Below are 72,089 nucleotides of genomic sequence, written 5' to 3' on the forward strand. Positions count from 1 at the left end.
CGTCCAGAAATCCATCTAAGTACTTATTTTGGCCATATCACAAACCGTGTGTCCGCAATGAACAGTTTCCTTCGGTTTTCTTCATTTTTCTTCATTTCCTACAAATTAAAACCAAACAAACGCAGTAACTTGATCCAAGGTGTATTATATTCACTTTATATTCAAAATACAAGATATTTGGTGTTATTTCGTAATAAAAATCAGATCGAATATGTATATAATTTAGGCCTATCAAATTCCCCCAAGCTTGAACATTGCTTGTCCTCAAGCAACATCTAAACTTAAACTACAATTCGATCTCTTAATTTAACACCATATCAAGTATATTTCTTCAATTGAAAAATTTGTATGACCTTGCCAAAATTTAAAAATTTCAATATAAATTTCTACAAATCTAAAGTTCAACCCTTGACTAATTATGCTTCACCCCACAATTTGATTACTCTAACTTTCATTTCCTTAAAGATTTGGAAATTGTAAACTTTGGGTATCTAAAAATATTACAAAAAAATGCACTCTTATTTGCGAAAATTCTTTTTAAAATCCCCCCAAGCTTGAATCAAACTTAGGTTAGAAAGTCGCAGACTTCGTGTGTTGATAAATGCAAAAGTTTTGGCAAATTTTCGAGCTCAAAGGCATCCCGTGGGATTATGCCAGTACTCTTTTTTTATTACTTTGGGAGATGAGCTCAAAGGCATCCCGTAGGATTTATTGTGCCAGTACTCTTATTTATCTCCATCTTTTCTTTTATTTCACTATCTTTCTTTTTTCATTTGCATATATCATGAATACACACATCCCTAGGCATTAAATCATACCCATGGATATCCCGATCTTTCTAAATCCATTTTTCACAAACAAGTTGCATTTTCAAAAAAAAAAAATTTTAATCCTAAGTTTTTATTTTCATAAATCTTTATTTCTACAAAGTTTTTCGCCAAATTATGTGGTTATTTCAAATTATTCCAAGGGTATTCCTAAAAACTTATAAAAATTTGCACTAAAATTTCTAATGTTTTGTCAATCACTCAAATTTATCAAAAATTTCCTTTTTGCCAATTTTTAACACAAAAATTAAACATGATTTTATACTTTATGCATTTTCAAACAATTAAGTCCAATTATGCAAGACTCTATTTTTCATAACCTCATAAAACATCTTGACAAATTCGCAATTTCAAGCAATTAAGTTCAAAATCACAAATCCTATTCATGGTCAAGTAAAAAACAAGGTTATAAATCCTAAATTTTTGAAAAAATAGATCTAAATTTCATGCAATGCAAGATACAATTTCTTCTCATACCCCCAAGCTTAAATTAAGCATTGTCCCCAATGCGTAAAAATAAACAAAAGTAAATAGGAAGAAACATGGATTACTCTATTGGCGGAAGGTGGTGGTGGTGCGCCTCAATGCTTTGGTGGAGGATCGGGAGGGCGGCCTCCCCATTGCTTTGTTTTGTTCAACTTCTTCTTCTCGCTCCTGTTTTTGAATATTTCCATTAATTTCATGAATTTTGCTTTTGGGAACCAAGCTTGTTTCGTCTTGTCGACTTCTCGAGGTTTGTCGGTTTCAGATGTTGCCACCGACTTCTTTTGCACAAATTCTCTATTAACCTGTGAAATTTCTATCATGCAAACTGAATTTTTGTTATGAGGTATCAATGGCTTATGAAAATAAAATAAACTGAATTTCAGATGTTGCCACCGACTTCTTATGCTACGAGACGCTGGAGAGAATATTGATTGGCGCAAGATAAAATCGGACGAGCCTGATGCGCCACCTGTTCAAACCAGTGAGATGCCACCGACCCCCACAGAGCAGCCAGGGTGGGACTACCATCATTTCGTACTTACTATGACCGGTTGGCACGCCTACCGTGACGAGCATGGACGTCCAGTTCTTCCCCCGGTATATGATTCTTTATTTTATTTATTTCTTTATTTTAGGTAAAGATTCAGTAAAAATTTACTATGTTATTGATATCCTTGTAGGGTCCTGCATACATGCCGCCACCACCTGAGCATCACGAGTCTCCGGAGATCCAGCCTGAGCAGGATGATGAGAGGTTCACTTTCAGTCTTTCAGATTTACCTCCAGCTGATCAGTGGGATACAGCCTTTCAGTCTCCGGGTCAGCCGTATCCACCGATGGCTCATGACTGGGAGGCTTCTGGGAGCGGGACTCAGACTGACTGTGCATCTCAGTTTGTAGAGTCCCTATTCCATACCCCACCGTCACCGCCAGCTACCTACACGGCCGAGCCCACAGATCCATGGAGTGTAGCACTCACGATGAGCGCACAGGCCGAGCCCGAGGAGGTGGTTACACCAGCTCGTAGAGCGCAAGGTGCAGAACTACAGTGGCAAGACTGGCGTCAAAGGAATTTCAGTAGGGAAAATAGAGGTCAACCACCTCACCGGTTTAGCCCTTCAGAGTATATTTGAGATAGATCTTATTTGCAGTTATTGTTTTAGTTTAGATTAGTTTTATTATGTTTTAGTATGTTTGGAGTTATTATGTTTCGTTATGTGTTATTATGTTTCATTATGTTTCGTTATGTTTTATTATGATTTGCAGTTTAGATTTACTGTTTTGGTATTTACTTTAAAACATATTCTCCAAATACACATCAAATACAATAATACGACAAGTACACAATAAAATTAAGTTCATACAAACTTCTAACTAAACAGTTAGAACTAATTTAAATTGAATTCCAAATACAAATTGAACTACATGCATAACGAAGTGAGAAATGTACTATTCCTTGTTGTTTAGAAAAAAATTTCTTTCATCTTTGAAGGTACACGAGTCTTAGTCTTGGTCTGAGCCTTAGGCGGCGTCGCTACATTAGCTTCTTCTTTCTTTGATCCACAACCGTAGGGGTTTTCTACAAAATCATCATCAGATATGTCATTCCGGTTAAAAAATTCATCTATCTGCAGTTGTCTCGGACAGTCACTTCTAGGCTTTCCGCAAAAGCAACATGTGGGGTTTTTGTTTTCCTCGCTCTTTCCTCGAGTATTGCTGTCCATCCTTCTCGTCTACAATTTACAAAATAATAATTAGCAAAAAAAACGTTCATACATATACTAATAAAGTTAATACAAACCTCAAAATAAAAATTGTTCACAATACTTTGAAATAGTGCAATACTTTGAAATAGCACTGAAGTTAATTTCTCCGACTTCGAAGAAATTGGAATCCTAATAACCGTCCAGATCCCCATGATGATGTGCTCCTTCTGGCTGGTTGCACTGTTTCTTCTTGCTGGTATGCTGTACCAGATGGTCCTGCGCCAGATGTGCTCCTTCTAGCTGGTTGAACTGCATCTTCTTGACGATGTCCTGCGCCAGATGTGCTCCTTCTTCCAGCTTGAGATGTGCTCCTTCTTCGCTGGGTAGTACCTGAAGGCCCTTGCATCCCAACCGCCTCTCCTCCTGACAGTCTTTCTCCCATTGCCTCCCTAAACATCATAGTTGCATTTCGTCCATGGTCATTACACAACGGATGTGTTTTCTCCTACCACGCCGTATCCAATCTTTGTTTGGCTCAATTTTAGGGGTAGTGGTCGTAGGCCACTCTTCAGGATTGCCATAAGGAACAAACAGTGCATTCCAAGTACTCAGAAGGTAGTCCACCCGATACCGCTGGTCAACAAATAGGTCGGGTGACCAACTGTTACGGCGACAAACCGCTAACGCATGAGCGCACGGAATTCCAGTTAATTGGATACATCTGCATGTACATTCCACTTTTCTCTCTGGCCCGAATGTCACGATATACTGGAACCTTCTATGAATAATAGACATATTTCCATCCTGTGTGTTTGGACTACTGGAACATATTCATTTGGGCCCGTGACTTCGTACTTACCTTCGCCGTGCGAGTAGGCGATGACATCTATTTCTATAGCTTTCTCCCACCGTTTGGCGAGCTTGACATATACCCGTTCAGAAAAAGGCTTTCCTGCATTGTTTTGCTCCGTCGCTGCCTGTCGCCGCTGAACAAACCAGCTATTGCACTTGTAGAATGTCTCCTCCACGAGTGCAGCCACGGGCAACATTCGGCTATCCTTGAAGACAGCGTTCAGGGACTCGGAGCCGTTTGTTGTCATGATACCAAATCGGTATCCTCCATCACATGTCTGGAAGATTTTATCAAAATTTGATTGCTCCATGACATCATTAGGACGTACTTTGCCCACTCTCCTCAAAAAAACATTACACCTAGGATTTTGCTGCAATAGAACAAAGTAAAATTAGACAAAATGCATCTAAAAGAAAAGAAAATGAACAACATAATTAGACAATATTAGACATACCATGGCGAAATCTTCGAACATCTCTTTCAGCCTTCTTGGCCTCTTCTTCTTGGCTCCTTGTTTGAACCTAGTTCCATACCATTTGTCCTTCCCACAAGCCTGAACCAGATTGTCAGCAACATGCTGGATACAATATCTGTGCACAAAATTATCCCGGTCCCATCCGTATTCAGGTTTCAATGCAGCTTTGATACCCTTGTGTTGGTCTAATATGACACATACGAATCTATTAACACCAATCACATTCATTCTAAGCCATCGTAAGAAAAAACCCCAATTCTCTTCATTCTCCTTGTGCACAATTGCAGATGCTAGAGGCATCAATTGGTTCTCGGCATCATAGCCGCAAGCCATCAAAAGTCTGCCCTCATACCGCCCAGAAAGGAAGGCTGCATCTATACTGATGACCGGTCTCAAGTAATTAAATGCGGTGATGCATGGTCCGTAAGCCCATGCCACGGCCACGAATTGCACAACACCTTGCTTGACCAGTCCTGAATTTCTATCGAAGCTCGGCTTGGTCCAAAAATCGTGCCTCGAGCCGGGATTCTTATCACATATCCCGATAAGCAATAGTTTCATAAAGTTGTACGACTCTTCCCAACTCCCAAATTGATGGGCAACTGCAATCTCACGACCTCTCCAGAGTTTGTTGTACTTCGGGGTTATACTGCTAAACCTAACCCTCACACAGTGTGCCACACTCCGGATGCTCATAGTGGGGTTTTCCTTAATGTCGCTCTCGATGATATCTGCGATTATTGATGACGTTAGTTGTGCATGGTCGGTTCTGGTGTACTCAGACGTGCAAGTGTGAGGAGTGTCTTGCTCCGTTATCATCCATGTATCTCCTGCATTTGTTGCTTTTGCCTTCAGTTTGAAACGACAACCCGAAGTGCTGCATCTAATTTCTAGCCGGGATGTGTCACTTCTCTTCGTATATGTCTCCTTGTTCTTGTCAACATGGTACTCTCTGATCTTTTTGGTCAGTTGTTTTTTGTTAGGAAAGTATTGGCCTTTTGCGAGCGCACTCCTGTATTCAATCCAACGACCGTAGTAAGAAACGTCTGCTTCTTGAAAAGCAGATGTGTCATTGAAGTTTACAAACGGGTGAGTCTCAGAACGACCACTTAACGGCATATTCTCTCTATTTTGTCTCAAAGTGGGCTGTGTGTATTCTTCTTCATCTTCTTCATCTCCTTCGTCATTAATGTCCCAGCCTCCTCCCCCCCATTCATCCCCAGTTTGCAGATTTTCCTCCGGTACCTCGTTCATAAATTCAAATTCTAACTTGTTTGGATCTTCATGTACTGGTGCCGGTCTGGGGTCAGGACTTGGTTCAGGCCCAGGTAAGGATGAAGGACCTCCATGCATGGATATAGGTGAGATAAAAGGTGGAGATTGTACTCGTGGTGGGACAAAAGGTGGAGATTGAGGTGAATTACTGTATATTTCTGGTTCCGGTTCTGCTACTGGCATTGAGATAAAAGGAGTGTGTGGTTCATAATTTGGTTGATCATTTTCTGCAATCGAATTTTGGCTTGGTCCAAAAATCGTGCCTCGAGCCGGGATTCTTATCACATATCCCGATAAGCAATAGTTTCATAAAGTTGTACGACTCTTCCCAACTCCCAAATTGACAGGCAACTGCAATCTCACGACCTCTCCAGAGTTTGTTGTACTTCGGGGTTATACTGCCAAACCTAACCCTCACACAGTGTGCCACACTCCGGATGCTCATAGTGGGGTTTTCCTTAATGTCCCAGTCTCCTTCCTCCCATTCATCCCCAGTTTAAAAATTTTCCTCCGGTACCTCGTTCATAAATTCAAATTCTGACTCGTTTGGATCTTCATGTACTGGTGCCGGTCTGGGGTCAGAACTTGGTTCAGGCCCAGGTAAGGATGAAGGACCTTCATGCATGGATATAGGTGAGATAAAAGGTGGAGATTGTACTCGTGGTGGGACAAAAGGTGGAGATTGAGGTGAATTACTGTATATTTCTGGTTCCGGTTCTGCTACTGGCATTGAGATAAAAGGAGTGTGTGGTTCATAATTTGGTTGATCATTTTCTGCAATCGAATTTTGGCTTGGTCCAAAAATCGTGCCTCGAGCCGGGATTCTTATCACATATCCCGATAAGCAATAGTTTCATAAAGTTGTACGACTCTTCCCAACTCCCAAATTGACAGGCAACTGCAATCTCACGACCTCTCCAGAGTTTGTTGTACTTCGGGGTTATACTGCCAAACCTAACCCTCACACAGTGTGCCACACTCCGGATGCTCATAGTGGGGTTTTCCTTAATGTCCCAGTCTCCTTCCTCCCATTCATCCCCAGTTTGCAAATTTTCCTCCGGTACCTCGTTCATAAATTCAAATTCTGACTCGTTTGGATCTTCATGTACTGGTGCCGGTCTGGGGTCAGAACTTGGTTCAGGCCCAGGTAAGGATGAAGGACCTCCATGCATGGATATAGGTGAGATAAAAGGTGGAGATTGTACTCGTGGTGGGACAAAAGGTGGAGATTGAGGTGAATTACTGTATATTTCTGGTTCCGGTTCTGCTACTGGCATTGAGATAAAACGAGTGTGTGGTTCATAATTTGGTTGATCATTTTCTGCAATCGAATTTTGGCCTGAACTCCCAGCCACTGACTCTCCGCGAATTCTGCATGCAAAAACTTCCAATAATTCACCGGACCGCACAACCTGCGCGATCAGGCCTCTCAATGCCCCGTCATCACCCAATGCGATTCTGACATACCTTCCTGCATGGACCATTCGGGCTTGAATCTGTAATTCCCAACGATTCCTATTGTAGCCGCTCACTTCATAAATAAGCGATTGCAACTGCTCAAATGAGAAATTTTCATCAACCCAATACGTATTTACTGGAGGTTTGGAGTAACGTGCCCCATTCTGGTCAAAAATGAATTTCCCTCCAAAATGTATTGAAATTGCAATAGGCATGGCCAATAAACTACATTCGGAGAAGGAAATATTTTGTAAGTTTACTGATTTCAGATGAACAGTAAATACGTATATGCACGGTACTGAATAGTACATGAACAGTAAATACGTATATGAACAGTCAAAACATATGTGCACAGTAAATGAACAATACATACGTATATGAACAGTAAATGAACAGTAAATACAATACCTGAACAGTACATACGTATGTACACAGTAAATGAACAGTAATGAACAGTAAATACGTAAGTGCACAGTAAATGAACAGTAAATACGTATATGAACAATAAATACAATACATGAACAGTGTATACGTATATACACAGTAAATACGTATATGCACAAGAAATGAATAGTAAATGAATAGTAAACGAACAATAAACGAACAGTAAATACGTACATCCACAGTAAATGAATAGTAAACAACAATACGTAAAAAAACCTGATTTAGCAGCTGAACAGTTCTTCTCTTCCTCCTTCCTCCTCCCTCTCTTCTTCTCCTTCCTTTCTTCTTCCTTCTTCTCTTCTTCTCCTCTCTTTTCCTTCTGCTTCTCTCTCTCTTTCTGAAGTTAGTCTATATATAACCAAAAATTGCGCCAAAAAAAAAATAATAATAAAGGAGTCGGGGCGCGGATTTTATCCGCGGGGGGGAATAAATATTTGGGGACGCGGATTTTATCCGCGGGGGGGGGGGGGTATTTTTATAAATCTGGCAAAAACCTGGGCATTTTAATTTAATTTATTTATTAGATGGGTATTTTTAAAAAAATCGGGTCCCACTTACTATAACTATGGTTAGTTGGCTAAACTTATTAAATATTTAAATATAGACAATTAGAACAAAATGCAGTCAGCAAAAGTATCAGAATATATATAGTCAAATAAAATTGTATCAAACAAAAAAAAAATGAGCAAAGTTCAAAACTTTGATCTGAACCGTTAAAGCTGATATCCATATTAAATTGTGTTTGGGACCAACTTTTACATTTTATTGGAAATTTTTACTATTTCTTTAGAATTTTTGAAAATAATTATGGTTCAAAATTTTCTAAAAAACAACGATTTTCAAAAATTCTAAAAAAAATTAAAAGTTTCCAAAAAATACAAAATTTGTCTCCAATCACATTTTATGGAGATTATGTTGAACAGTTTCGATCGACATTTTAAGCTTCAAAACGAAGATATGAGCGTGAAGTAAAATATGTCATTTACTTCATGAAGTACAATAACTCAACTCTCTCTCTCTCTCTCTCTACACGAAAGTTTTAGATATTATTCATTTTATCTCCAGTAGGAAAGATATGATTGTTTTTATCAACATAAGATCTGTTATTTATTTATTCACAAAGATATAATAGTCCTAAACAAAATTCAGAAATATATGATTGTTTCCAATGTTTTCATTGTCAAAACTATACAGAAAGAGGAGAAATAAAATAGAGGAAACAAAGAAATAAGGAAATAATTTAATTGCAGGAATCAAAGATAGCTGTAAAGAGAAATAAGAAAACGGATCGCTTGGGATTCATGCAATTTTAATTAGGACAAACTATGTAGCAGTCTATGTGGCAAGTATGTTTTTAATTAAATTTAGACTTCTACACATAAAATAAATGTATTTAATTAAAAGAAGACAATTATGTGATTGGAGGGCTGATATTCAATTCGAAAAAATCATCTTTCAATCTCAACGTACTGTTGACGAATCAGAACAACTAAGTACAATAATATAAGAATGAAGATACATGCATTTGAATTTATTTCCACATAAACTCATGTAACAAATTTTATATACAACAATTATATATGTGAATTTATTCTAAACAACAAAATAGGTTATACAAAAAGCAATTACAATTTTGGATTGGATCTGGATAATGCATATTAAATTTTAATTTTATGAACTGCATATTAAATTCAAATGCAAAATACCTTTTTAATGGCAGCAGTAGTTTTCCTTGTTGAAAAACTTTATTCGCCTAGGGACTTCTCCTACAATAACTTTTTTAAGACTTTTTAAAAATTTACTTGGTGAATTATTCAAAAGCCCAATCGATTGGTGTCAAAATTCTAACGGACGGATTAGAATTTTGATTCGACTTTTCTTCTTTCAAGTCTCTTCTGTCAAAAGCCCAATCGATTGGTGTCAAAATTCTAACGGTACTGGTGCTCTCAAGTCTCATCTGATTAACTTACATTGTTGCTAGTACTTCTAAACTTGATGCCTCCAGTACCGATTTTTTTAAAAATATCCAAAACAAAAAATAAATAATTTAAAATACCCAGGTTTCGGACAAAATTTTAAAAATGCTCAAACCGCCTCAAAATTCGGCGGTCCGGAATTTTAATTCCTAACCGCCCCAAAATTCGGCGGTCCGGAATTAAAATTCCAAACCGCCAATAAATTCGGCGGTCCGGGCCTTTATATACCCCACACTGCAATCTTCTCTCTCCTCACAATTCATTTTCTCAAAATCTCACTCTCTCTCCTCCCCATCCAAATTGTTCAACTGCTAAATCAGGTTTTTTTACGCATTGTTGTTTACTATTCATTTACAATAGATGTATGTATGTACTGTTCATATACGTATTAACTGTTCGTTTACTGTTCATATACGTATTTACTGTTCATTTACTGTTAATTTACTGTGCACATACGATACTGTTCATATACGTATGTATTGTTCATTTACTGTGCACATATGTTTTGACTGTTCATATACGTATTTACTGTTCATGTACTATTCAGTACCGTGCATATACGTATTTACTGTTCATCTGAAATCAGTAAACTTACAAAATATTTCCTTCTCCGAATGTAGTTTATTGGCCATGCCTATTGCAATTTCAATACATTTTGGAGGGAAATTCATTTTTGACCAGAATGGGGCACGTTACTCCAAACCTCCAGTAAATACGTATTGGGTTGATGAAAATTTCTCATTTGAGCAGTTGCAATCGCTTATTTATGAAGTGAGCGGCTACAATAGGAATCGTTGGGAATTACAGATTCAAGCCCGAATGGTCCATGCAGGAAGGTATGTCAGAATCGCATTGGGTGATGACGGGGCATTGAGAGGCCTGATCGCGCAGGTTGTGCGGTCCGGTGAATTATTGGAAGTTTTTGCATGCAGAATTCGCGGAGAGTCAGTGGCTGGGAGTTCAGGCCAAAATTCGATTGCAGAAAATGATCAACCAAATTATGAACCACACACTCGTTTTATCTCAATGCCAGTAGCAGAACCGGAACCAGAAATATACAGTAATTCACCTCAATCTCCACCTTTTGTCCCACCACGAGTACAATCTCCACCTTTTCTCTCACCTATATCCATGCATGGAGGTCCTTCATCCTTACCTGGGCCTGAACCAAGTTCTGACCCCAGACCGGCACCAGTACATGAAGATCCAAACGAGTCAGAATTTGAATTTATGAACGAGGTACCGGAGGAAAATTTGCAAACTGGGGATGAATGAGAGGAAGGAGACTGGGACATTAATGATGAAGGAGATGAAGAAGATGAAGAAGAATACACACAGCCCACTGTGAGCCAAAATAGAGAGAATATGCCGTTAAGTGGTCGTTCTGAGACTCACCCGTTTGTAAACTTCAATGACACATCTGCTTTTCGAGAAGCAGACGTTTCTTACTACGGTCGTCGGATTGAATACAGGAGTGAGCTCGCAAAAGGCCAATACTTTCCTAACAAAAAACAACTGACCAAAAAGATCAGAGAGTACCATGTTGACAAGAACAAGGAGATATATACGAAGAGAAGTGACACATCCCGGCTGGAAATTAGATGCAGCACTTCGGGTTGTCGTTTCAAACTGAAGGCAAAAGCAACAAATGCAGGAGATACATGGATGATAACCGAGCAAGACACGCCTCACACTTGCACGTCTGAGTACACCAGGACCGACCATGCACAACTAACGGCATCAATAATCGCAGATATCATCGAGAGCGGCATTAAGGAAAACCCCACTATGAGCATCCGGAGTGTGGCACACTGTGTGAGGGTTAGGTTTGGCAGTATAACCCCGAAGTACAACAAACTCTGGAGAGGTCGTGAGATTGCAGTTGCCTGTCAATTTGGGAGTTGGGAAGAGTCGTACAACTTTACGAAACTATTGCTTATCGGGATATGTGATAAGAATCCCGGCTCGAGGCACGATTTTTGGACCAAGCCGAGCTTCGATAGAAATACAGGACTGGTCAAGCAAGGTGTTGTGGAATTCGTGGCCGTGGCATGGGCTTACGGACCATGCATCACCGCATTTAATTACTTGAGACCGGTCATCAGTATAGATGCAGCCTTCCTTTCTGGGCGGTATGAGGGCAGACTTTTGATGGCTTGCGGCTATGATGCCGAGAACCAATTGATGCCTCTAGCATTTGCAATTGTGCACAAGGAGAATGAAGAGAATTGGGGTTTTTTCTTACAATGGGTTAGAATGAATGTGATTGGTGTTAATAGATTCGTATGTGTCATATCAGACCAACACAAGGGTATCAAAGCTGCATTGAAACCTGAATACGGATGAGACCGGGATAATTTTGTGCACAGATATTGTATCCAGCATGTTGCTGACAATCTGGTTCAGGCTTGTGGGAAGGACAAATGGTACGGAACTAGGTTCAAACAAGGAGCCAAGAAGAAGAAGCCAAGAAGGCTGAAAGAGATGTTCGAAGATTTCGCCATGGTATGTCTAATATTGTCTAATTATGTTGTTCATTTTCTTTTCTTTTAGATGCATTTTGTCTAATTTTACTTTATTCTATTGCAGCAAAATCCTAGGTGTAATGTTTTTTTGAGGAGAGTGGGCAAAGTACGTCCTAATGATGTCATGGAGCAATCAAATTTTGATAAAATCTTCCAGACATGTGATGGAGGATACCGATTTGGTATCATGACAACAAACGGCTCCGAGTCCCTGAACGCTGTCTTCAAGGATAGCCGAATGTTGCCCGTGGCTGCACTCGTGGATGAGACATTCTACAAGTGCAATAGCTGGTTTGTTCAGCGGCGACAGGCAGCGACAGAGCAAAACAATGCAGGAAAGCCTTTTTCCGAACGGGTACATGTCAAGCTCGCCAAACGGTGGGAGAAAGCTATAGAAATGGATGTCATCGCATACTCGCACGGCGAAGGTAAGTACGAAGTCACGGGCCCAAATGAATATGTTCCAGTAGTCCAAACACAGGATGGAACTATGTCTATATTCATAGAAGGTTCCAGTATATCGTGACATTCGGGCCAGAGAGAAAAGTGGAATGTACATGCAGATGTATCCAATTAACTGGAATTCCGTGCGCTCATGCGTTAGCGGTTTGTCGCCGTAATAGCTGGTCACCCGACCTATTTGTTGACCACCGGTATCGGGTGGACTACCTTCTGAGTACTTGGAATGCACTGTTTGTTCCTTATAGCAATCCTGAAGAGTGGCCTACGACCACTACCCCTAAAATTGAGCCAAACAAAGATTGGATACGGCATGGTAGGAGAAAACACATCCGTTGTGTAATGACCATGGACGAAATGCAAGGTAGGCGAATGGGGCACCGACCTCGCCGTTCCACTTCTGACAGGCAAAGCCGAGGTATGTAGCACTCAACCCTGATTATATTTCATTTCAATCTTGAATAATTTAGTAGCTAACATTTTTGTGCTGCAGACGCGCATAATGCAGCAAAAAATGAGCGAGTTATGGCCGAGGCAAGTAGATCGCAAGGGTCTCGGCAAAGCACAGCTAGAAGCCGTACAGCAGACCGTGAAAATGCAAATATGATGTTCAGAGAGGCAATGGGAGAAGTACTGGCAGGAGGAGATGCAGTTGGGATGCAAGGGCCTTCAGGTACTACCCAACGAAGAAGGAGCACATCTGGCGCGGGAAGGAGGAGCATATCTGGCGCTGGGACATCTGGTATAGCACCCTCGAGGGATGAAGCAGTGCAACCCGCTAGGAGGAGCACATCTGGCGCTGGGACATCTGGTACAGCACACTTGAGGGATGAAGCAGTGCAACCCGCTAGGAGGAGCACATCATCATGGAGATCTTTGGGATTGCATTTTAGGCTCCGTAGAAATTAACCAGAGATGTATTTCAATGTGCTGAGAACTTATGTGATTAGATGAACTTTATTTTCTGAATATTTATCATTTAGTAGTATGTATGTACTTTATTTGTATGTTACAGCTTATTATGTTGCAATTTTTTTAACTATTATTTTTAAACAAATTGTAGACGAGAATGATGGACAGTAACAATCGAGGAAAGAGAGAGGAAAATGAAAACCCCAAATGCGACATTTGCGGAAAGTTTAGAAAGGACTGCAAGAGATGTGTGAAGATAGATGAATTTTTCAACCGGAATGACATATCTGATGATGACTTTGTAGAAAACCCCTACGGCTATGGATTGAGGAAAAAAAAGGTTGATGTACAGACGCCTACGGCCAAGACTAAGGCCAAGACTAAGGCCAAGACCAAGGCTAGCACGTCGTCTGTTGTTACTGACCCAAATTTGTCAACCTCCGACGATGACTTTGTTCCATGTACGTTCAAGCCATATTGTAAGAAATAGTATGTTGTTAAGTTTGTTTGGAATTGAGAATAGTTTGAATTTCTGAGTTTGAGGTTTGTATGAATTTTTTTTTTTGCGAGGTTTGTATAAACTTAGCAGTGCTGTTCTAGGATGTCGAGATTATATGTCGGTAAACTATGTTTGGGTTAAACTATGTTTTATGATAGTATTCGTACAATAAAAAAATATTAAACAATTTTGAAAAAAAAACACTAAAAAAATAAGAACACAAAAATACTTCAAAAATAACACTAAAATAAAATAGTACAACAACAAAAATAAGAACAAAAAAACACTAATAAAAATAACCACAAAGTTAAACCCCGGAAGAAAAATTTATCGGTTGGGGCTATTTTTGCGAGCTTATATCTCACGTTTTGTTCAGAGATTCTGAATAAAACTTGGCAGTGCTGTTCTAGGATGTTGATACTGTATGTCGGTAAATTTTCATGATTTTTGGAGATGTTTTTCTAAGGAAACCAGAGGTGCAAAGTTGGACCCCGGAAGAAACATTCATCGGTTGGGGCTATTTTTGCGAGCTTATATCTCACGTTTTGTTCAGAAATTCTGAATGAAACTTGGCAGTGCTGTTCTAGGATGTCGAGACTGTATGTCGGTAAATTTTCATGATTTGTGGAGATGTTTTACTAAGAAAACAAGAGGTGCAAAGTTGGACCCTGGAAGAAACATTCATCGGTTGGGGCTATTTTTGCGAGTTTATATCTCACGTTTTGTTCAGAAATTCTGCATGAAACTTGGCAGTGCTGTTCTAGGATGTCAAGATTATATGTCGGTAAATTTTCATGATTTTTGGAGATTTTTTACCAAGGAAACCAGAAGTGCAAAGTTGGACCCCGGATGAAACATTAATCAGTTGGGGCTATTTTTACGAGCTTATATCTCATGTTCTGTTCAGAGATTCTACATGAAACTTGGCAGTGCTGTTCTAGGATGTCGAGACTACATGTCGGTACATTTTCATGATTTTTCAAGCTGTTTTGCTAAGAAAATCAGAGGTACATTTTATTGCAAAAAATCTGAATATATAAAACAATTTGATTTGCAAAAAAAAAAAAAAAAAAAAAAAAAAAAAAAATCCGGACCGCCGAATTTATTGGTGGTTCGGAATTATAATTCCGGACCGCCGAATTTTGAGGCGGTTTGGGCATTTTTAAAATTTTGTCCGAAACCTGGGTATTTTAAATTATTTATTTTTTGTTTTGGGTATTTTTAAAAAAATCGGCCTCCAGTATTTGTCTGGGAGCTGAATATATATATCCTGTCATGACTCATACTTTTGTAATTTAAAAAAATTGTGAAGATGAGAACTGACTAAAAATGTGTTTGATGAGAATTTATTACGAATTATTTTCATTAAACTACCAAACATTATTAAGTTCAATTGCAATTCACTTTTTTCCTCTTTAGTCACTGTTCTATAACTTTATATAAACAAAATAAGAAGAATACCAAAATATATGGATTTAACCTGCAAGACTGCAACTCATCATTCAAGGTGCCAAAAATAAATAAAAATAAAAGTTTTGATCACATCAAGTAAGAAGAAATAATAATTCTTATTTGTTAATGATGAGCTGAGAGCCTGAGGTCAACGTTAGGTATTGATAACAAAATGGATTGCAAGCGTTAATAGTTTTAAAACTGGAGATGGTTTGGGTTATGATACTAATTAACTATGATTCTATGAGGTCACTGCTGTATTAGTAAAAGCATAATTTCCTAACAGTATAAATACCAAAGCACCTCCTCTTGGTACTTGAAAACACAACACTTGTTCAGGAGGATAAACAGAGCAAGCGCAGATGGCCACTTCTAGAGTAAAATTGGGATCCCAGGGATTAGAGGTACTATAGTCTATGCATTATTTATCATCTTAGTTCTTTTGACACTTTATTCTAAATTTTTTAAACCCTTTCATGTACAGTTTTACAGAAGCAATTACGGTTATTTTTGCAAGTATCAAAGCTGGGTTTTGGATGCATGGGGCTCTCAGGAGTTTACAACTCTCCGGTGCCTGACGAGGTCGGCATATCGATAATAAAACACGCATTTGACAACGACATCACCTTCTTTGACACCTCGGATATGTACGGACCTCACACCAATGAGATTTTGGTTGGCAAGGTTAATTCTAGAATTTTAAGTTGTTTGTTAAATATCATATTTTGTTTTCATGCATTAGCAGGCTGCTGGGGAATTTAATTTATTTTTTCAAAGTTTTCAAAAGAAAAATTAATGGCTGCAACTCATTTCAGATTATAAAAGAAGTCTGTTTATACTCAATTATAATAATGTTGCTTTCAGTACTTAATTTTTGGGAAATTCAACAAAAAAATTAAGATTGCCAAATTACTTTTGAAATTACTGAAAGTAGGAATTGAAACTCCCACATCCATTTGAAGTTGCCAACCAAAAAAGTTGCTATTTTCCTAACTAAACAATGACCTTCATTTATCAGGCTCTTAAGCACTTGCCAAGGGAAAAAGGTGCAAGTGGCTACCAAATTTGGAATTTCAAGAATGAATGCTGCTGGAAATATTGATGTATGTGGCAAGCCAGATTATGCCCGCCTGTGTTGCAAGGCGAGCCTTAAAAGACTTGAAATAGAGTACATCGATCTCTACTACCAACACCTAGTCGATACAACGATTCCAATCGAAGAAACTGTAATTAATTTCTTAATTACCTATTGATTCTTTGTTCTACAAATTAATTTGTCTTTTCCTTTGTTTTTTGAGAAGTAGTGGATTCAAGATCCATTGATTTCGTTAGAAATCATAAAGGCTGAGATTAAGTACCTAAAGCAGGTACCTCAAACGCAACCATAATGCCAGTTACAAACATATACCACCAAAATATCAACAAATATACCAAAACAGCAAAACCTTTGTTAAGAATTATCTTTGCTCAAAACCTTAATTTGGTAGACAAATAGGTGGCCATCAATTCTAGAGTAGCCAGCAGCCTCATGAGATCGAGTTTGTGTTATATATATATATAGATTGGAGAACTAAAGAAACTAGTGGAAGAGGGGAAGGTGAAGTACATAGGATTGTCGGAGGCAAGTCCCGATACAATTAGGCGTGTACCACTACTAGAGTTTTGACTTTTTTCAAGAGTCCGAAAAGCCATTTTCAAGAGCATGAATGGTCATTGGAATTAAAATGGACTTTTCTGACACAATTCTGACACTGTAAACCATTTCCAAAGGCAAGTCCTTGAAAAAAGTAGCGCATGAAAATACTTCATGTGTGCCCATGGAAATGTATCATTTACACCTTTGAAAAAAGTTTAGCATGACCCGCGACCCACCAAAACAGACCAAATATTATATTATATTGAAAGCTCATGGAAATACTAGGGCAAATGCTTATGGAAAAGTTTTTTTGATAAAATTTATATTATTTTATGGTTGGATATATTATTTCCAAGGGCTGAGCCATTGGAAATGTTTTGCTTAATCTATTTATATTATTTTATTGGGAATGTTCATGGAAATGCTTCAGAAAATGTCATTGGAAATGTTTTATTGATTCAGTTTATATTATTTTATAGTTGGTCATATTATTTTCAAGCGTTAGCCCTTGGAAATGTTTTGATTTGTCTATTTATATTATTTTATTGTAAATGTTCATGAAAATACTTCATAAAATGTCCTTAAAAATGTTTTATTGATTCAGTTTATATTATTTTATAATTGGTCATATTATTTCCAAGAATTAGCTCTTGAAAATGTTTTGATTAGTCTGTTTATATTATTTTATTGTGAATGTTCATGGAAATACTTCAGAAAATATCATTGAAAATGTTTTATTGTTTCAGTTTATATTATTTTATAGTTGGTCATACTATTTCCAAGAGTTAGTCCTTGGAAATGTTTAGTTCCTAGAGACAGAAACATATCTGTATATTTTATATCTCCCTTTGAATTGTTTAAATAAACAAATCACAACAACAAGCAAGTTATAAGTTATAATTGTGATAACTAAAACATATGATTGAAAAGGCACAAATAAATGGAGGTATTATAAAGCAACAATAATTCACATCCTGCTCCTATGCATACAAAATTTGCCCAATTATAAAAGAGCCGAGCACTTATGGTTTTTTTAGTATTTGACCAGAAGAGAAATTCTAAACAATTAAGGAGATGATATATTTGCTAAACATGCTTTTGTTCTAAACCAAATAAAACACATGACATTATAGTTACTACCATTTATAATGAATTCTCAAAAGTTTTTTCTCATGAAATGCAAAAACTAGTACAATAGTGTTGCTGGTGCAGTACTTCCCTGTACAAAACCCCAAATTCAACTCATTTAGAAAAATCATCAAAATATGAAATAAATCATGGTGAAATATCTTAATATCCTGAGAATTTTGGTACCAAGAACACTCAATTTGGAGTTGTAGTTTGTCCTGTGAATATTATACAAAACTGGTTGTCAGAAAATAAAAAAACTGGTACAGAACCAAAACTGATATTGAGAAAAACTTAAGTTTGGCATAGCTCTAGGCAATACAATGAGTTGAAATTAATTGTGGGTGCAGATCATGACTTCCTGAAATTTTAGACACAAAAAACATGCAATTTGGATCTATGGTTTGTTCTACACAAAAATTACAAAACAGCATGTCAGAATGATACAAACTGCACCTCACAAACTGAAAAGTGATGAAATAAATTGTTAAAAATATTGAAAAAATTAAGGAAAACATGCACACAGGCTGTATGAAGGTCTTTGGGTAAGTTGTGCATACATTTTTGTGATAAAATTATCAAATTGAGCATCAAGGACACTACAAACTGACCCATAGTACATTTTGCTTTTGCACTGTGTATTGACATGAACTTACTATGATCAGTTGCATACTCAATCAGGTAGCATAGATGCAAAGGTATTAGTTATTACTTCTTGCTAACTTTTTGAAATTAGACAATTTTTCATTTTTACCCACAAATATTCCTTTTTCTTTTTAAGGAAATAAAAAAAAACCAAACTTACCTTAGCCTCAGATTGCAATCCGCAATGGCCAGATTTAGGTTGAGCATGTACAATTGCATCCAATTACTTACTTTTCCCCTTCAAGTCCACCAGCTTAATAACTATGTTTCAGAGGGTACATGAGATTATATTCTCATTTTATGACAATATAAGAGGATACAATAACCTAATTATAATAGTAACTAATTAACACCAATCACAATCAATTTAGTTGACTAAGCAAAAAAAAAAGAGAAGAACTTTTCTTAATATAACCTATTGGAGAAGGAGACACGTAAAGCTATGCAAACCGCAATGGTCAGATCTTATTTTTATTAATTTAACTTTTATTTATTAAGACAAGTAAAGCTATGAAGTGCCAAAATATGATTGTATAATAACTATGACCTTTAAGCCAAAATATTAGGTGTATAATAACTATACAAGTAAAGCTATGAAGTGCCAAAATATGCAAAGGGCTGTTTTTTTTTTTTTGTAATGAACTATACAATCATGAAAAAAATAATTTTCATTTGATTACTATTGGCCTTGTATGTATGCACTAGAGTTATTTTATTGAAAACATGACATAGAACAAGATTTAACCAAACAACTTCAAAACTGAAATTTAACAAAACTAAAGTCTGACATCAAGTCCAAAGAAGTTGCTTAATAAAATTTACATAATTGACCCTGTCATTTTTTAAAGTTACAGAGTACGTATAGATTGAAGTTTACACTTCTGTTTTCTTTAAAACACTCTCATTTCAATCAAGAAAATCATAACTGATGAGGAAAATATGCAATGAAGCCCTAACAAAGTAACTTTTTTTTTTTAAATCTGACTTGTTTATGAAGAAAGGGTACTGTAATGAACACGTACCAAAGAAAGAAGAAGATTTATTGAGATCAAAGAAGCATGAACAAATAAATATGCAAGTGAGACCCCAACAAACATTTATTTTACTATCAACCCAATAATCACCTCATAACGAAACATCTTGCTGAAATTTAAAGAAATTGTGATAACTAAAATTCGGCAAGTTCAAATGGATAAGCACAAACACTCGTAAGTGTGCAGCTAGTTTCACCTGTACCAGTACCAGTATAAAAAATTCAGCAAGTTCTACCTGTACCAGTACTGGTACGGGTCTGGTGTGTTGCTGCACATTAGCTGTTCGGTGAATTGCTTAAGAGGAGTAATTTGCTGGTAATTGAAAAACTGTTGGTAGAACTTGAAGGAATCATACCGGAATGAAATACTGTTGTAGGAAGAAGCAGGGAGGACCGATGACAGTGAAAATCGGAATGAAATACCAGTATGGCATGGGTGTACATGTACATCCTGAATACCAGTACTATACATCCTGAATACCAGTATGACCTGATTCGATTTTACTGCTCGGTACAGATTTTACTGGACCTGATTCAGTTTGTGATTTTGCTAGACCTGATTCGGTTTTTTAAACCAGTACCTGATTCGGTTTGTGGTTGTAGCTGATCTGATTACATTCAATGTACATTCAGGTTCAGATTGGATTTCAATTCACATCCTTCCTGAATTATGAACCTTGATAAGGACCATTCAGGATTAACCTATTTAGGTAACTAGAGTTACACAACAACATCTTTATTTGCTTTTTAAACCACATAATTAATCAGTCCCAGCAGGAAAAGTATTAGGATTTCAGTCACATAATTGATCAAAATCCAAAACCACAAATCAATCCTAAGCAGTTCAAATTGTACTATACTAAAGACATATGAGAGGAAAAGTATTAGGATTTCAGTTCAAATTGGTACAGAAACAAGGAAACAGAGAATTAAATAGAGAGAAATTTGGAACGGGGAGGGGAAGACCGGAAGCGGTGGCGACGGAGCTCAGATCTGCGGAGGTATGAGCAGGAAGGGCCGAGAGGAAATCCTCGGAGGCGAATGGATCGCCTGTGAATTTTAGCTGAGAGAGAGGAAGAGGGGAGATGAAAGATACGCTGGATGGAGCGACGAAGGGAAATTCAGCAAAATGAAAGGCAAATGAAAGCTTTCAATTAGCGGGAAGACTCCCACTAGAATTTGGGCGAGCACACGCTGCTAAAGGAGAAAAACAGCCCTTATGCCGACGCTTAGGTAGAGAAAAAGAGAACGGAGCTTTTGAGTCCAATAAGCTTCAGCACTGTCCGATCTATAATAAGATATGGGCGCACGAAAATTGAAGTAATTAGCACGGATATTTAAGAAGAGCCCACGCATCTTAATTTGGATCGGACGATCACTGAGTACATCAAACCAAAGAACCATCTGGACCTCTCTGAATTCAGAGAAAAAAACAGCAAAGTTAGGAGGAGACAATTTTTACAAAGAGGGCTGAGACAAAATTTGGTACACCCAAGTGGGTCTCTCTGGTCTGTGACACAGTATTGGTTAATTGGAGGTATCCATTGGTAATTAGAACAGCACATCTTCTATCAAACGGTTCAGATTTGAAGTGTTTACTACCCTTCGATATTCCGTCGACTTGATGGATAGGTAAATAAAAATAAATTTTCATCAAAATTTGCTGCAGGAATATATATGCAGTGCTCTTTAATTTCAACGGTTCCGATCGACCAACGGACGACGCGCTTACGTGCTCCTTCATTGACTCACAATGCAAGAGTTTATGAAACATAGAACATAAACTCTTGCATTGTGAGTCAATGAAGGAGCACGTAAGCGCGTCGTCCGTTGGTCGATCGGAACCGTTGAAATTAAAGAGCACTGCATATATATTCCTGCAGCAAATTTTGATGAAAATTTATTTTTATTTACCTATCCATCAAGTTGACAGAATATCAGAATATCGAAGGGTTATGAACACTTCACGTTAGATCGAAGCTCAGATATAATAAAACTTCATAATTTTTATGTTGGTTACGTTCAATTTTTTCCCTTGATCATTTTAAAATAAATCTGGAATAATTTAATTACAGATCAATCGTTGATTTTTCACGTGAAAATGAACGGTTCGTATATATTTTTTAAATATAAAGGGGCAAATAATGATAAAAGTCTACAAGATGGACAATTATAACTATGATTTGGTTGTAGAAGATGTAAATAATTTTATTTTATTTTTTTGAATTTTTTTCATATTATTTGTTGCATATGTATTATCTAATTAGTAAATATCAAGTTCTGAGTCGTTCGATAGGTAATGAATGGTCATGATGTCTTAATTTAGATGTTGTGGGTAGAGAGTCCCGATTCTCCGAGGTAACATAATATTTCTGTTTAGATTCAACCCTAAGTGATGTGCAAGATCTTTTAATATTTGTGCATAATAATAATCAGACGGCGCCGATCTAAACACAAAAATCACGTTACCTCAAAGTTTGTGATTTCTCCCAGTATATGCAATACAAACTACTACTGTTTTTACTCCCCTGACTTAACGAGATTTCTCCCCAACTCTTCTCTTCCATGTACTCTCCGTGAAAAACCGAGCACGAGCGCCAAAACCCTAAATTTTTGGCGTCCCTCCAATTCCCTCTTAAAATTATCTCCCACTTTTAGAAAATATCGGGTCCTCTACAGCAAAGAACCTAAAACCCTCACTCCTAAATCGCCCCGCTCAGCCTCGTCTCGCTTCCTTTCTTCTCCTTTTAGATCCGATCCTCCCAAACCCGCTCATCTCCAGCACCTTCTGCCAGATCCCCTCATCTCATTCAATCCGCACCTTCTCCCAGATCGCACCGAGACACCGCCTCCTCTCCAGCACAATAATCTCGCTTATTTCCTTTATTCTTTGGTGCGGTGTAAATCAGGTAAAGGGTTTCATCAAGCCAACAGTAGCCGTGAAGAAAATACCAGGTAAATTTTGGTTTTATCATGCATCTATTAGCACTTGTAAAATGGTGAAACTGACTAAAGGGTAATGCAAGATTTAGTTTCATGATGTGATTGATGTAGTTCACTCTTAAGCCATCGGAGTACATTACCTCAGTAAAAGGCCACATGGATCCCCTTGAGGGATTTTTTCTTCATTTGCCCTTTTTCCAGAAAATTGAAGGCTGTAAACAGATGGTCCAAGTAAATTTTCTTCATTTGGGTCACCTGAAACTAACTTTGGTTGAACTAATTAGAATGGCATCTTAATAAATGTTTTGTTGAACTATTAAAAGAATGAAAATTTGCCAAACTAATTTAGGAGTTGGGGCTAAATTGTCTTAACTTATATAGAGTTAGAGACTTTGTTGTTTAATTGACTGAACATTAGTTGAAGAAATGGGCAGCATAAATAAAATATCAGTCTAGTGTCATGCCAATCAGGTTTTGTTTGGTGATGTAAGTTTTTCCTTCTATTGTCCCAGTTTTTGCCTCAACCTATCAAAGGTAGCAATTTTATTAACTTTCTTATGAGAAATTAGCATCTAGATATCTGATTAAGAATGCTCTTCTGCAAATGGATCAATTGGCTGCATGTTTCTTTCATTTTTATTCATTCTTAAACTAAATTGTTTGTCACTAAATAGGATTATCCGCATCATTATTTTCTCACCACTTTACAAGGTCAGTGCTCTTTATTTTCCCTGTTTCTCACATTGTATCAATTCCACATTGGTTTTCATTATTTGTTCAATGTAAGCCAGACAAGGTTAATATGTGAAACTACAAACTGAAAACATCTACCTTTGCAAAGACAACCAAGTCTTGCATCGTATGTGATGTAAAATAATGTGTTTTCTGTTGAAATTGTCTCTCTATTATGCCATGTTTCCTATCAATCTGATATGAACTGAAATTCAACAAAGTGGATCTGTTCAGAAGTTTTGATTTTGCATATATCGGTAAGAAATTGACATTTTGAGTCAACATGAAAAAGGTTTTTGGCACTGCGTATGTTAAACATAGCTTCTGTTTTATTGGTTTGGTGTCACTGCTAATACTGAAAACAATCTCGTGTGTTAGTTGCGCATATAAGAATCATATGAAATGCTACACAGAAATAACCTGCTTACTTGACATTGGAATGAAGTGCTTTGCATAGTCTTAAAGATCTCGTCAAAGTTTACTCATAAAGTGGCATTTGTCTTTTTTTATGCTTTTGTAGTGAGTGCAACAGTTGATAGGGTTTTGGATCGGCTAAGAGACAAGCCAGCGGCATCTCGATGACACTAGATCACGTGAGAACAATCCTTGACGAACTCCATTGCAAACAATCTACCGAGAAATTAGAGGCAATCTACTCTCTTGGTAATAGTTACAGCATTTATTCAGGGTAGTTCCAGAAATTGCCCCTAAACTCGGTATCTTATTGGACTGACCCTTGACATTTGGTTTTCGTTTGTTTTGAAGTAGACATGAAGTTTCTTTTCCAGTCCATACTTGAATTCTTGAACGAATTTGAATTTTCAAATTTCTTCTAAAAAATTAAATTTTTGGAGAATGGATTATTAGAGAAAAGATTCCTGGTTTTGGATTAAACTGAACCAACATAAATGACTAAACTTGAAAAAGTGCTGAGTTCATCTTAAGAATTATCCCATTTGTCTTTAATTAGTATACTATTTTATACAATAGTGAAGTAGTCTTGGTGTCTGCTGTTCTTTTAACTATTGTTGCAAATCCAGATTTGAATGGAACTTTGGAAGCCTGTCAGAATGATGAGGTAATGTACCTTGCTTTTTTTGTTGAAGTGCAATTTTGCGAGGAATACAATAACAGACACCTATAGCATACCATTTTACGTGCTGTACCACACAAGTGGTTGTTTGGGTTTTTAGCAGACCTTACTATATTGCCCTTTGTCCCATTTGTCTTTATTTGCTGTTTATCCAGAAGTGAAGCTTTGGCTAAATTTAAATTAGCTTGTCAACCTGATGTTACATTGTGCTGTTACTCTTGTTAATCCTAGTTGCGAACAAGTTTTTCCTTTTCTGTTAAGTAATGCTTGCAACTATAGCAACTATAGAAAGATACATCACCTCTAGCAACTATAGAAAGAACAGCTTTAGTTGGAATTTTGTTTGTGTGCATCTTAGTTTTTATGCCAAGGTAATATCCTAATGATTTTATGCATGACTTCATTTTATGCAGTTTTCTGTGTGCATAGGGGACCTTATACATATCTAGGTCACAAGAGCGGAGATACAAGAAATGGAGAATTAAGTGAACTTGAGCGAAAGACAATGGAAGCTATAGGAAAAGCTAGGTAAGAAGGTTCATATATTTATTAAGCACACTTCATCTTCTATAATACTATTATATGACCAACTAATACATAACAGGTTCAACTAATATATCAATTAATTAATTAATTTAGCTATATATGAGCTGTATAGTCCTCAAAACTGAGTAAAAAAAACAAACCAGATATCATACTGTTTTTTTAGGTTAAGGCAACTAATTAGCAAGTGATTAACAAATTGAGAAATGAAAACATGTGTAAACCCTTTTCAGTTTTGATGTATGTCAAATATAATTTAATATATAACTTTCCCCTTTTTGTTTAATTTGTAGTGAACTTCCATTGTCCATAGTTCTAGTTGGAGTCAGGGATGGTCCGTGGGACACAATGAAGCAATTTGATGATAATATTTCATCCCGATTGATTGACAACTTCCAAGTACTTAATTTTTCTACAAAACAAAACAAAAAAAATATAGCAATCAGATAAACCTCTCTTGTAATGTATTATGTTTTAATATATCTTTCATTTTGTGAATTTCTCATAGATAATGTCAAGCAAAATTTCTCAACCAAGAAAAGAGCTGACATTTGCTCTCAGAGGACTAATGAAAATTCCATCACAGTATAAAGCAACATTTGCTTTCATGCGTCGGTTTAATTTTCAAGTGCAATATAGTTATGTTTTTGTAATGTGTTTTGCACATATTTTGGTACAATGTATGATGACTATCACAAGTTTAATTATATGTTTGTGTTTGTGTTTATTTGGTTAAATGGGAACTGGGAAATATATAATAGTACCAGGTTGGTACAGGGTTGATTGCAGCATGGGGGCGAACTTTTACAGTACCAGTAAAAGATACATTTCCATGAGCCCATGGAATAACGAAAAACAACTTCCTTGGAAATATTTACGCATGGAATAAGTCAAGTGGGTCTCACCTTGTCTACCCTTGGAAATATACCGTGGAGCCCATGTGGTATTGCCTTGGAAATACTGAGGTGGGGCCCACCTACACTCCATTGGAAATACTCTGGTGAGACCCAGGTTCACTACCCTTGGAAATAATTCAATGGGCTCCATCTTAACCACCCTTGGAAATAATCAAGTGAGCCCCACCTTAACTATTCTTGGAAATACTTTGTGGGTCTCAAGTTCGACGCCCTTGAAAATAATCAAGTGGGCCCCACGTTAACTATCCTTGAAAATACTCATTGGGTCTCAGGTTCGACGCCCTTGGAAATAATCAAGTGAGCCATGCACGATTCCCTTGGAAATAAATCAAACAGGGGCCAAGTGTGAAACTATTTCCAAGCGTCCTATTTTCAAGGGCTTCTCATGGAAAAAGTCTATTTCCAAGAGTAGCCATTGGAAATGACTAAATTTTTGACTATTTCCAAGGCGACTATTTGCTACGGTAGTATTTCCAACAGTAATCCTTGAAAATGGTGTTTTTTGGGCCTGTTCCATGAATAATTCATTGGAACAAGCTCTTTTCTGGCCCTTGGAAAAAGTTAGAATTCTAGTAGTGTACATGCAGTGCATCCAATCACTGCTTTGCAGATGGAGTGGTCTCTCTGGACTCGTGATATCGAGTCTAAAATTGTGTCGCTTTGCAGGTGATCCCTTTTCGTCTCTTTTATGTCATAGAATAGGACATGTACCCCTGATGAATTTTGCCTTAAATGGTTCCAATTGAAAAAGTTTCGTGTAGATTTGATTTGTCGTTGAAAAATAACCACTATGACACATTGGTATATGAATATTGTTAAGGTTACTTATTAGTTGAATTTTTGTTCTACAGAGAACTTGGCATAGGAATAGTCACCTATGGCCCCCTTGGTCGTGGATTTTTTGGCGGAAGGGGAGTTGTCGAAGAAATAAAGGACAACTTATATTTGGTAAATTAAAACCAGATTGCCTAATCTGTCCATTTCACCTTTAGTTTATATACCAGTTTATATATGAAGGAATGGTTATGTTAATCTTTAACTTGGTAGCTACTATCAAGCAATTTAAATATATATATATATATATATATATATATATATATATATATATATATATATATATATATATATATATATATATATATATATATATGGGTAAGGCTAAGGTGCTATGGGTTGCATAGAGACTTACGGTGCTACGGCTCAATATTCGAGTTTTTAAAATCCAAACGGTCGATCCGAACCGTTCATCTTGTTCTCTATATTAATATGTCTTTGGAGACCAAATTTTACATTTTTTTGGAAATTTTTTACTATTTTTTTAGATAGGTAGAAAATCAAATATCTAAATGGTGCAGAATTTTTTAGATCAACTGATTTTCTACCTATCTAAAAAAATAGTAAAAAATTTCCAAAAAATATAAAATTTGGTCTCCAAACACATATTAATATGGAGAACAAGATGAACAGTTCGGATTGACCGTTTGAATTTTGAAAACTCGAATATTGAGCCGTAGCACCTTAAGTCTCTATGCAACCCATAGCACCTTAACCTTACCCTATATATATGTGTAAAAAAAAACAGTGTAACTCGATCCCTCCTCTATATATATTATGTTAATATTTCATATTGAGGTACAAGCACCAATTCAAGACTGAAATTAGTATTATAAAATAAAATAATAAATAACAATTTATTCAACCTAGTAGTTAATTTGGAAGGCCCCATTAATGCCTTGTAACAAAATCCATAGTTGTGGTATGAAATTCCATCTACAATCCTTACTTTAAAGGTTATCCAATCATTTTGTTCTATTTTTCCTTCTGATTTTTGGTTTATTGTATTAAACAAAAATAAGAAGGTAACTACTAAAAGCTCTAAAATGTAATGATACAAAGTTACAGAGACCATCTTTCGAAGTACCAGAAATCGGTGTGTATTGATTTGTAGCCTGAAGACATGTCATTAGTGCTAAACTAATAATTGATCTATATGGAAAGTAGACAAATCAATCAAGATTTTCAAGGGATAATATGGAGAAGAACAAACATTTGTTTTTTCGGCTTGAAAACCTAGCAAAGAAGCACAAATGCACAACTACTCAGCTAGCTTTGGCGTGGGTTCTTCACCAAGGGGATGTTGTGGTTCCCATCCCAGGTTTGCTTGATTTATTTTCCAACATTCTTTCTGAAATGGTCACTTTCGGAAACCAAACATTCATTCTCATATAAAGTTGGTAGAAAATGTTTTTTTTTTTTTTTTTTTTTTTTTTTTTTTTCTGAGGTTGTCGGCGATTTCCGCTAACCGGTATATTGATTAAAAAATAAATTATTTACATGAGAAATGCTTGTTATTATTAACTTTTTCATGTGTTGGTTAATTGAAAATATGATATAGATGAAGGAAATTGATCAGTAATAACCTGTCAATTGCTATAACTATCTTTAATGCACAAAATTGGATTACCAATTATAACTATAACGAAATAATAACTAAAATAATAGGACTGACAATTTTGAAAACTAATAATTTTTTTTGGCTTATTTTAGGAACAAGCAAAATTAAGAACTTGGATAGCAACATAAGTGCACTGCAAGTGAAACTGTTAGATGAAGACATAAAGAGTTAACTGATCTAGTAAGTGAAGATGATGTCGCAGGTAGTAGAATATATGGTGGACATGAGCACACAAGCTGGAAATATGCAAATACACCACCTCCCAATTTTTAAGATGGCTGAAGAAATAAAATAAGAACATATTTGACGATTTACTATTTTACTATATTTGTTTTACTTTCCTTTTAATAATAGGGCAGGTGGCTATAAAGAGATTTTTTTTTTATAAACCATAATTAAATAAAATATTTTTTATGAAACCAACATGATTATTTTTTTAGTGTATGTTTTGTTTATTTTGTGTATGTTTTTTTTATTTTTTGTTTGTTTTGTGTATGAAACCATAAATAATAGGGAAGGTGGCCTCTCTTTAGTGTATGTTTTGTTTGAAGACTAGTGTATTTTGTATATGTTTTGTTATTTATCTTATTTAGTGTAGTTGTTTTATCATTTGGTGTACTTAAAATATGTTTTATCATTTAGTGTACTTAAAAAACCTCTGTATTTGCACTTAAGAAAACAACTCGACGGCAGAAACAAAAATAGTTATCCAGAAATCAGTTCCTGGCCGAAACAGAGGCGCAGAAATAAAAATAGTTATGCATAAACAGTTCCTGGCCAAAATAGCAATAGTTCTTGGACAAAACAGAGGTGCAGAAACAAAGATAGTTATGCAGGAAGTAGTTCCTAGTCAAAACATAAATAGTTCCTGGCCGAAACAGAGGTGCAGAAACAAAAAAAAATTACATGTGACCGAAATGTCAATTCAGTCCTGGGTAAAAAAACAATGGAGGCATCTCGGTCCAAGGTATTATTCCAACGACTGCATCATTTTTTTTTTAAAAACTGTGAAATCATTAGGGACTGAAATGTCATTTCAGTCTCAAAAAAAAATGGCGGATTGAAATGGCATTTCAATTCTTATGGTTATTGTAAAAAAAATATGTTGGTTTCATAAAAATATTTTTTAATTATGTTTTACCAAGGTTCTAAATAGCGTTTATAGCGGCGTAACAGGGAGACAAAAAAAAACTTTAGCGAATAGCGCAGCTATAGCGAAAGCTATCATAAATAGTGTTTGTTTTATTTCAAAAATTATATTTTATATTTCTAACATGTCTCATCAAGAAAAAAACATCAAATTGATTAAGAAGTTCTAATATTCATATTGAACCACTACAAAGTTCAAATTATCATTCAAAATATCCCTAATTAAAAAAACTATCGATATATTTTATATTCAAAATATACCACTACTATATATTAATGCATGATACAAAATTTAATTGATATAGCGGTATAGCCCGCACATGTTCCATTGTATTGATATACCTTTATAACGTAAAAAAAAACACATCTGGACATTAAGGCCCATTAAAATTGCAAAATCATAAGCCCATGTAGCATAGCGGACCGCTATTTCCGCTACGCGCTACACGCTATAGCGGCTGTAGCTCGATTAGCGCAGTTTTACCACGTAACTTAGCTTTCTAGGTCCAAAACTGTTATAGCTAGCTATTTAGAATACTTTGTTTTACAAAAAAAATTCTATAAATAATTTATTATGTTGCAGTTAATTTTTTTCTTGCATTTTGTTTTTATCTTATGGTAATATATATTTCCTCTAGTGCATTAATTAAAGAACCCTTAGCATTTTTTTTGTTGCATTTTGTTTCAATCACATAATATATATATATGGTAATATGTGCTGACATGGCATGCCCTGGTTGGTGCCACATGGCACAGGGTACCCTTAGCATTTTTTTTATTCAAACCTGTGTGCAAATTTGATAAGCCTCAATTATATATACTTTCGGTTAGGGTTTTACCTCTAAAACTGCACCAAATCCCTTGTATTTTAGCTTAGTTTAATATAGAATATACCAAAGAACCAAGTTACTGCCTTTGCCTTGTTTAAATTATAGAAATCGAGCAAAATGAGCAATTCTGTAGGTGTTTGTGTGGCCTGTAGGAATTCTGTGCGGGCCACACAAAATAAATTCAAGCCGAAAATAAAATTCGAAATTTATCAAGTTTTCTCCTTTCAAAACAGAGAGTTGTGCGGGCCTTTGTGCGACCTTAAGGAATTTTGTGTGGGCCACACAAAATCCTGCATGATCCCCAGTCGATTCTCCATTCTATGCAGGCCGCAGGAAATTTGCACTGGCCACAGAGAATTTGTGAAGGCCGCACGAATGCCAGTCTGGCCTGATTTCACCATATCTCTTCAGATTTCCTTCCAGATTTCTCGGGATTGTTTCCCAAGGCACAAAATAGCTATATATTGACAGGGAGACACCAGGAGAAGACATCTTTCAACTTAGCTTTTATTCTATACATCTTTATACATCTTTTCTATCTTCTCCAAGTGATTGAAGGCGATTGGAGAGAAGGATTGAAGGTTTTCTCGAGCGAGCAAAGGTGAAGACAAGGGGCAGCGAGCGAAGAGATTGGTGTTTTCTATTCTCTTTCTTGTTTTTCTTAGTTTTAATCATGTTTACTCTTGTATTTCTTTTGGATGTTAGCACACCTATGAGAGGCTAGATTTTCTCTCTAGGAGCTTAGGCTTTAAACATGAACTTGTGTTAAAATCTACCTTAGTTGGATATTTTTTTATTTGCATACACCATGAATACACACATCCAATGATAATTATTCATACCAATAGATATCCCAATCTTTCTTTCATTTAAAATTCCAAATTTCTCAATTAAAAAGGCATAAGTCGGTTTCAGAAATGCTTTTTCAATAAAATTCAAATTTTCATTTTTTCAAAAATGTCAAAACATCTTATCTTATGCAATTCATTAATCAAATATGGAGTTATTTCTAATTTTTCAAAGTTATCCAAATCATCATAAATTTTTTTCAAATAAGTCCCTAACTCTAGCAATCACGCCAATTTTTCACCTAAAAATGCAATTGTGCAAAAATTTAAACATGCTCTAAATGCAGATACAATTTTCTTCTATTCCACCCCAACAAGCTTGAATGAAGCATTGTCCTCAATGCTTAAATTCACACAAGAAAAAGAAAATAGAAGAAAATATGGAAACTTACAAGACATGGAGTGGAGGGAGAGGCGAAAACGCCTTATTGCTCGGGTGGAGGATCGGGAGGGCGGCCTCCCCGTTGCTCTTGTTTGTGTTGATTTTCTCTATGTTTGATTTTGTTGAACGTCTTTTTGCTCCTGTTTTTGAACTTTTTCATCAATTTCATGGATTTTGCTTTTGAGAGCCAAGTTTGCTTTATCTTGTCGACTTCTCGAGGTTTGTCGGTTTCAGATGTTGCCACCAACTTTTCTTGCACAAATGCTCCATTAACCTGTGAAATTTCTGCCATGCAAACTGAATTTTTGTTAGGAGGTATTAATGGCTTATGAAAATAAAATTTTTCTTTCTTCTTCCCAACAGAGAAAAACAACTCCCTCTCTTTGAGATTGGGGTTGAGCCTTCTTTCAGCTTCGATCGAAGGTTTGTGATCATCCTCCATCAAGATGCGGTGCATGAAAAGGTTGGGATTGATTCCAGTTAGGTCATCTGTGGTGTATCCTATCACCTTTTTGTGCAATCTAAGAGTCGGAGGCCAATGTTTCAGTTCGAGTTGAGGCGGTTTGGGAGAAGAATCAGCTAAACTGGGCAGCCAAAATTTTTTTCGGGCTGGTGCGGCCCACACAAATTTTCTGGCTACTCTCGGAATTTTTTCTGCGGCCCACACAAAATTTCGTGCGGCCCACACAAATTTTTGCTATCACCAGTATGTTCTGTTTCAGCTCCGATTTCATCCATATTTTCGTCTGGCTGTCCACCATTTGTTACCTTATATATTTGAGCAGCAATTTTGGTATCTAAAATATCTATCATGCAAATTGTGTCATTTTCATTAGAAGGAAATTGCATTGATTTGAAAATATTAAATTCCACTTTCTCATCACCAATTGAGAAAGAAATCTTTCCTCGTGTGACATCAATGATTGTACCTGCCGTACTGAGAAAATCACGCCCAAACAAGAGAGGGATATAAGGATCTTCTTCCATTTCTACTACCACAAAATCCACAGGTATATAAAACTTGCCAATTTGAACAACTACATCTTCTGCAATTCCGGAAGGGTATCGTACAGATTTGTCAACCAATTGAAGAGACATTCTTGTTTGTTTTAATTCCCCTAGACCTAGTCTATCATGCACCGATTTGGGCATCAAACAAACACTAGCACCAAGGTCTAACAAACAACGATTAAAACTGGTGTCCCTAATTTTGCATGGAATAGTAAAACTACCCGGATCTTTGAGTTTAGGGGGCAATTTAATTTGTTTGTTCATGACAAGTGCACTGCATTCCGCATTTAATGCCACAGTTTCAACCTCTTCAAGTTTTCTTTTATTGAACAACAATTCTTTCAAAATTTTTGCATAAGACGGGATTTGAGTAATGATTTCCGTAAAAGGAATGGTAATGTTCATTTTCTTTAAATGGTCCATGAAGTTGGCAAATTGTTGATCCATTTTGGGCTTAACTAATCGCTGAGGAAAAGGTACAAACCTGAGAGGAGGAACATATTTTTCAGAAGATTTTACCTTTTTTGGATCAGTATTACCCGATTTTTGGCGATCTGGAAATTCTGGTGCGGCCGCAGGAATTTCTGGGAAGGCTACAGGAGAGGCCGCAGAAACCTCTGTTTCTGCTGTTTGTGGTGCAATGACTGATTGTTTCGTCATTTCTTCGGCCGGCATCTCTAGTCCATCATATTGCCTGCCACTTCGAAGAGTTACAACATATGCGTGTTCCCTCAGATTTTGCTTAGGCTTTCCGGGAAGCATGCCTTGAGGACGTGCGTCAGAAGCGGCTTGTTGAGCCATTTGGGTCTCAAGCAACCTACTTTGAGTTTGCACGAGATCCAACATATTGTTCATGGTTCTCAAAGAATCTGAAAACTCGTTAATCTTTTTGTTTTGTTGAAAAGCAACCTCTTTTTGAGAAATCATAAAATTTTCCATCATTTTTTCTAACCTTAACAATTGAGATTGACCTTGATTATGGTATTGGTTACCATTACCTTGATTCTGGTTCGAGTTTTCATTGTCAGTTCTCCACCTAAAGTTAGGATGGTTATACCTTGTGGCATGGTTATAAGTATTTGAGTTGTTTTGATTGTACTGGCCATTTCTTTTGTTACCCTCATTATAAAACAACCCATTAACTTGTTCCATCATCTCATTACCTTCTGTGGAGAATTGGCATCCGGTTGTATCATGGTCAGTTTCTCCACATATACTACAAGGTGAATTTTTGACTAAAGATTTTACCTGCTGCATCTTTTTCATCTGATTTTGGAGAGATTCTACCTTTGCTTGTAAAGCGGTTACCTCATCCACCTTAATCATGCCAGCAGGCGTGTTGCTTCTCCTTGTATCTCTTCCAGCCGTCCACTCGCGTTGGCTTATTGCCATGTCCTCAATCATTTCCATTGCCTCCACAACATCTTTGTTGGCTAGGTTTCCTCCAGCAGCCGCGTTAAGTTGAGATTTAGTCGCATATGTGCAACATGTATAGAAAAACTGAAACAAAAGCCATACATTAATACCATGATTGGGGCACAGACGCAAGAGTTCTTGCCATCTATCCCAAGCTTCGCTTAATGTCTTATCATCACCTTGTTTGAATGTGGTGATTTTTGCCCTAAAATGTTGGGTTTTAGAAGGCGGAAAGTACTTGCCTAAAAATAATTTTTGTACTTCTGGCCAAGTTCTGGTTACTCTAGGGTTCAACAACCTTAACCAAGTTCTAGCTTCATCCCTAAGAGAAAGGTGAAAACAGTTCAATTTTAAGGCATCAAGTTGGGGTCCTCTTGGTGTAAAAGTACCACAATGTTCTTCAAACATTGCCAAATGTTGGTGAGGGTCCTCATTTAATGCACCACCAAACTGGTTTTGACCTAACAGGTGAATAAAAGTTGGTTTCAGATCAGGGTTTGTTCCCTCATGCGCTACATATCCGAAGCGTTGGTCCAGATCCATGTGATTCATGAACTCCCTCATGGGTCGGCGGTCATTTGGATTATGAGGTTGAGGTCCATTTTTGCCATCCGCGCCATGGAAAGGGTTTTCGAGAGGCTAATTATTATCAACATGGACTTGAGATCTATTTTCATCCTCCTCGTCCATTCCGTATCGAGTGTTTTCGTTCATCTGTACTTCTTCTTCTTTAAGAATTGATTGTGGGGATGGTTGAGAAGATGATGCACCTTGCGTGTTCTTTTGGCTCTGGCTAAATTGAAGCCTCAAAGCAGGGGGTATATTCACTGGAGTCAAGAGATAGATGAACCTAGCATATGAAAGATTGAGTCAGTGTATAGGCTCATCATGCGCCAAGCGCATCTAATTACAGGGCCTTTTAAATGGAACCGCGCTGATGGTCCCCTCGGTCCGCATACACCCGGAGCATTATGCACCTTGTCACTGCCTCCTATGCGGCTCATGATGCGCTAAGCGCAGATAAAAGAAAGAAGAAATAGAAGGGAGAGAAGGATTGAATCAGAGACACTGACATGTGGGGCCCCAGCTCCGATAGCCTTCTTCTTCCTCTCTCTCACGCCATTGAGCCCGAATCTAAGCTCCAAATTCATCTAAGTTGGACGCAAATTGGATCAATGCTCATGTGAACCTGATAAAACTCCCTCCCCTCTATTCGGCTCTGCATCTCCAATTTGAATAATACTCTTCCCTCTCAAATTAACCTGGGAAGCAAGCAAGATTGAAAATTGGTACAGTTGAGATAAGTAAAATTGGGATGCAAGGAGCTCAGGACATGCTCATAACATAGACATGACACGTAATGCAGTGTTAATTTGATAAGACATGTAAAGAAATGATTGATTACATGAAATGCTACACGGCTAATGCACAGAATGCCAAATTAGGCTACTACAGTCGTTAATACCCTGGATGGTCCCTAGGACACGTGTTTAAAGGCTATAGAGTGACTCCAAAATAGGGAAATCTCTTCCTGGAAGATGGGAGCACGCATTACACCCTCCATCTTCTATGTGCCAGTACATCAAGGGCTCAAATCAATCCAGCTCATGATGAGTGATGTGTTTAAACATAATTGGATGATTCTCTAACAAGGATATGAATGGGGTGATGCCAATCAAGCTGCACCAGTGATCAAACACCTGATGGTCAAGATGAAAGACACATCAGTAGGTGCTAAACCCTAAACCTGAGGCTTGCCTATATAATGGCACCCATAGCCCATTTAAAATGATCCCTGACATATGCAAAAAAAAGCTTAGCTAGGTTAGATACAATTAGCAAAGCCCCTAAGATATAGCAAACTAAGCTCTCTAGAGGCTTTCTTCTTCATCTGCTACTGTAGCAACCTTTTCAATAGGTAATAATAGTCTGAAAAGATGTAAGCCATGGATGGCTAATGCTTTGTACATATACTTTGGTTTAAATAAAGTTATTTCTATTTTATTCTTTTCTTTCTTGTCATGCACGATTTTTTTTTTTTTTGTGCATTTGCTTTCTGTTTCTGTCCTAATGCCTATTAAGTGATAAAATGAGAAGGTCCATGCAATACTTGAGTTCTTCATGAAGAACTTAGAGTATATGAACCTTATGATCATAAAAATGTGTATCTTTCTTATATTTTCTGTTTTAAAGCATACTAAAACTATATAAACTGTTATTTTAGTACATTTTATCTCCTTTTATACTATTATTTGCTATTTTAAAAATAAAATATAAAAGAATATATACATAAATGCTTGGAAATGACCTTTTCTCCCTTTTCTTTTCTGATTTTCTGCAAATCTGATCCCTTAAACCCTTCTAAAGTATTTAAATGATGAAAGCATGAGAGTTGAGCCAGCTGCTATCCTCTCATGTCAGATTCATTGTAAATATTTTAGTTTTAAAGGGTTTAAAGGGTCCAAAATCATGTTTTAAACAAACAAGGATTATTGGGGTTGAGCCAGCTGGTATCCCCATTTAATTTCTTCCAATTGGACCTAATTTGAAAAAGAAACAAGCTTGGATAAGGTGTTATGCTGCCAAAATCAGTAAAAAAAACCCTTTTTCTATAAGCTTTCTTTGTAAATTAGTGAAAGGATGAAGTCCAGAATGCATATAAGCCTCAGTCTTGCTGAGATAGGCTATGTGTACTTTTGTTCTAATGATTTCTTGATGATTTTGTCCAAATTAAGTTAAAAGAAGGCATGAAAATCTGATTTCATGAATTCCAGAGACATTCTCATAGCCATGATCTGGCATTTAAAAAAAAAAACACATTTCAAAATGATGATTTGATGTTAATCTGATGCTTGGATTTCTTTTGTTTGCTACTGGTACAAGAAGTGGTGTTTAAATGACCTTAAAACATGCTTAAACTGGTCCAAATGACAAACCAGACCCTTGATTAGTGTATATTTTCCTTTAATGGACACCTGGCATGATGCCAAGTCAGGACTCAGCAGTGCAGCATGATACAATAGCCATCAATGCTATGCTGCACTCAAAAATGCCCTAATTGCACTGTTCTGGTAAACTGGCCAATACAGACCAGAACAGGGACCAAATTGTAAAATGAACCTTACGATCAGATTGAACATTGAAAAATATATAAAATGGACTCAAACTTTGTATTTTTCTGAATTTTCTACATTAAGTTATGAATTTTTGAAACTCATCTCTTAAAAATGAGAAAATGCAGAATTATACTGTCCAAATGACAGCATATGCCCCTGTCAGTATAAAAATGCTTAAAAATGTAAATCAATTATCTAAAATCATAAAAATTGGCATAGACATTTATTACACACTCCTTTACAAACCTGCAAAACAAAACTTGCACCTTGTGTACAAAATTGATAAGGAAAAATGGATTTAAAGGTTATGAATAGATGTCCTCATATTCCTGTATGACTCAATCTTCGATCCAAATCAAATTGGACTCTCCGACATACTCGAATTATCTCCAAATGACCAAATTTAGTCTCTTGAATCCCTGAACCAGCTCTAGGGTTCCTGTACTAGTCATCGGTACCGTAACAGTACCTACTCATGATGCAAAGTACCCAACTCGAGCTCGTGCGTTAACCAAACCTCAAATTGATGTTTTTAATGTCCTCTGTGACTTCATGTGACCTCAAATGATAGACCAATTGAAGAAAATTACTATGAAATTAGTCAAAATTGGTTTAAATCTCAATCAGTACTGATAGGCACTGTAGAGGCCTATACCGATTTGGAGCACTCTAGTAGTGTCTCCAGATTGCAAGATAATATGGCATTTACAACCCTTATTCAACACTTCAATTGAAGGTGTGTGGAGCACTCTTTTAGTGTCTCAAATGGAAAGATAATAGGGCATTTACAACCTTAATACAATACTTCAATTGAATGTGTTTGGAGCACTCTTGTAATGTCTCTATATGGCTAGAGAAGAGTGTAGTTGCAACTCCAATACAACACTCCAATTGAAAGTCTTTGCAGCACTCAAGTAGCGTCTCCAGATGCCACCATAAGAGGGTAGTTGTAACCCTAAGAAAACACTCAATTGATGGTGTTTGGAACACTGAAGGTGTTCGGAGCACTGTATTAGTGTCTCCAGATTATGGCATTTACAACCCTAATACAACACTCCAATTGAAGGTGTTTTGGGTAACTCTAGAAGTATCTCTATATGGCAAGATAATAGGCATTTACTATCCAAATACAACACTCCAATTGAAGGTATTTGGGGCGTTCTAGTAGTGTCTCCAAATGGCACGATAATAAGGTGTTTACAACCCAAATACAACACTCCAATTGAACATGTTTGGAGCAATCAAGTAGTCCCTCTATATGGCAAGATAATAGAGCATTTACAACCCTAATACAATACTCCAATTCAAGGTGTGTGGAGCACTCTAGTAGTGTCTCCAGATTGGAAGATAATAGGGCATTTACAACCCTTATTCAACACTTCCATTGAAAGTGTTTGGAGTACTCTTGTAGTGTCTCTATATAGCAAGTTAATAGGGCATTTACAACCCAAATACAACACTCGAATAGAAGGTGTTTGGAGCACTCTCGTAATGTCTCCATATTAGGGTATTTACAATCCTAATACAACACTCAAATTGAATGTGTTTGGAGCACTCTAGTAGTGTCGCTATATGGCAAGATAATAGGGCATTTACAACCCTAATACAACACTCCAATTGAAGCTGTTTTGAGCACTCTAGTAGTATCACTATATGGCTAAAGAAGAGTGTAGTTACAACACTCAAATTGAAAGTCTTTGCAGCACTCTAGTAGTGTCTCCAGATGGCACCATAAGAGGGTAGTTGTAACCCTAATACAACACTCCAATTGAAGGTGTCTGGAGCACCCTAGTAGTGTCTCTAGATGGCAAGATAAGAGGGCATTTACTATCCTAATACAACACTCCAATTGAAGGTGTTTGGAGCATTCTAGTAGTGTCTCTATATTGAATGACAATAGGGCATTTACAACCCCAATACAACACTCCAATTCAAGGTATTTGAAGCACTCTAGTAGTGTCTCTATATGACAAGATAATTGGGCATTTACAACCCTAATAAAACACTACAATTGAACGTGTTATGAGCACTCTAGTAGTGTTTCGAGATGACAAGATAATAGGGCATTTACAATCCAAATATAACACTCCAATTGAAGGTGTTTGGAGTACTTTTGTAGTGTCTCTATGTGGTAAGATAATAGGACATTGACAACCCCAACAAAACACTCCAATTGAAGGTGTTTGGAGCACTCTAGTAATTTCTCTATATGGCTAGTGAAGAGTGTAGTAACAACACTCAAATAGAAAGCCTATGCAGTGTCTCCAAATGGCACCGTAATATGATAGTTGTAACCCCAAGAAAACACTCTAATTGAAGGTGTTTGGAGAACTCTAGTAGTGTCTTCAACTGGCGAGATAATTGAGTATTTACAACCCCAATACAGCACCCCAATTGATGGTGTTTGGAGCACTCTAATAATGTCTCTATATGGCAAGATAATAGGACATTAACAACCCTAGTACAACACTCCAATTCAAGGTGTTTGAAGCACTCTAGTAGTGTCTTCAGATGACAAGATAATTGGATATTTACAACCCTAATGCAACACTTCAATTGATGGTGTTTGGAACACTTTAGTAGTGTTTCTATATGGCAAGATAATAGGGAATTTACAACCTTAATACAAAACTCCAACGAAAGGTGTTTGGAGACTCTACTAGTGTCTCCAAATTAGGGCATTTTCAACCTTAATACAACACTTCAATTGAAGGTGTTTGAGAAAATCTAGTAGTATCTCTAGGCAAGATAATAGGGCATTTACTATCCAAATACAACACATCAATTGAAGGCATTTGGAAAGCTCTAGTAGTGTCTCCAAATGACAAGATAATAGGACATTTACAATCCAAATACAACACTCAAATTGAACGTGTTTGGAGTACTCTAGTAGTCTCTCTATATGGCAAGATAATATGGCATTTACAACCATCATACAACACTCCAATTGAAGGTGTTTCAGAAACTCTACTAATATCTTTATATGGCAAGATAATAGGGCATTTACTATCCAAATACAACACTACAATTGATGGTGTTTGCAGCACTCTAGTAGTGTCTCCAAATGGCAAGATAATAGGGCATTTACAACTCTAATACAACACTGTAATTCAAGGTGTTTAGAGCACTCTAGTAGTGTCACTATATGACAATATAATATGGCATTTACAACCCTAATACAACACTCCAATTTAAGGTGTTTGGAGCACACTAGTACTGTCTCCATATTGCTATAAAATATGGCATTTACAACCCTTATTCAACACTCCTATTGAAGGTGTTTGGAGCATTTACAATCCTAATACAACACTTCTATTGAAGGTGTTTCGAGTACACTAATAGCAAGATAATAGGGCATTTACAACCCTAATACAACACTCGAATTAAAAGTCTTTGCATAACTCTAGTACTGTCTCCAGATGGCACTATAAGAGGGTAGTTGTAACCCTAATACAGCACTCCAATTGAAGCTGTCTGGATCACTCTAGTAGTCTCTCTACTTGGGATGATAAGAGGGCATTTACTACCCTAATACAACACTCCAAATGAAGGTGTTTCGAGCACTCTAGTAGTGTCTCTATATAGAATGATAATAGGGCATTTACAACCCCAATACAACACTCGAATTCAAGGTATTTGGAGCACGGTAGTAGTGTTTCTATATGGCAAGATAACAGGGCATTTAGAACCCTAATACAACGCTCCAATTCAAGGTGTTTGGAGCACTCTAGTTGTGTCTCCAAATTGCAAGATAATAGGGCATTTACAACCCTTATTCAACACTCCAATTCAAGGTGTTTGGAGCACTCATGTAGTGTCTCTATATGGCAAGATAACAGGGCATTTACAACCCTAATACAACACTCCAATTGAAGGTGTTTGGAGCACTCAGTAGTGTCTCCAGATGGAAAGATAATAGGGAGTTTACAATCCAAATACAACACTCCAATTGAAAGTGTTTGGAGCACTCTAGTAGTGTCTCTATATGGCAAGATAATAGGACATTTACAACCCTAATACAACACTCTAATTGAAGTTGTCTGGAGCACTCTAGTAGTGTCTCTAGATGGCAAGATAAGAGGGCATTTACTACCCTAATACAACACTCCAATTGAAGGTGTTTGGAGCACTCTAGTAGTGTCTCTATATAGAATGATAAAATGGCATTTACAACCCCAATACAGCACTCCAATTCAAGGTATTTGGAGCACTCTGGTAGTGTCTCTATATGAAAAGATAATAAGGTGTTTACAATCCAAATACAACACTCCAATTGAAGATGTTTAGAGCACGCTAGTAGTTTCTCTATATGGTAATATAATAGAGCATTTACAACCCAAATACAACACTCCAATTCAAGGTGTGTGGAGCACTCTAGTAGTGTCTCCAAATTGCAAGATAATAGGGCATTTACAACCCTTATTCAACACTCCCATTCAAAGCGTTTGGAGCACTCTTGTAGTGTCTCTATATGGCAAGTTAATAGGGCATTTACGACCCAAATACAACACTCCAATAGAAGGTGTTTGGAGCACTCTAGTAATGTCTACAGATTAGGGTATTTACAACCCTAATACAACACATATTGAAGGTGTTCGGAGCACTCTAGTAGTGTGTATATGGCAAGATAATAAGGCATGTACAACCCTAATACAACACTCCAATTGAAGGTGTTTGGAGCACTTAGTAGTGTCTCCAGATGGAAAGATAATATGGAGTTTACAATCCAAATACAACTCTCCAATTGAAGGTGTTTGGAGCACTCTAGTAGTGTCTCTATATGGCAAGATAACAGGGCATTTACAACCCTAATACAACACTCCAATTGAAGGTGTTTGGAGCACTCAGTAGTGTCTCCAGATGGAAAGATAATATGGAGTTTACAATCCAAATACAACACTCCAATTGAAGGTGTTTGGAGCACTCTAGTAGTATATGGCAAGATAATAGGGCATTTACAACCCTAATACAACACTCTAATTGAAGTTGTCTGGAGCACTCTAGTAGTGTCTCTAGATGGCAAGATAAGAGGGCATTTACTACCCTAATACAACACTCCAATTGAAGGTGTTTGGAGCACTCTAGTAGTGTCTCTATATAGAATGATAAAATGGCATTTACAACCCCAATACAGCACTCCAATTCAAGGTATTTGGAGCACTCTCGTAGTGTCTCTAGATGAAAAGATAATAAGGTGTTTACAATCCAAATACAACACTCCAATTGAAGATGTTTGGAGCACGCTATTAGTTTCTCTATATGGTAAGATAATAGAGCATTTACAACCCAAATACAACACTCCAATTCAAGGTGTGTGGAGCACTCTAGTAGTGTCTCCAAATTGCAAGATAATAGGGCATTTACAACCCTTAATCAACACTCCCATTCAAAGCGTTTGGAGCACTCTTGTAGTGTCTCTATATGGCAAGTTAATAGGGCATTTACGACCCAAATACAACACTCCAATAGAAGGTGTTTGGAGCACTCTAGTAATGTCTACAGATTAGGGTATTTACAACCCTAATACAACACATATTGAAGGTGTTCGGAGCACTCTAGTAGTGTGTATATGGCAAGATAATAAGGCATGTACAACCCTAATACAACACTCCAATTGAAGGTGTTTGGAGCACTTAGTAGTGTCTCCAGATGGAAAGATAATATGGAGTTTACAATCCAAATACAACACTCCAATTGAAGGTGTTTGGAGCACTCTAGTAGTGTCTCTATATGGCAAGATAATAGGGCATTTACAACCCTAATACAACACTCTAATTGAAGTTGTCTGGAGCACTCTAGTAGTGTCTCTAGATGGCAAGATAAGAGGGCATTTACTACCCTAATACAACACTCCAATTGAAGGTGTTTGGAGCACTCTAGTAGTGTCTCTATATAGAATGATAAAATGGCATTTACAACCCCAATACAGCACTCCAATTCAAGGTATTTGGAGCACTCTCGTAGTGTCTCTAGATGAAAAGATAATAAGGTGTTTACAATCCAAATACAACACTCCAATTGAAGATGTTTGGAGCACGCTATTAGTTTCTCTATATGGTAAGATAATAGAGCATTTACAACCCAAATACAACACTCCAATTCAAGGTGTGTGGAGCACTCTAGTAGTGTCTCCAAATTGCAAGATAATAGGGCATTTACAACCCTTAATCAACACTCCCATTCAAAGCGTTTGGAGCACTCTTGTAGTGTCTCTATATGGCAAGTTAATAGGGCATTTACGACCCAAATACAACACTCCAATAGAAGGTGTTTGGAGCACTCTAGTAATGTCTACAGATTAGGGTATTTACAACCCTAATACAACACATATTGAAGGTGTTCGGAGCACTCTAGTAGTGTGTATATGGCAAGATAATAAGACATGTACAACCCTAATAGAACACTCCAATTGAAGGTGTTTGGAGCACTCAGTAGTGTCTCCAGATGGAAAGATAATATGGAGTTTACAATCCAAATAGAACACTCCAATTGAAGGTGTTTGGAGCACTCTAGTAGTGTCTCTATATGGCAAGATAATAGGGCATTTACAACCCTAATACAACACTCTAATTGAAGTTGTCTGGAGCACTCTAGTAGTGTCTCTAGATGGCAAGATAAGAGGGAATTTACTACCCTAATACAACACTCCAATTGAATGTGTTTGGAGCACTCTAGTAGTGTCTTTATATGGCAAGATAATAGGGCATTTACAACCCTAATACAACACTCTAATTGAAGGTGTCTGGAGCACTCTAGTAGTGTCTCTAGATGGCAAGATAAGAGGGCATTTACTACCCTAATACAACACTCCAATTGAAGGTGTTTGGAGCACTCTAGTAGTGTCTCTATATAGAATAGTAAAATGACATTTACAACCCCAATACAACATTCCAATTCAAGGTATTTGGAGCACTCTAGTAGTGTCTCTATATGACAAGATAATAGGGCATTTACAACCCTAATACAATACTTCAATTGAAGGTGTTTGGAGCACTCTAGTAATGTCTCTATATGGCTAGAGAAGAGTGTAGTTACAACACTCGAATTAAAAGTCTTTGCATAACTCTAGTACTGTCTCCAGATGGCACTATAAGAGGGTAGTTGTAACCCTAATACAACACTCCAATTGAAGCTGTCTGGAGCACTCTAGTAGTCTCTCTACTTGGGATGATAAGAGGGCATTTACTACCCTAATACAACACTCCAAATGAAGGTGTTTCGAGCACTCTAGTAGTGTCTCTACATAGAATGATAATAGGGCATTTACAACCCCAATACAACACTCGAATTCAAAGTATTTGGAGCACGGTAGTAGTGTTTCTATATGGCAAGATAACAGGGCATTTACAACCCTAATACAACTCTCTAATTCAAGGTGTTTGGAGCACTCTAGTTATGTCTCCAAATTGCAAGACAATAGGGCATTGACAACCATTATTCAACACTCCAATTCAAGGTATTTGGAGCACTCTTGTAGTGTCTCTATATGGCAAGATAACAGGGCATTTACAACCCTAATACAACACTCCAATTGAAGGTGTTTGGAGCACTCAGTAGTGTCTCCAGATGGAAAGATAATAGGGGGTTTACAATCCAAATACATTACTCCAATTGAAGGTGTTTGGAGCACTCTAGTAGTGTCTCTATATGGCAAGATAATAGGGCATTTACAACCCTAATACAACACTCTAATTGAAGTTGTCTGGAGCACTCTAGTAGTGTCTCTAGATGGCAAGATAAGAGGGCATTTACTACCCTAATACAACACTCCAATTGAATGTGTTTGGAGCACTCTAGTAGTGTCATCAAATGGCTAGACAATTGGGCATTTGCAAACCTAATAAAACACTCCAATTGAATGTGTTTGGAGCACTCTAGTAGCGTCTCTATATGGCAAGATAATAGGGCATTTACAACCCTAATACAGCACTCCAATTGAAGGTGTTTGGATCACTTTAGTAGTGTACTTACGTAGAAAGATAATAAGGCATTTACAACTCTAATTCAACACTCTAATTGAAGGTGTTTGGATCACTCTAGGAGTGTCCCTTTATGGCAAGATAAATTGGACATTTACAACCCGAATACAACAATCCAATTGATGGTGTTTGGAGCACTCTAGTAGTGTCTCCAGATTGCAAGATAATAGGACAATTACAATCATCATACAACACTCCAAATGGAGGTGTTTGGAGCACTCTTGTAGTCTCTCTATATGGCAAGATAAGATGGCATTTACAACCCAAATACAACACTCGAAATGAAGGTGTTTGTTGCACTATAGTAGTGTCACCAGATGGCAAGATAATAGGGCAATTACAATCCTCATACAACACTCCAATTGGAGGTGTTTGGAGGACGTAGTCTCTCCATATGGCAAGATAATTGGGAATTTATAACCCTAATACAACATTCCAATTGAAGGTGTTTGGATTACTCTTGTAGTGTCTCTAAATGGCAAGATAATAGGGCATATACAACCCTAGTACAACACTCCAATTTAAGGTGTTTGTAGCACTCTTGTAATATCTCTATATGACAAGAGAAGAGTGTAGTTGCAACCCTAATACAACACTGCAATCGAAAGCATTTGCAGCACTCTAATAGTGTCTCCAAATGGCACCACAAGGGAGTAGTTGTAACCCTAATAAAACACCCCAATTGAATGCGTTTGCAGCACTCTACTAGTGTCTTCAGATGGCTAGACAATTGGGCATTTGCAAACCAAATAAAACACTACAATTGAAGGTGCTCGGAGCACTCTAGTAGCGTCTTTATATGGCAACATAACAGGGCATTTACAACCCTAATAAAACACTCCAATTGAAGGTGTTTGGAGCACTCTAGGAGTGTCTCTATATGGCAAGATAATATGGCATTTACAACCCTAATACAACACTCTAATTGAAGTTGTCTGAAGCACTCTAGTAGTGTCCCTAGATGGCAAGATAAGAGGGCATTTACTACCCTAGTACAACACTCCAATTGAAGGTGTTTGGAGCACTCTAGTAGTGTCTCTATATAGAATGATAAAATGGCATTTACAACCCCAATACAGCACTCCAATTCAAGGTATTTGGAGCACTCTGGTAGTGTCTCTATATGAAAAGATAATAAGGTTTTTACAATCCAAATACAACACACTCCAATTGATGGTGTTTGGAGCACTCTAGTAGTGTCTCCAGATGGTAAGATAATAAGGTATTTACAACATTAATACAACACTCCAATAGAAGGTGTTTGGAGCACTCTAATAGTGACCCCACTTGGAAAGATAATGGGGCATTTACAACTCCAAAACAACACTCCAAATGAAGGTGTTTGGGGCACTCTAGTAGTGTCCTTATATGGCAAGATAATCGGGCATTAACATCCCTAATAAAGCACTCCAATTGATGGTGTTTGGAGCACTCAAATAGCGTCTCTATATGGCAATATAGTAGGGCATTTACAACCCTAATACAACACTCCAATTTATGGTGTTTGGAGCACTCTAGTAGCGTCTCTATATGGCAAGATAAAGGGGCATTCAGAACCCTAACACAATACTCCAATTGAAGGTGTTTGGGGCACTATAGTATTGTCTGTATAAGGCCGGAGAAGAGGGTACTTGTAACCCTAATACAACACTCCAATTGAATGTGTTTGGAGCACTCTTGTAGCGTCTCCAGATGGAAAGATAATAATGCAATTACAAGCCTCATACAACACTCCAATTGAAGGTGTTTGGAACACTCTTGTAGTCTTTCCATATGGCAAGATAATTGGGCATTTACAACCCGAATACAATAATCGAATTTAAGGTGTTTGGAGCACTCCAGTAGTGTCTCCAACGGGCAAGATATAGGGTATTTATATCCCTAATACAACACTCCAATTGATAATCTTTCGACCGCTCTAGTAGCGTCTCTATATGGAAAGATAATAGGGTACAACCCTAATACAACACTCCAATTGAAGGTGTTTGGAGCACTCTTGTAGTCTCTCCATATGGCAAGATAATTGGGCATTTCCAACCCGAATACAATAATCCAATTGAAGGTGTTTGGAGCACTCTAGTAGCGTCTCTATATGGAAAGGTAATAGGGCACTTACAACCCTAATACAACACTCCAATTGAAGGTGTTTGGAGCACTCTAGTAGTGTCTCTAGATGGCACGATAATAGGGCATTTACAACCCTAATACAACACCCCAAACGAAGGTGTTTGGAGCACTTTAGTATTGTCACTATATGGCAAGAGAAGAGGGTAGTTGCAACACTAGTACAATACTCCAATTGAAGGTGTTTGGAGCACTCTAGTAGTGTCTCCAGATGGCAAGATAATAGGGCAATTACAACCCTAATAGAACACTCCCAATTGAAGGTGTTTGGAGTACTCTTGTAGTCTATCCATATGGCAAGATAATGGGGCATTTACAACTCTAATACAACATTACAATTGAAGGTGTTTGGAGCACCCTTGTAGTGTCTCTAAATGGCAAGATAATAGAGCATTTACAACCCTAATACAACACTCCAATGGAAGGTGTTTGGAGCACTCTAGGAATGTCTCTATATGACAAGAGAAGAGTGTAGTTGCTACTCTAATACAAGACTGCAATTGAAAGTATTTGCAGCACTCTAATAGTGTTTCTAGATGGCACCAAAAGAGGGTAGTTGTAACCCTACTAAAACACTCCAATTGATTGTGTTTGGAGCACTCTAGTAGTGTCCCTATATGGCAAGATAATGGGTCATTTACAACCCGAATACAACAATCCAATTGAAGGTGTTTGATGCACTCTAGTAGTTTCTGTAGATGGCAAGATAATAGGGCATTTACAATCCTAATACAACACTCCAATTGATGGAGTTTGGAGAACTCTAGTAGCCTCTCTATATAGCAAGATAAAACGGAATTTACAACCCTAACACAACACTCTAATTAAAGGTATTTGGGGCATTCTAGTAGTGTCTCCATATGGCATAATAATAGGGCATTTACAACCCTAATACAGCACTCCAATTGAAGGTGTTTGGATCACTTTAGTAGTGTATATGGCAAGATAATATGACATTTACAACCCCAATACAACACTCCATTTGAAGGTGTTTGGAGCACTCTTGTAATGTCTCTATATGAAAAGAGAAGAGAGTAGTTGCAACCCTAATACAACACCCCAATTGAAGTTGTTTGGAGCACTCTAATAGTGTACTCACAAGAAAAGATATTAGGGCATTACAACTCTAATACGACACTCCAATTGACGGTGTTTGGAGCACTCAAGTAGTGTCCCTATATGGCAAAATAATGAGGCATTTACAACCCGAATACAACAATCCAATTGAATGTGTTTGGAGCACTCTAGTAGTGTCTCCAGGTGGCAAGATGATAGGGCATTTATAACCCTAATACAACAGTCCAATTGAAAGTGTTTGGAGCACTCTGGTAGTCTCTCTATATGGCAAGATAATATGACATTTACAACCCTAATACAACACTCCAATAGAAGCTGTTTGGAGCACACTAGTAGTGTCCCCACATGGAAGGATATTAGGGCATTTACAACCCTAATACAACACGCCGATTGAAGGTATTTTGAGCACTCTAGTAGTGTTTCCAGATGGCAAGATAATAGGGAATTTACAATCCAAATACAATATTCCAATTGAAGGTGTTTGGAGCACTCTAGTAGTCTCTATATGGCAAGATAATAGGGCATTTACAACCCTAATACGACACTCCAGTTGGAGGTATTTGGAGCACTCTAGTAGTGTCTCCTGATGGCAAGATGATAGGGCATTTATAACCCTAATACAACAGTCAAATTGATGATGTTTGGAGCACTCTAGTAGCGTCTTTATATGGCAAGATTATAGGACATTTACAACCCTAATACAACACTCCAATAGAAAGTGTTTGGAGCACTCTAGTAGTGTCTCTATATGGCAAGATAATATGACATTTTCAACCCGAATACAACAATTCAATTGAAGGTGTTTGGAGCACTATAGTAATGTCTCCAGATTAGGGCATTTACAACCCTAAGAGAACAGTCCAATTGAAGGTGTTTAGAGCACTCGAGTCGTGTTTCCAAATGGCAAGATAATAGGGAATTTACAATCCAAATACAACACTCCAATTGAAGGTGTTTGGAGCACTCTAATAATTTCTCTATATGGCAAGATAATAGCGCATTTACAACCCTAGTACAACACTCCAATTCAAGTGGTTGGAGCACTCTCGTAGTGTCTCCATATTGCAAGATAATATGGCATTTATAACCCTTATTTAACACTCCAATTGAAGGCGTTTGGAGCACTATTGTAGTGTCTCTAAATGGCAAGATAATAGGGCATTTACAACCCAAATACAACACTTCCATTGAAGGTGTTTGGAGCACTCTTGTATTGTCTTTATATGGCTAGAGAAGAGTGTAGTTGCAACTGTAATACAACACTCCAATTGAATGTCTTTGCGGCACTCTAGTAGTGTCTCCAGATGGCACCATAAGAGGGTAGTTGTAACCCTTAAAAACACTCCAATTGAAGGTGTTTTGAGCCTTCAGAGAGCAAGATAATTGGCCATTTACAACCCTAACATAACACCCCAATTGATGGTGTTTGGAGCAGTCTTGTTAGTGTCTCTATATGGCAAGATAATATGGTACTTACAACCCTAATACAACAATTGAAGGTGTTTGGAGCACTTTAATAGTGTCCCAATATGGCATGATAATGGGGCATTTACAACCCGAATACAACAATCCAATTGAAGGTATTTGGAGTACTCTATTAGTGTCTCCAGATGGCAATATAATAGGGCATTTACTTCCCTAATACAACACTACAATTAATGGTACTTGGTGTACTCTAGTAGTGTCTCTATATGGCAAGATAATAGGACATTTACAACCCTAATACAACACTCCAATTGAACGTGTTTGGAGCACTCTAGTAATGTCTCTATATGAGAAGAGAAGAGTGTTGTTGCAACGTAATACAACACTGCAATTGAAAGTATTTGCAGCACTCTAATAGTGTCTCCAGATGGCACCATAAGAGGGTAGTTGTAACCATAATAAATCACTCTTGTAGGGCGCAAAAAGTTGGACGGCTAGGTTAGCTAATGGTGCGGACATGTTTTAAAACGAGGGAATGCTCCCGCATGGGGTTCAATGCTCTAGTTCTCCAAACGACCATGAGCAGGGCGCCGAATCTGGGGCATTCATTGGATATCTCTCTGCATTCCTCCTGGTTCACCCTTATGACGGACCTACTTTTCTTGATTAGTCCGTCGGGGTTTTATTAGTTGATTGTGGGGACGTTTAACTCCCGACGGGCGCAAGCCCCCGCTGTTAATAACATCAGAAAGACATTTCGAGTCAAGCTGAATACCTCGTTCATTCCAGGATTTGTGCCTATTGCTTGTGAACCGAGTAATGGGGCTAAAAGGGCTCATGTACTGTCATTTTATTGGTCGTGTGATTGGTTCTCGTTTATTTTGGTCATCTATGTCGTCATATGCATGTATATATTGCATGTGGTCATATGTACGCATCTATATGTATAACATATGTTATTTATTTGAAGAAATCATGATGCTTGTGTGAAGAGGGGTATTTTGGTTATTTTGTGGTATTGTGAAACTTTGTACATGTTGTCATTCTTTATTATGATATAAGATATATAATGTCTTTTGAGAACCATATAATTTTATTATGAAATCATGACATTTTGATTATGAGAAAGGCATTTTGGACATTTCGGGTTATGGATGAAGCTTGGACATATTCAATTACTACTTAGAATTGTAGAGAATTGAATTTGGGTTCATTTGGAATTGGTTTGAGTCGATTTGGACTTGAAACAAAGAAGTTATGGCCAAAAAGGGCTAAAAAGGGCTTGTCTGCGAAGATTTTTATACTTCCAGGGACTTATTTGTAAGTTTCCAGGGACTTTAGGTTATAATTTAGGCTCTTGACAAGGTATGAAGTGCAAAATAGGCTTTCAAGGGCCTGTTTGAAGGGATTTTTATACTGCCAAGGGCCTTTCTGTGAATTTCTAGGGACTATTCTGGTAATTTTGAATAAACAGAGGGGTTTATATGCAAAAAGGGACATCTTTTAATTATTTCTGGGCTTTGAGATTGGTGTTGGACCTTTCAGGATTTGGCTTTAAGATGTGTGCAAAAGAGGATTTTGATTAGATGGGTCTCAAGATTTGGGCTTTGGACTTTAATGAGTGCACTGGGCCTTCAATCAACGCACAGAGCCTCGGATTTCATCAGATGGGTTTTAAGATTCATGTCACATCATCTTAATTCGTTTAAATCATCATGAATCACTGACGGGGGGGGGGGGGTCCCACAAGTCAGTAAACGGTTAGTTCAATTTGAATTCAATTCGTTGGATCAACAGGTGCTTTAATATTCATGTGACCCGATGAACCTTAGGGTTCATCTCTGGCACGGCCGAGGGAAGAGGGCTCTCGTCGATTCCTGTCACGGCGGCTCTGACTGAGTATCCCATATTGATTGTCTTGACGTCAGGAGTCGATTGGTACCCTTGTCGGCGACTGGAGGTCATTGGAAACAGTGGTAAGGGCATCTACAGTACTCATCTGGTACTGATAACTCCTTGAGTCGATTTTGACCCTTCCTTTCACGATTTCCTTCAATTGTTTGATCATCTAAGATCGTACGAGGGTTCAAGGGCATCTGAACATATCAATTTCTCATTTGGAGAAGGTTTAACCATGGTTGATATTTTGTTGGTTCGGTTTCAGTACCGATTTGGTACCAATCAGCAATTTAGGGACATATGAACTAATTCAAAGATGCAGAGAGGTCATTCATACTATTTAGAAGTGTTTAGAGCTTAACCGAAACACTGATTCAATCTGCATTGGGTTCTGGTCAGCTGAAGGATATATGAACCTATATTTTCCATGATTTTAGATCCATTGTTAAGAAATAAAAGCTAAAGAAAACCAGTAATAGCCTCAGACTCGTGAGGGTATTTTCCATCATAGGCCCTTTTGGAAAAAATAAAGAGCTCACTGTATAGGAGCTTCAATTTATTTTATTCTTTGTTTAGGAACTGTACCGTTACATGTATGTACGGACAGAGATATTTTTTACCGTTATGTAGTCTGGCTATATAAGCCTTGTAACAAAGAGAGAGAATACAATAGAAATATAACATTTTACTCATCATAGCAAGCTCTCCAACAATCCTTATTAATTTCAACATGGTATCAGAGCATATCTGATCCAAAGAAAGCTTCCGCAAAATCTCTTCAACCAACAAAAATTAAAAAAGGGGCACTGTCAAAATGGTAGAATTTCTCCCAGATCCAACCGAAGAAGGTCAAAATCAAATCAATAACCAACACACCACCACAATAATAAGGCATTATGCTGATTTCAATTCATCCCAAAAACTAACCAATGTTCCTTTGAATGGAAAAAATTACATACCATGGGCCAAAGCAGCCAAAGTGACTCTCAAAGCAAAGCGCTTGCTCGGGTACATTAATGGCAGCAAGAAAAGACCCATGGAAGGCACTGAAGCTCAAGAGGAGTGGGATATGGTGGATAGTCAAGCAATGACGTTAATCTCCAACTCCATTGAACCACAGTTATCTACCTCTTTTTGGACTTGCAAAACAGCAGCTGAGCTGTGGCAAGCCATTGAGAAGCAGTTCAGTGATCAAAGAAGCCATTCTCAAATTTATCAACTCAAAAACGAAATAGGCAAAATCACACAAGAATCGAGAGATATACCCGACTTAATCGGGCATGTAATAGCCAAATACGAAGAGCTCAAATTGTACAGACCACCAACCACTGACCTCAGTGTGCTCCAAGAAAGAGAAGAGATGGACAAAATATACACCTTTTTGGCAGCTCTCGACTCAAGCTACGAAGCTGTTAGAGCACAGATCCTCCTTTCCAAAGAAAAATTGATATTTGACGATGTCACAGCTCGCATCCGACAAGAGGCAACGAGGCGAGTTGCAATGAAAACCGCCGACTTGAACCCAAAGCTGGAGGCTCATGCCTTCTCAGCCCAACACCTCAATGCCAACAAAGGAAAGGGAAAGGGGGAGATTGACAGGTGCTCTCACTGTAAGAGGGACGGACACACTCAAGAGAAGTGCTGGGTACTTCATCCCCATCTTCGACCCAAGAGAAATGATCGGAATCAAGAGGCAGTGAAGAAGAAAAGTTTTGTCCGAAACTTAGATTCGAAAGAGGGGGAGAAAAGGGGGCTGATTTCAGCGAAAGAGGAGACACATGGAGAAGAAAGGGACAGGAGCTTTGGTGCTACTGAGTCAAGTCGAAATGAAACAGAAAGGCTGGATAGACTTGAGTCTATGTTGGCTGCTCTGCTGGGCCAAAAAACGGGCCAAGGTTCAATTCAATTTCAATTAAATAGTGAGCACCAGCCCAAATTATTATAAAGTCGGTATAGATAATTTGGTAAAAAGCACCAGCCCAAATTATTATAAAGTCGGTATAGATAATTTGGTAAAAAGCACCAGCCCAAATTATTATAAAGTTGGTCCAGAGAATTTGGTAAAAAACACAGGAAAAACTAGAAACAGAGAGCAATATCAGAAGATAGACCATAAAATTAAATGTTTAACTATAGGTTTGTCAACCAAAAATGCCCCTCAAAATTGTACCAAATGGGTTCTTGATTCCGGTGCTACCAATCACATGACCGGAAACAAAAATTTGTTAAAAAATTATCATCCAATCAATGATGACCAATATTTTACGGTGGCCAACAATGAAAAAATTAAAATTAAAGGATGGGGCATGATTAGCATTTTCTCTAAAAGATTTCTTCAAGATATTTTTTATGTTGAGAATTGCTCAGTAAATTTATTATCTATTAGTAAACTTGCCAATGAATTAAATTGCGAGATTATTTTTAAGGAAAAAAATGTTGTTTTTCAGGATCTATTCACCAAGGAGAAGATTGGTGAAGGTTTTTTAGAAAATGAATTATATTTTTTGGATAGCAACAAGATTATTTTCAATACTAGGAAAAATGAAGATTTAAGTAAACTTTGGCACAAGCGAGTGGGACATCCTTCCGACAAGATACTTAAATTTATGTTTAATTTTACTAATATTGATTGTAGTAGGTGTGAAGTTTGTAAGCTTGCTAAGCATACAAAACTTCCTTTTTGTAATTCAAATACTAATAGTAATGAAATTTTTGAGCTAGTTCACTCCGATGTGTGGGGACCCGCTCCCGTAAATTCTTACAATGGTTTTAGATATTACGTTATATTTATTGATGATTTTTCAAGAACAACTTGGATATATTTGATGAAAACTAAAAGCGAAGTTTTCTTTCATTTTCAAACATTTGTAAATTTCGTGGAAAATCAATTTGACAAAAAAATCAAAACTCTTAGAACGGACAATGGAACGGAGTTTGTAAATCAAAATTTCTTAAATTTTGTGAAACAAAAAGGTATTATTAATCAAACTTCTTGCATTTATACCCCTCAACAAAATGGTATTTCCGAAAGGAAAAATCGTCATCTACTTGAGATGACACGAACACTTTTATTTCAAAATAACGTTCCAAATATTTTTTGGTCGGAAGCCGTTCTCACCGCAACCTATTTAATAAATAGGTTACCTAGTGCCATTCTAGATTTTAAGAGTCCTATTGAAATACTTTATGGAAAGAAAGCTAATATTGATCATCTAAAAGTTTTTGGTTGCACTTGTTTTGTTCACAAGAATAAAATAGATAAATTAGATTTTACTTCAATTAAACACTCTTTGTGGGATATTCTCTTGAAAAAAAGGGATATAAGTGTTATGATCCTAAAACAAAAAAAACTTTACATATCAAGGGATGTAACATTTTTTGAGAATGAACCATTTTATGATAAAGATAAAGAAAATCATTTTGATCAATTATTGTCAAATGAGTGGGTTATACCTTGTGTCACTAATTTAGAAAGAAGAGAACTTATTCTTGAAAATAATATTGAGACAGGTAATCAAGAACTCGAAGTAAATGAACAATTGTTGGAAGAAACCGAAGAAAATGAAAATCATGAAGGAACTCAAGAGGAAGAAATACCCTTGAGAAGATCGAGCCGACAAACTCAACCCTCCACAAGATTAAGGGATTTTGTCACATATTCGGTACAATACCCCATACAAGATTATGTTTCCTATAACAATGTTTCTCGTGACCATTATGCATTCTTGAATTCTTTGTCAAGAATAGAAGAACCAACCAATTATGAGATAGCAAAATTGAATCCAAAATGGTGCAAAGCAATGGAAGAAGAACTCCATGCTTTAGTGAAAAAATCAAACTTGGGAATTATGTAATTTACCAAAAAAATAAGAAACCGGTTGGATGTAAATGGGTATACAAAATTAAATACAATAGTGATGGCACCATTGAACGGTATAAAACTAGGTTAGTTGCTAAAGGTTATACCCAAACTCACGGTATTGACTACCATGAAACGTTTGCACCCGTAGCTAAAATGAACACCGTAAGAATTCTTTTTTCCATTGCGGTTAATAAAAACTGGACTTTATACCAAATGGATGTAAAAAATGCATTCCTTCAAGGAACACTTGAGGAAGAGGTCTATATGTCCCTACCTCCCGGTCACAAAAAAGAAGGAATTTCTAATCTTGTCTGTAGGTTAAAAAAATCGATCTATGGATTAAAACAATCTCCAAGGACATGGTATGGTAAGCTTAGTTATTTTTTATTATCTTGTAACTTCAAAATGAGTTTGGCCGATTCATCTTTGTTTACTAGGCACAATGTCAATGGTACCACTGTGGTTTTAGTTTATGTTGATGACATAATCATAACCGGAGACAATCAAATTGAAATTGAAGGTGTTAAAAGAGACCTAAAACAAAAATTTGAGATAAAAGACTTAGGCAAATTAAAGTATTTTCTTGGGATAGAAATAGCTCACTCTTCAAAAGGACTATTTATATCTCAAAGAAAATATGTCCTTGATTTGCTCAAAGAAATTGGTAAATTAGGTTGTAAACCGGTCATCACACCAATTGACACAAATATAAAACTCAATACCGAAGATGGTGAGCCATTGAGTGATATAAATCAATTTCAAAGACTTGTAGGAAAGTTGATTTATTTAACTGTAACCAGACCAGATCTTTCTTTTGCCGTGAGTCAAATCAGCAAGTTTATGCATGCACCAAGAACACCTCACTTAGATGCTATTGATAGAATATTAAGGTATCTAAAGGGTTCTCCTGGAAAGGGAATTTGGATGAGGAAAAATGGCCTAATGCAATATGTGGCTATTCCGATGCAGATTGGGCCGGTAGCTTCGATAGAAAATCGACAATCGGTTTTTGCATATTTGTAGGCGGAAATTTAGTCACATGGAAGAGCAAGAAGCAAAATGTTGTGGCGCGTTCAAGTGCAGAAGCAGAGTATCGTGCCATGGCATCAACCGCAAGCGAATTGACGTGGATTAAGCAAGTGCTGACCGACTTGAGTGTCAAGATTAAAGAACCGATGCAAATGTTTTGCGACAATCAAGCAGCAAGACACATTGCAGCAAATCCAATCTTTCATGAGCGGACCAAACATATTGAAGTGGACTGCCATTACATCCGAGAAAAAATTCAAACTCAAGAAATAGAAACTCCATTTGTCAAGAGTGAAGATCAATTGGCAGATATATTTACGAAATGATTAAGCGCCAAGGTTTTCGAAAATATTTCGTGCAAGCTAGGATTATACGATCTCTATAATCCTAGCTTGAGGGGGAGTGTTAAGAAATAAAAGCTAAAGAAAACCAGTAATAGCCTCAGACCCGTGAGGGTATTTTCCATCATAGGCCCTTTTGGAAAAAATAAAGAGCTCACTGTACAGGAGCTTCAATTTATTTTATTCTTTGTTTAGGAACTGTACCGTTACATGTATGTACGGACAAAGATATTTTTTACCGTTATGTAGTCTGGCTATATAAGCCTTGTAACAAAGAGAGAGAATACAATAGAAATATAACATTTTACTCATCATAGCAAGCTCTCCAACAATCCTTATTAATTTCAACATCCATTTTCTCATGATTTTTAATACACAAGGTGTGATTTTGATTTTTCAGGATCAAAGAAGCATGGGTCAAGAATTTTTACCCCAAATTTCATGATCAGCTGAGCATTATTTCTCAGTTAAAAGGGGATTTAAGTATGAAGGGCAGAACTGGTAATTTTGCACTTTAAAATTCAGATTTTTCATTTTTGAAAGCTGAACTTTGACAAGCCCTATCTTAGTGTAGAAGAGTCCAAATCATGTAAATTTTGAGTCTATCTTGTGTATTTTTGAATTCTCTACATGATGGTGTATTCATTTTTAACATTTGGTTAACAAATGAGTCCAGACCTGCCAGATTACCAGCAGAGGTCAAATCAAGGCATTTCAGCACATTTCATCACCTCAGTAGTACTTTTATGCAATATACTGCTGAGTATGGACTTGGCATGCTACCAGAGGTTAACCAGTGATACATTATGCTCAACTAAAGGCCTGGTTCAGATTTTAACCATGTTGAAGTAGCTTCAAGCTACTATTAGCATACCAGTATGCACAAAAGAGAGATCCAAAGCTCCATCATTAATCAAATCAACATTTAAGGGTTTTATATATTACCATATCATGGTACTTTTGCAGGGAAGCCCCTGGATTATTGAAAAATCACATTTTTACATGTTGTTTCTTACTTTTAAAGATCAAATCATTGAGGAATCATTGAGTAGGCATACACACAGCCAAAATCAGCATAACTGATGCTTGTGTGCAGCTATACCCTTCTCCTCTCACTATTTATACAAAATATCCCCTTGAAACTCAGATTTCATGCATCATAGCATGTGTCCATATCTGAGATCAGGTTCCATAGTGAATATAGGCTCATTGAAAGGTGACAGTAGGGAAACCATAAGGCTCAACCTGACTGTACCTGTCTGTTACACATTCTTTTGACCTTTTAATTCTCTTTTTGCAAAATAGCCTTAATTAATTGGATGCAAGAGGAACTATAAAGCTCAACAGTCACATCTTCTCAATCAAAGATATTTTAAAGGAATTAAAGAGCTTATCACTTGTTTTTGTGTTTTATTTATTTCTTTAATCTTTGAATAAAAATTTGAGGAGTTCTGATGCAAATGGAACTATAAAGCTCAACACTTACATCCTTGCTCTTCATTTGCTTTATCTTAGACTAAACAAAAAAGTTTATATCAGATCCATATGCAAAAAGAAAATAAAAAAAAATAAAAAAATGAGGGAAAGTGTTGATCATTAGGTATTGTGCATACTTGCTATTTAGCAAGTTTCATTCTTTTGCACATAACCTTCTCATCTTTATATTTTCAAAACTTTAAACAACAAGGAGATACAAAAGAGAAGAAGATTTGTAAGAACAGAAAAGAAAAGCATGAAACTCATCAAATAAAACTTTATTTCCATGTAAATTATGTACATAGCTTGGCCAATGTACTGGCCAACATTGCTTCAGGTATATATTACCTATCTAATTGCAGTACTGCAGAAGAACTTAGAAGATTTCTAAAGTAACTAGCCTATGTGACAAAGAAAGAAGAAAGAGTATTGATCTCTTAATATCTGGGGTATATTATCCCTTCTGTGTGTGTGTTTTGCACTGACTATAGGTGCCCTTTTATAGGCTATGAGCATAGGCTAGGGTTTCATCAGTTGAGGTGTCTTCCATCTTGACCCTTAACTGCTTGATCATTGGCTATGATGCCTTGGCTTCATTCATGTGCCTATAAGGTTGGGAATCATCCAACCATAGCTTGACATGTCATCAATTAATTGCTGTATGATTTGTAGCCCTTGGATTAACTCCTGGCATTGAGGAAAGCATCAATGCCCTTGGTTTACTGGCTTTTGGAAGGGAAGCGATGAATTGCATGATTCCCTTTGTCAGGCATTGATTCTTCTATTTTGGCATTACCTCAGGGCCTCTAAACACGTGTCCATTGGGGACCAGAGGTCTGTTGGCAGCTGAATTGCAGTATTGCATTGAAATCGAGTCTATTTCATCTTATTCATGCTCAGTTTTGATTTAATCCGCATTTCATCAAATTGAGGCCTCCAGTAGCGTCGATTTATGCATAAAGAGGCATCTGAGCAATCCTTTTCATTCAATTTCCCTTAATTGGGCTTAACCATTTCTCACCCTTTGTGCCTTCTCGGTTTAAATTGGGAAGATACAGAATCACTTGTACTTGAGAGAAGGCAGGGAAGAGTAGAGGAAGGAACGCTCTATTGAGTGCAGGTGAGCTTGGGTTTAATTTCCTCTTAAATTTCATGAATTTGGAGCTTGGAATGGAGTTCAGGGCGTGAGAGAGAGGAGGAAGGAGTCAGGGTATTGGGTCCCGCCCGTCAGCCTCTCTGACCCGACGCATATCCCTTTTTATTTCTTTCCTTCATTTGCGTAGTCATGGTTTATCATAGACCCAGATGCTGACAACTCGGCTCACAGCGTATTGGTTTGGTGTGCTGAGTTTATATTAATGTAGGGGTTGCAAGCGCCGCGGTTTAAACTCAGCGACATTGAGTCGCCTCTGTGTGCTCGTGGCGTATGATGAGTCGAATCTCTGATGTTATGTGCACAGAGTTGAGTTTTCCTGCGCCATGTCCACTCATCTCGATGGTTCAGCGAAAAACTCATCGAGTCACTGACAGGTGGACCCAATGATCATGGTTATGCTATACGACTCCAGATTGCACCTAGAGTGGTTTAGATGAGATTGTGCTAGCGTGGCACCACTCAGAGGCTGCCATGTCAGCAATTCCTTTAAAAATTCATAGCTCTCTAATTCTTTTGAGTTATAATCTGTATAGCATATCAAAATTCATGGTTTCTCATGAGGAATCATAATATGAACTCCAATGTATGGCTCTTGATCTATTTTAAAGAGTTTCCACGTGTTCTTAGTATTTTCCAAGCGTTAAAATATTGTTTTTTTTTATTTTAGCAACATTTTATGGTACAACAACTCCAATTGAATGTGTGAGCATTCTAGTAGTGTCTTTAGATGGCTAGACAATTGGGCATTTGCAATCCTAATAAAACGTTCCAATTGAAGGTGTTTAGAGCACTCTAGTTGCGTCTCTATATGGCAAGATAATAGGTCATTTACAACCCTAATACAAAACTCCAATTGAAAGTGTTTGGAGCAGTCTAGTAGTGTCTCTATATGGCAAGATAATGAGGTATTTACAACCCGAATACAACAATCCAATTGAAGGTGTTTGGAGCACTCTAGTAATGTCTCCTGATTAGGGCATTTACAACTCGAATACAACAATCCAATTGAAGGTGGAAATAATTTGATTAAACAATCATAAATTATAAACTTATTACCCGATTTAGATGAATTATGTTGCTTCTCATTGTACACTGCTGGGTGTTTAAGGAGAAGGACCTATTGCTCACAATCACGACTGCTTAATTTTACCCCCTTTTCGCATTACCGCTTCCCGCTGGCCGGTTGCATCTGACCTCATTCTTCAGATCAGGCGCCTAGGGTTTGTTCAAATCTCCACTGAGATTCCTGAAGACGAGATAGCTCCGCCTTTGTCGCTCTCTTTCTCTCTCCAGTTCGATTTGGTTGTAAGGGACCGAGATTGCGTTTTTTATTCATTCCTCCCGTTCTCTATCTCGTCATTGCAAGGGATCTCTCTCGATCTCTGGCGGTTAGGTACAATCGAATTGAAAGAGGAGAAGGAGAAATAGAAAGCATAAAATGGAAAGAGAAGAGAGAGTTAGGATCAGACAGAAGGGAAAGTGGACAAAATAACGGTGCGATAAAAATGGACATATTTTTCAGTTAAACTAGTTGGGGACTCGGACGTGTACGACAACATTTCTCTTGTTTTTATTTTATGTGTAATATATATTTTCTCTAATTCATTAGAGCGATGTTGGTTTCAATCACATAATATTTATGGGCCCTCATTTTTATTGTGTTCATCACTTTTATTTTGGTTTTCGCCATTATTGGATCTTTTATTTTCTTACAAATTATAGTAATTCGTTAAACTATTCAGAGCCTAACAATAGGTCTCAAGTTTTTCCGAACTTAAAGTAAAAGAAAGATAATATTATCACAAGCTGATCGTGAGAGTGCTAATTTGCTTTTGCGGGGCTGTTGGATCCAACGGGACTGCTAGTATTCGGCTCTTGGGTTTGACACCACATGAGGCCCTTTAGTCCCACAACAATATAACTTCAGATAAGTGCAGATAAAGCCATGGACTTAAAATTTCGGTAACCTTATTTGCCAAAGTTCTTTGACTTAGTAACCTCATTTACCATTGTTTTTAAACTTAGTAACCTCATTAATTTACAATTATTTTTTGACTTTATTTATTAGTTGAATTTTGGTTGTACAGAGAACCTTTTTTTGAGCAACCTGGCAGTGGCTGCCAGATCTTATATTGCCAACAAAAAGAACAATGCACAACTTACATATTACTTGTCAGTATCTCAACCTAAAACTCAAAAATCACTATGTCAAAACAATAATACTGCAAGCACTTAAGGAATAGTACCCTACAGCCCACTTGGTCATGGATTTTTCGGTGGAAGGGGGGTTATTGAAGAATTGAAGGACGGCTCGTATCATGCTCTTTATCCTTCTTATTTATGATTTTATTGTATTGAAATTAAACCTTAATTAAAGAAAAAATAGAAGTTACTGATTCAAAGCTCTACAAAATAATAATACAATGTTACTGAGACCATCGTTCATAATACCAAAAAACAATGTGTATTGATTTGTATATTGACAACTGGAGATGGTTTACCAGCAGAGAGACACGGAGAGAGAGAAAGATAAAGAGAATGAAAAAGAGAAAGACGAGGAATAGGGCGCTTGGTAGCCTCTACCAAGTATTTTTCAAAAAAGAAAGACGAGGAATAGGGGCGGATTCATGTGGAGTCAGGGACCGTTTTTTTAGATTTTGAGTTTTAGAGGTGATTTATCAATTTTGATTGATTTTGCTTTTCACTGAAATTTTTTTTGTTCTCCTCTGAATGTTTATTTGTAATTCGGGTTAAGTTTAGGGTCAAAATTGAAATAAATTTCTTGAATTATAATTGGTAATTAGAATTATAAGTTAGAGTATCAGAAATTACAAGTAAGAGTATTAGAAAATATAAGTCAAAGTATTATTTTTAATCAAGTATTTAATTAGTTAATGGATTTAAATCCTATTAGCTATTTAAATCCGATTCAATAATTTTTTGTCCCCCGACGAGAATTCTGAATCCGCCCCTGCCGAGAAAGAAGGAGAATGGGCACAACTATGATGCAGCCTTTGTGCATGTTATGTAGAACTGATAAAATTAGATCTCGGGATTTTTTTTCTTGTAGGGTTTCCTCATTAAACAGAAACAACTTGTTTGTATTTTCATGTATCTCACTATATTGTATTAGGTACATGTAAAGTGCTTTATAAGTTGTCAAAAAAGTTGCTTTATGAAATGTTACGATGATATTTTTTGTATTTATCAGATTCATAACAAAAAAAATGTGAGAAATATATAATCAGACGATATTAGTAAATTGCAGTGACTCATGTATACTTTAAAATACACACTTATTTAAACCAAATTAAATTCCCGTATATGTGAGTAGGAAAAAAATATAGATCCTAAGTTCCTTACTATGGATTTAATTTTTTAAATTTTGATTATTTAAATTTTGAAAATAAAAGTATAAACAAAATACAAAATAATTTGAATTATACATGGTACGTTCTGATACTTTAGAAATTTTTTTTATTTGAATTATTGTGGAAACTCAGATATGCACACGTTGACTCGTGAGAGAATAAAAGTAAACGGTCTATCGGAAATTTGGAATGACCGAACGATTTTAATTTTTATATTATTTCAATCGCATTCAGATAATATTGTACCCAATTTTCCAAAAAAAAATAAGGAAAAGTTTCGGACATTACCCAGGTGGCCTGGTGACTTACGAATTCGTATCCTCTGCATTAACTCGAAAGAGAATATTTTGAGTTAATGAAATTGGTCATTCGATCTGTTTTAAGATTCGTGCAGACTAAATCCGCACTAATATTAAATGATCCCTATATCATAAGCAGGAACCGAATTGGCTCCGTTTAAAATTAGACGGTTCAGATTCATTAATTCAAAAGATTCCTTTTAGAGTTAATGCAGAGGATACGCATTCGGTGGCTTACTGGCTTTTACCCAATTTTCCAAAAAAAAAAAAAAAAGGGAGGAAAAGTTTCGGATAATTTTCCTGCTGACAGAAATGTGGTTTCCTGATTCATTCAAAACTTCTCGGTTTGAACTCCTGCTGCTAATACAAACTGGACGTATCCATTGATATTTTGGCATCTGAATAAATAAATCGGGTTATGCTCCGAAAAAGTTCATATCTGGACGACTGGACACATTAACTTTGTAAATTGGGCCGAATTAATTGGGCCTTTGTTATTTAATATTTAATATTTAGTTTTAAGTTTAAATTTCAACTTGTTATATAGCTGAAGGACTCATGTAACATGACTCCGCTTCAATTGGACTGTAGGCAAGTTTTGGGCCAGGCGAGTTTGAGGCATAGTGCATCCCCTTTTATTCTCAGATTTTTTAATAACAAAGAATAAAAAGGATTGAATTACGTACAATGGTACCAACAAACAAAGATTTTTTTATTTTAACCTAGATCTTAGACAAATTATTGTTATAATTTTTTTTCCTATTTTTGTAATACCAAAAAATAGTTTTTTTAAAGGAAAAAAAAATCGAATCTTCGATCTGATTCAACCAATACTTAATGTTTTATTCAATACCAATTTCATGGTCAAATGACTGATTTCAATTTTGATTTTGATTTTTAGAATCATGATTATGACTGGCTAAAGAAGAAGAAACAAACCAATAATTCTGTGATTTATTATGTCTCTGTGGCGATTATTGGAATTTTATTTTTGTTGAAGTTCACTCTGGATGAGAGAAACTGGCTTATGAATATAAAGAGAACAGAGAGATGCTAATTAAAATAACTCCAATAATATGAGGCCATATATGTTAGAAAAAAGTTTCACATAGAAATATATTAATATTTTATTAACACTCAAATAATCAATATGTTAATGTGTGCTATATAGTTTGCTATTTTTTTATTTTTGAGAAAACCAATTTTTTTTTTTTTTTTTGGTAAAAAGGCTGTAAGCCCAGTTTCATTAAACCGAATGAAACGTACACAGTTCACAAAGGGGAGGAGACCTTTGCATATAGGTCCTCCAGTTCACAAAATATTGTGCTCGATATACCACAGAGTAGAAATGAGTGTTCTAAAAAAAAGCTAATAGTATGTTAGATGTTACTAGCTTGTAACCACAAAATAGCTAGTAATTAAAACGGTATCACAGACTACTGGGTATCTAAAAATAAAATCTTCTCCTGCTTTGATAAGGTCATCCACTCGGCTGCCCACCAAGTCAGGTAGTACTCTCTGATTCAGTCGGATTGTAGGATATCACTTCATCATCTCCTGGGAGCATCATGCGTAAAGGCTCCACCTCAAGTATCTCTTCTTTAGGAAACCAGCTTTTGGTCTCTGCCTGGATGTTCTTTTTGATTCTCTTGTTATTTGTCCAATAAGACAATAGAGATATAATTAGATAATTGATACTACTAGCTGTTTTAACTTGTGTGCTTTGAAAGCATATCTCATTACGATGTTTCCATAAGGTCCAGCAGATAGCACTAACTAATATAAGGAAAGTTGTTTTTGTGTTAGCTGGTATGGAAACTGCATAAGAAAGAAGTTCTGTGATAGTTGACCAGCCATCACTTGGACAACTATTAGGACACCAACTATGCCAAATGTGCTTAGCTAAAGGGAATGTCAAAAATAGGTGATTAACAGTCTCTTCATCATCACAGAACACACAAGTGGTATCCCTATCCCATCCTTTCTTCCTAAGATTTGATTTAGTAAGAATTATATTCTGACTCAGTAACCACATGAATATTTTAATTTTGGGGGGTAATGGTAAATTCCACCACAGAAAAGGGTGTGCTGTAATCACACCTTTGTGATTCAGGAATTTGTATAAAGATCTAACTGTGAATTGTCCTTTACTATTCTATCTCCAAGCTAACTTATCCTGAATATGTGTAAATGAAATTTGACTAAGGAAGGCTAGCAATTGATTCCATTCTGAGAGTGCCACCCCATCTAAGATATCATAGAACTGCACCTGTTGACCCTGGGAATGGATAACCTCTGATAATAAAATATCTTTATTAGTGCACAATTCATAAAGTTGAGGATACTGAGATGACAGAGCACAATTGCCATGCCAAATGTCCTCCCAAAACCTAACACAAGAGGAACTCCTTGGCGTATATTGAGTGCTATAGGATCCAAGATTACTAAGATTCATGACAGATTTCCAAAAAGGGGATAAGGGTGTTTGGATTGTATCTAATTGGTAAATGTGAAAAAGTAGGACTTTCCATTTTCTATGGAAGGTGGGGTCTTTGAATTTCCAGCACCATTTAGCTAATAAGGCTTGATTCATATCTCTAAGATCTAGTATCCCTAATCCTCCATATTCTTTAGCTAAGCATATTTTCCTCCAATTAACTAAGGCATATTTTTTCCTGGATCTAGAGGTGCCTTGCCATAGAAACCTACATCTAATTTTGTTTATTTCATCAATGGTTGTGTAAGGAATTTTATGTAAGGACATAACATATAAGGGAATGGCAGATAGCACTGAATTAAGGAGTGTATGTCTTCCTCCTATTGATAATAAATTGCCTTTCCAATTTGGAAGTTTTTTCTCAATTTTGTCAATAAGGAATTGCCAATCTGAGACTAATAATTTTCTATCATGAAGGAGAAGACCCAGATACCTAATAGGGAATTGAGAAGTGACACATTGAAAAATATCTGCAAAATGGGACAAGTTATCTATATTTATACCATACATCTCTGTTTTACTTAAATTGACTTTGATCCCTGACAAAACTTCAAAGGCTTTTATAGCCCACCAAGCTGATTCTATAACTTCATCTTTAGCCTCTAAAAATAGAATTGTATCATCTGCATAATGGCAATTAGTAATAGCTCTAGAGTTAAAACAATTTGGTCCTAATCCTTGTAAGATCTGAGCTTGATTACCCTTGTTGAAAATTCTACTGAGAGTGTCTGCTGCTAGAATAAATAGGAAAGGGGACAGAGGGTCCCCTTGTCTGATCCCTCTTTTACAATAGAAGTAGGGGGTAAGCTCACCATTAACTGCTAAGCATGATTGGAAACTAAGTAACCAGGACTGTATCCAAGATATCCATGTAGGGTGAAAACCTCTACTAGCTAAGATTTCTACCAAATAGGCCCAATGGATCTTATCATATGCCTTCTCAAAATCTACTTTAATGACAATGCCTTGTTGATTATGATGTTTACTATAATGAATAAGTTATTGACTAATTATAATGTTATCTAGGATATATCTACCAGGTAGGAATGCTGCTTGACTATCATCTATAATTCTTTGCATGACATGACCTAGCCTATGGGTGAGAATCTTGGAAATCAATTTAAAACTACAGTTAACTAAACTAATGGGCCTAAATTTATTGATAGTGGATGCATTAGCCTCCTTGGGGATAAGACAAATTATAGATTTATTGAGTTTGTCTAAATGCAAAGTGTTGTCATGGAATTGTGAGCAGAGGAGCACTAGATCTGTGTGTACTACTAACCAAAAATGTTGATAAAATTTAAATGAAAAGCCATCAGGGCCTGGGTCCCAACTGGCTTCACATTCAAAAAGTGCTTTTTTGATTTCATCTAAAGTGAAAGGGGCAATGAGAAGTGAGTTTTCTTGGAAGGATACTTTTTCATGATCAGCCCAGAATTGTGGTGTCAAGGAGGCATAATTGATACCTGCTGTTCCTAGGATATCTTTATAGGAATCAAAGAGATGTTGTTGAATCTCCTGTGGGGATGTGGTGGTGGAATTATTGATATCTAATGAATTAATTCTGTTCTTCTTTTTCCTATTATTAGCTATAGCATGGAAATATTTGGTGTTTTGGTCCCCTTCATCTAACCATAATTGCTTGGCTCTATGTCTCCAGTATAATTCTTCTTCTAAATAAATATCTTCCAATTTAGATTTGAGGGTCTGCCATTCCTCTCTCTCTATAGAGGAATATTCCCTAGTTTCCCTAATTGTATCTAGTAAATTCAATCTATTCAAAATGGATTGTTTGTCCTTTTTTTTTTTTTACCATAAAAATTCTTAGCCAACCCTCTAATTTTTTTTCTAAGAAAACTAAGTTTTTGAACCCAACTGGAAGCTATATTATAGGGATCTAGTTTGTATTCCTGCCACCACTTGACTATTAATGCACAAAACTCTTCTTGTTCTAACCAGAGTGGATCTATTTTAAATGAGTCTCTATTCAATTGGAGTGCATTTTCTATTTGTAGTAGGATGGGACAATGGTCTGAACAATTTTTACATAAGTCCATCACAGAGGTATGAGGGTATTGCTGGTCCCAGTCTATTGTTGTAAGAAACCTATCTAGCAATGCAAAATTGGTGCCATTGGACCAAGTATATTTTCTACTGGTGAGTTTTTGTTCAACAAGGTTATGTCGATTAATAAACTGGTTGAATCTTTTGCTAATAGAGACATCAAAGTTAGCCCCTGATTTCTCTTGCTGATTCCTAATCACATTAAAGTCACCACTAATTATCCATGGGTCCAGACAAGCTGCTCTAATAGCATCTAACTCAATCCACAACTCCTTTTTGAGTGACCGAATAGTGGGGCCATACACTGGTGTATTGCCAATTAGTCTGGTCCACTTTATTAATGAGATGTACATCTAAACAAAATCTATGTTGACTATAAGAAAGTATTTCTATTTTGTTACTATCACCTCCAAAAAGGATCCCACCTGATCTCCCAATTAATGGTACAAATAACCAGATATCTAGTTTATTAGAGAGAGACCTAAGAAGTCTTCTACTAAAATCATCTTTTTTAGTTTCCTGAATAACAATCATATCTACTTGATATTTGTGTATATAATCACTGAGAGCTTGTCTCTTCCTGGGGGAATTCATCCCCCTGATATTCCAGTTTAATATTTTCACAAAGAAACTTCATTATCTCGGGTATTATTATCTACTGGATATTTATGAATCTCTTGCAAGTGATCTAAAGAAATATAATGGTCCTTATCGGAATCCTGAGCATCTAAGCTAACGAGTAATTGTTCAAAACTATTTCTGTCCATACTCTGTATTGCAGGGATCAGCAGATTTTTTTTCATCTATAGATTGTCCTAACTGTATGTGATAGATCTGAAATAATTGTGTTATTTGTTCTACAGTGAATCTAGTATATGAAAATTTATTTAACAAAGGGTTACCTGCTGGTTTGGAAGTACCAGAGGCTTTTCTTTTCTGAGCTCTTTTCATCACTGGTGTATGGGTATGATTCATCTGGAATCTAAAACTTCTCCTAAGGACATTCTTATTGTATCTCCACTCCTGAGTCACTTCTGGGGTGTCCACATGTGTGTATTCAGTGGAGGTTTCAGAGATTTCTATGACTTCAGGTTGAGAGGATGCACATTGTTTTCTAGTGACTGATCGAGGTCTGTGAGTTGTGGTGGAAGGGGCAGTTTTGTGAGGGGTGGTCTTTTTCTTTGCAGGGCTCTTACTAACAACTCTTTTTTTATAATTAAGTGGGGAAGTGAAGCGCACTTGTTTCACTGCAGGAGGTTTGGGTGTCATTTTGCTGTTTTTGGTTTTGGCTTTGTGAAGGCATTTAGCTCTAACAGACAAAGATTCTTCATCATACATCTTATCAATGATGTTCTAAATGGGTTCACTGTCACTATCTGACTGAGGAGGCTGTTCTTGTTCGGTGGGTATAGTAGGAGTGACAGGATTGCGGAGGTCTGCAGGCTGAACAAAGCTAGCTGAGTCAGAGTCCTGGATGTCTGGTGTGGGATAGGGAAAATCTAGCATGGTAGATCCCAAGTTGTACATGTCATACAGAACATGTTGAATTATCCTTGTGGTTAGCAGAGGGAGGTTGTTGATTAGGAGGGGGAGGTGGAGATGGAGTAGGGGGCCGCACACCAGATGTAGAACCACCCCCTTTCTCCATGTTATAGATGGCATTGAGAGCCCTCTGGAAAGAGTCTTCATCTGACTCATCATCAGAATCATCACCTGGGACATCTGTAAGATGTTTAGGTTTGCAACCAGATTCTATGGCCTTCCCTTTATCTGAGGGTGAGGAACCCAAAGTAGGTCTATGCTAGGGCCTGTCAAAAATTACTATCCCCCCTCTTCTTCTTGGGAGAGCTGGGGATTGCAAGTTAGGAGTATGTGCAGGTGGACCTTGAGATGGGAATCTCTGTACAGGTGGGGATGAGGAAGATATTCTAGCAAGTCTAGGTTGAGTGTGAGGTGAATTGGAGTCAATCTCCATGTTAGACACCTGAGAGTTCATAACTTGGCTACTAAGATGGGGTACTACAGGCACCTCAATGGCAGGAGTGGGGGGAGTAGCAGAGGTAGGCGGGTTGGATATAACTCCAAAAGGAGTGTCATTGACAAACGGGCGGCCGTTGAGCCTTCCTCTCCAGGCATTCACATTTTCTGGATTTGCATTCTCAATTTCCACATCTATGTCAAATGATGATACAAAACCGTTTGGTGCTCTATAAGTGAGGTTGTGTTGAGCAGGAATACCTGAGATGTCACCTATACCAATGCGGATACGGGAAAAACGGTAATCATACCGTGCTCTGGTACCCGGATCTAACTCAAGCAAGACTGCTCCAAAAGGACTAACAAATCTGTCAAATTCTTTCCAAATCCAAAGTTTGTAAGGGAAACCGTACAATCTGATCCACACAGAGGTTAAACATCTACCTGCATTGAAGCTGGCATCCCATCGCATGATCGGGAACTGAATATCCTCTATTTTGAGCCACTTCTTCCTTGTTGCAGATATCAGCCATTCCTCTGTCGGACATTGAATCACATAGATGAACTCATCAAAGACAGCGACCTTCCAGAGAAAAGGGGGAAAGGAGAAGCGAAGTGCCTTTTCTATCTTCTCTGGTCCCCAGCCTGCTATGTCATCGAGTAAGAGACTCAGTTGGAATTCGCCTTCTATTAGTTCGGACTCTGGAGAAGAGTGAAACATCAAGACTGGAGGGTTGATGTTACGAGGTGGCGGAGCCACCACTGGCACTCCTTTATGGGGCGTAGGCAGAACAGGGGGAGGTTCTGACACTCGTCGTTGAACTGGACGGTTCGGCGGTGTCTGGACTATCCCGATCGGTGGTCTAGGGACTGAACCTGTCATCGTCTGCCCAATGTGTGGTCTATCCGGCATTGTCTGCAGCTCAGTACGAACCGGAGGGTGGTCAGTACGCGGCGGAGGTCGCACATATGATTGAGTAGCCCGTTGCGGCGGTCGATTGTTATAGATCGGAGCTCGACCTCGTTGAGAACCACGCCGATGAAGAGGTGGCACCATTTCTGAGGAAGTTGAAGCGGCAACACACTCTGAGTCAATTGGAAGTGACTTGATTTGAATTGGAAAAGACTTGTGGAAGAAGGAGATTTTATGCCCCGTCTGATCGCATAGAAAACAAATCAAAGCATTACGACAATCAGCTGCTCTGTGTCCCCGATCCCCACTTGTCTCTCTCACGCGTCGAAGCAGACTGGATGAGCTGCTCATTAATACGTGTCAAAATCAACGCTGATCTTGTCTCTCTCACGCGGTGCTCCTTTTGACGTGGCGTCGGAGTTGGATTCAACAATGAACTCAAATATGTTTTGCCTGGGCCGAAATTACTTCGCCATGAGAGATTGATAGCGAGCTTTGACTAACTCTAGCTGGCGGGCTTGTTGAAGTGCCATACTTCGTTTTTTTTCTCTCTTTTATTTTGTATTTTTTGCACTAATCGCCTAAATCGCCTTTTTTTATCGTTATTGTTACCGCTCTCTTTTTTTTTTCACAAATAGAGTTAATAATACAGATATGCTTTCATGAAAAAAAAAACCACTTTTTTTTTAATGGTCCAGAATTAATCCACTGAAAGTACCTTCTACAAAAATAAATAAAATTTGGTCTGTAAAGCGCATTAAGCACAATTTAATGGGATGTCATGTTGAGCAGTTTAAATAGACCGTTTAAACTTTAAAAATAAATATAACATGTGACACGGTTGAGGCATACATGAGATATTTGAATCTTACTATGATAAAGCAAAATAATCAAAACGTCACAAACAAAAGTCTCATGTTAATATTTTGTATAAAATAACATTAGTAATCCATACAAGTAATCTTCTTCTCTTTTACTATACAAACTAAACCTGTTCCTTAATCTCCTCCATGATTAAATAAACAGATTAAATCTATCACACTAATTTACACGAGAGGCCCACCCTTCAAATACTCGGTGAAAGCCAAGGCCACCAAGCCTAGCATGGCAAATCTTCCATTCCACATCTCGGCACTCTCATTCATGATCCCAGTGGTTATTGACTCTACATTTTTTCCCTTGAACAAGGGTACCAATGAGGCAACTGAGAATAGTACAGCTGCGCCAAAAAATGCGGGGATACCACCATTCGACAATTGCGCAAATAAATCTTCACCACTAGCGGCCTCTGCAGCTATTGCTGCGACGAAACCGAGCATGGCTAGCCGGCCATTGATTCTCTCTGGTGCTGGACCGCTGAATGCTAGCACGTC

At 37.2% G+C, this 72,089-nt stretch overlaps 4 protein-coding genes across 6 annotated transcripts in view; 3 read left to right on the forward strand and 1 right to left on the reverse strand.

Moving 5' to 3' along the window:
• The first annotated feature begins 15,620 nt into the window (after window positions 1–15,620).
• Window positions 15,621–16,993, forward strand: LOC144573848 (putative aldo-keto reductase 1). The gene is made up of 4 exons (XM_078323614.1): window positions 15,621–15,751; window positions 15,864–16,031; window positions 16,366–16,573; window positions 16,909–16,993. Exons 1-3 carry the CDS (start codon window positions 15,710–15,712, stop codon window positions 16,447–16,449), a joined length of 294 nt encoding a protein of 97 aa, XP_078179740.1. The 5' UTR covers window positions 15,621–15,709; the 3' UTR covers window positions 16,450–16,573; window positions 16,909–16,993.
• A 9,594-nt stretch (window positions 16,994–26,587) lies between these two features.
• On the forward strand, window positions 26,588–28,720 carry LOC144573847 (putative aldo-keto reductase 1). Of its 2 annotated transcripts, none has more exons than XR_013518094.1 (4): window positions 26,588–26,683; window positions 26,869–26,965; window positions 28,016–28,172; window positions 28,565–28,720. XR_013518094.1 is itself a non-coding variant. In XM_078323613.1 (4 exons), the coding sequence occupies exons 1-4, from the start codon at window positions 26,628–26,630 to the stop codon at window positions 28,642–28,644; spliced, it is 387 nt and encodes a 128-aa protein (XP_078179739.1). In that variant the 5' UTR covers window positions 26,594–26,627; the 3' UTR covers window positions 28,645–28,720. The 2 variants fall into 2 exon arrangements, 1 of the variants encoding a protein (XP_078179739.1); XM_078323613.1 differs by having other exon boundaries at window positions 26,594–26,683; window positions 28,019–28,172.
• Window positions 28,721–52,542: 23,822 nt separating this feature from the next.
• On the forward strand, window positions 52,543–53,485 carry LOC144573717 (uncharacterized). Its single transcript, XM_078323470.1, has 2 exons — window positions 52,543–53,373; window positions 53,456–53,485. Exons 1-2 carry the CDS (start codon window positions 52,543–52,545, stop codon window positions 53,483–53,485), a joined length of 861 nt encoding a protein of 286 aa, XP_078179596.1.
• An 18,129-nt stretch (window positions 53,486–71,614) lies between these two features.
• The window catches only part of LOC144573794 (early light-induced protein, chloroplastic-like), a 1,238-nt gene continuing 763 nt past the window's right edge, over window positions 71,615–72,089 (reverse strand). For both annotated transcript variants that reach the window (XM_078323542.1, XM_078323543.1), the window contains exon 3: window positions 71,615–72,089. This exon is cut by the window's right edge and continues 18 nt beyond it. In XM_078323542.1, coding sequence (XP_078179668.1) covers window positions 71,763–72,089 — 327 coding nt within the window. In that variant the 3' untranslated portion in view covers window positions 71,615–71,762.

The sequence above is a fragment of the Carex rostrata genome, chromosome 22 (assembly GCF_964058835.1).
Source record: "Carex rostrata chromosome 22, lpCarRost1.2, whole genome shotgun sequence".
NCBI lineage: Eukaryota > Viridiplantae > Streptophyta > Magnoliopsida > Poales > Cyperaceae > Carex > Carex rostrata.

Bases quoted from the DNA above. Each gene is read 5' to 3' on its own strand.
- LOC144573848 (XM_078323614.1), top strand. From the start codon at position 15,710: ATGGCCACTTCTAGAGTAAAATTGGGATCCCAGGGATTAGAG. The intron at 15,752-15,863 runs GTACTATAGTCT...TTATTTTTGCAA, and splicing joins TGGGATCCCAGGGATTAGAG to GTATCAAAGCTGGGTTTTGG. The intron at 16,032-16,365 runs GTTAATTCTAGA...TTCATTTATCAG, and splicing joins ATGAGATTTTGGTTGGCAAG to GCTCTTAAGCACTTGCCAAG.
- LOC144573847 (XM_078323613.1), top strand. From the start codon at position 26,628: ATGGAGTGGTCTCTCTGGACTCGTGATATCGAGTCTAAAATTGTGTCG. The intron at 26,966-28,018 runs GTAAATTAAAAC...TATGGAAAGTAG, and splicing joins TAAAGGACAACTTATATTTG to ACAAATCAATCAAGATTTTC. The intron at 28,173-28,564 runs GTTTGCTTGATT...GGCTTATTTTAG, and splicing joins TGTTGTGGTTCCCATCCCAG to GAACAAGCAAAATTAAGAAC.
- LOC144573717 (XM_078323470.1), top strand. From the start codon at position 52,543: ATGGTAGAATTTCTCCCAGATCCAACCGAAGAAGGTCAAAATCAAATC. The intron at 53,374-53,455 runs GTACTTCATCCC...TCCGAAACTTAG, and splicing joins ACACTCAAGAGAAGTGCTGG to ATTCGAAAGAGGGGGAGAAA.